Here is a 72,089-nt window from a genome sequence, read left to right on the forward strand (position 1 = left end):
GCATATTTACAAGAGGAAAAAGTTTATTTAGTCTAATTCCCTTGAGCAATGAGTTCTATTACTAGAGTTGAATACCCAATGTTATATTAAATCAGCCTTTACCTTTAGAAACTTTGGGATATCTATTGACTACCACCACAAGGTGTCAAAACTATTTGTTTTTAGTGTTTTTGTTTTTTATTTTGTTTTGCAGTACCAGGGATTGAATTTGGGGGCAATTCTACCACTTAGCTATATGCCCAGCACTTTTTTTTTATAGTTTTGGCTAGATCTATTTTAAATATATATCTCATTTTTCAATGTTTGGGAGTTTCCCCTTCATAAAGACTTTAGAACACATGCCTTAAAGTCAACAGTCTCACTGAATATTTTGTGAACAATTCTCATATGAAGAGCATCAAAAATAACAACGTAATTTGTTATTTATTTTATGGGTAGTCTTTACTTAGTGCTGTGTGGTATTTTTTAATTAAATTCTTTCATTTGTTTTAATTAGTTATACATGACAGTAGAATGTACTTTGATACCTCATATACGATGGAGTGTAATTTCTCATTCTTCTGGTTATACATGATGTAGAATCCCACCGATCATATAGTTACATAAGTACATGGGGTAATAATGTCTGATTCATTCTACTATCCTTCCCTCCCCTCCCTTCGCTCACCTCTCCCTAAAGTAACTTTATTTTTCCCTAGCCCCTCCCCCCATTGTGAATTAGCATCCGCATATCAGAGAAAACACAGCTTTTGGCTTTTGGGGATAGGCTTATTTTGCTTAGCATGATATTCTCCACCTCTATCCATTTACTGGCAAATGCCATAATTTCATTTTTTAAGGCTGAAAATATTCTACCATATAAATGTACATATATATACGTACATATATATGTGGTATATATTACTCAGTGGTGTGTATATATATATATATATATATATATATATGCCACTTTTTTTTCATCCATTCATCTGTTGAAATACATCTAAGTTGGTTCCATAGTTCAGCTATTGTGAATTGCCCTGCTACGCCCAGCACTTTTTATTTTTTTTTTATTTTGAGACAGTGTCTCACTAAGTTTCTTAAGATCTCACTAAGTTGCTCACTGAGCTGGTTTTGAATTTGTGACCCTCCTGCCTCAGCCCCCTGAGTCACCAGGATTATAGGCACGCACCATCACTCCAGGCTTAGTTTTGTTTTTAATTGACACATAATAATTGTTGAAACTATTTTAAAGAGTTAATAGATCATAAAATATTTATCTTCAGCTTTAATTTTATATACAACATTCCCCAATATCTTTTGGTATGCTGTATAGATACACACAGAGGCACACAATACAGTACATACAAACACAGCCCAGCAGGAAGAGCTTAATTATGGTGTCCTTAGCCCCTGAATACAGTGATGATCCAGAAATGTACATGTCACTCAAGCAGGTCAAAGGCCTTCCCTAGAAATGAACTAAAATTAAACAAACTAAAAATCAACTGAAGACTTTTAAAAATGAATTAAATGCTACTGATTATGATCATTTAGAGCAAACAGAGATTAGGATAAGTACTTACCATCTGTCTCACTTGCGTGACAGTCAATTCTTCCAGCATTTCTCAGGAAATTGGACTGCTAAATCTGTAATGAATAAATGATTGCAAAATGATTTTATTTTGGTAAATGGTACTTATTTATACCAACTGTTGTTGCAACTTGAGACAGAAATACATTCTAGTATAACTCTTAATCCTTTCAAAAATACTTCAGCCAAATGCTCTGTTTTCCTTCTAACAACAGGAAAATTATTTCTGTGACACAGTTACAGGTAGATCCTACTTACTTAGGCTGAATTAGCCTACTTACTCAGGCTGAATTTTCATTCTTTCCTGAAATCAGGAAATGGACCTTTTTATAACTATGATTGTTAGTAAACATTTGTCTTGGTCTGGATAGTACATAAGTCTGGTCTGTGAGACAAATGATATATCTATAGCATCAGAGTTTACAAGTCCCTGTGAGAGACAAGGAAAGTTCTCATTTTCTATCTTAAAGCAGGGTTTAGGTCTCCTCTGAAGTCTTCATTTCTCCTATTTCCTGCCCATTCTTCACCCAGACTCAACAATGAAGACTTCTATTTTACCCTGTCTCTCTCTTCCTTTATGTCCAGTGACTTGATTCTGTTGAGATGATGGATCACATTCCTGCACTTTGCTTCCACTCCACAATTTGAAGTGGCTATCACCTAAAGCAGTCACCACCTGACACTCCTGCCTCTACCTTGTGTCCATGCATAGCAGACCACCAATACACATTCACCTCTGCTCTGGGGCTCTGGGCATTTCCTATTTTTTGAAGAAATTTTTCAAATTTCAAATTCATTAATGTTATTATTTGTGTCTATCATTTCCTTTAACCTATTCTCACACAACCTTCTGTTCCTGCCAAAGTGATCACCCAGGGGTATGTTCCTGTTCCGTACTTTGGTCCCAGGACTATCACTGATATAGATAAATATTTTACTATTTATACTATGAAATTTCAATTTAGGACTCTGCTTGCCTATGTATTTTAAATAAATAATTTAATCAGGTGACTTTTCTCTTAATCTATATGACAAAATTTCAGAGCTGAAATTTAGGCGCATCTCCCCTAGGACATCATTTGTCCCATGGCCCTAGGTAAATTTGACCATTTATTCATCAATTAACAACTTGCATCAGGTTTGCAAAAACAACAAATAATGTCAAAACAAGCAGTTTTGTTCTACTTTATATCAGATTAATGATATTAATAAGGACTCTTTTGAATATATATATTCACATTCACATACATATATATAGATATATTTATTTATTTTTTATATATTTACACTCACACACATTGATCTTAAACAGGAACTTTGTTCTCTAATCAAGGTTCTTCAACACAAAGAAAGTAAAATGAACCTCAGAGGGCTTTTCTGATTAACAGAGGCAAATTGTATTATTTGCATCTGTAGCGATACCAAAGTAGCTTAGGCAGGTTGAGAATTTGAACAAGTTAATTTTCTGCTTCCAAAGTTAATTACTCCACTCTTCCTCTTTCCTTTATCTCTTTAAAGTGAACCTGTTGACTAAGTTTAATACCTTAAAAGGATAATTATTCATTTAAGACTTTAGATCATTTCTTTGTGTTTTTAACTTTCTGGAAAAGGCAGTAATACAATGGCCAAAGAAATGAGGCAGATTTCTTATTAAGTTCTGGATTCTTAGAAACCTCAGTATTAGAAAATCATAAATAAAAGCTTGGGTCTGGCCATCATTATAAATATAAAATTATGTAAATTAGGATTATGATATATGTATATGCCTAATATGGTATATGGGTCACCTTTCATTTGCAAGCCATTGACTTGAATTCTAAACAAATTCTATGTAATGACATTTGATTTCCACAAACTTAAAAAGTCTACAGTGAAAAAAAAATAAAAAAATAAAATAAAATAAAAAGTCTACAGTGGTAATGCATTAATTTAGCATTATTATCAAAATTAGCATTATTTACTGAATTAACACGTGCCAATCACTAAATACTTTATATAGAATATGTCTCACAAAAATGCCTAAGAGGTTTTTAAAACATGCATCATCTTCAGATGGGCAAACTTGGGCTCAGTGAGATTAAACAACTTGCCGGTGGTGACACCCCTGAAAGAGAGAGCTGAAACTCACTCTCAAGAGTCCCGATGCCAAAGCCCTTGTGCCATAGATGTGCTGCCTCTGTCATATTATTTCTCAGATTCCACTAATTACAAGACAAAACTAAAATAAGATGGAGCTCTTGATTCAAATAGGATGAGAACAGGATTCTATGGTTTCTATTGGGAGTTTTGTGTAAAGGTAAAATTTTGGAGAATGCTAGATTTACCACCTAGAAATCATCTAACTCGGTGAACATCACTATTGTAAGGTCTGGAGAACAAACATTTCAGCAGAAACACAAATATTCTAAGTAAGATTTCGTTTGACCAAAAGCAGGTTTCACAGTCATTTCTACTGGGTTCACCTTTCAAATCCATTGTGTACCTTCTAGTAGTATGTGTTATATATGTACAAGTTCTTGGTCGAACTTTTGTAAAAACATATTTGCGAAAAATATTCTGAAAAGAAGGCAACACATGCATTTTTAAAAATATTTCATACAAAAACAATTCTACTTAAAATGAGAACTTCTCTTCAGTAGATTCTGTCATTTAAAATCTTATATATGCACCAGTTTTGGAGATTGTTCTGGCTTCTGCTTTCATTTCTTTTCATAAAATTATCATTATATTTGATATTGTGATAACCTAAACACTATTTGCAGTCCTAGAACTCAAACCTATACCAAATTCTCATATTCCAACTTCAGCTGCAGTTCCGAACCCACTGAATTCCCAAGAACAGTAAAACACATTATCAAATACGCAATGGGAAATTAAAATTTTCAAATGAAAAGTTATAAACTTAAAGGATGTTTTTTAACATTCACAAACACTGCATGGCATACAAAATTCTGTATATAAAATAAATGCTTCCATTTAAGAATAGTGACCTAGTATTTATCAGAAATTCATACTTGCCAAAACCACAAGCATATCTCATAAACTCAGACAATGATGATGTTCACAGATGGGTAAGGAATATAATTTGTTTCCTTGATTCTATTTTTTCTATGAAAAACAGAATACAGGTGGCTTAACTTGTTAGTGAATTACAATCTAAACCATATCCTAAGTATATAGCTCATAAAGAAAAAGAGATTACCGTATAGTAAATGTGAGTATTGATGCAGGAAATATGAAGGATAATTTAAACTTCTTACTTATTTAAATTTAACTTACAGTGCTGTCAAATTGCTGCTATTTCCCTGATCATAATCATTACACACCAAACAGGACTGACTTGCATAATTCAGTTGCCTGCTTTATCATATTTGGAGAACATTCAAAAGGAAAAGCCAGCCCATTAGTCTTCACCTTCCTGGCTTTTGGTATTCTAACATTGCAAATGACTTTAGAAAAAACAAATTGACCTCTCATTCTGTCCACTTTTAAAATGGCAATATTCATAAAGGCACAAAAAATTCCCCATACTACCTCCTTGAGAAGAAAAAGATTGCCCTTTGTCTTTTGTTTTTAATTTTTTTTATTTGTTCTAGTTAGTTATACATGACAGTAGAACGCATTTATGGATGTTGAGAAATCACACATAAATGGAGTATAGTTTCTCATTTTTCTGATATTACATATTGTAGGATCACAATCACACATAAATGGAGTATAGTTTCTCATTTTTCTGATATTACATATTGTAGGATCACATCGGTCTCCCTTGGTGCTAGTAAGTGAAACCCAAGCTTCGTCAGGAGCAATATGCTCCTGAGAAAAGAGTGCGGGATGGAATCCAATGGTAGGAGAAGAAAAATGGGGTGTTGTAGTCAGTAATTTTCACAAAATTTCTTCAAAGTGCGTTGTTATTTCCATTTTACAGAAGAGTACATGCGGTTGGAAAAAATCTCAAACCAAATTTGCCTTCCCAAAATGCAGGCTTTTCCAGGATAAACTGTGAAATGGTGACCTAAATACTAAATAATGTCTTTCCCTATATGACAACAAGCTTTTATACATGAGTCTGAAGTCACATAAGCACCATTCATACTAATCAACTGAGTATTTGGCTGCTCATAATATTGTAGAGAGCTCTAGGGGATAGAGAATGAAAAGAATGCAGCATTTTGATTCAGAAAGAAGTATCAGACTGTTGATGTGTAACTTCATTGCATTAAGTCTCTTTGAGCATCAGTTTGCCTCAGAGTAATCTCATAAAAGTATTTTTACATAACTAAATTTTACCATTTGAAAAGTTTTCCAAGTCCACTAATTTATAATTCTAAAGACTTTATCACACCAAAGAACAAATATTGGCAATACAAATTAAAATTAAAATGATTAAAATTAAAATTAAAATGATTGATTTTCTCATTATTGTATTTTAAATGCATGGAATGATGAGTGTTTAGTCAGCTTTTTGTTGCTATAACCAAAAAACATGACAAGAACAATGTAGAGGAGGAAAGTTTATTTTGACTCACAGTTTCAGGGTCTCAGTCCATAGAATACTGCCTCCATAGCTCTGGGCCCAAAGTAAGGCAGAACATCATGGTGAACAGGCATGGCAGAGGAAAGTAGCTCAGGATATGGCAACAGAAGAAGAGAGAGAGCAGAGCTCAACAGGGACAAAATACAATCCCCAAAGGTACATCCCCAGGAACCTATCTCCTCCAGTAATAATCTGCCTGCATACAGTTACCACCCAGTTATTCCATTGGTGAATTAATCACCTGATTAGGTTACACCCCTCATAATCTAATCATTTCACCTCTGAAAATTCCTGCAATGTCTCACACATGAGTTTCTGGGAGGCACTGCATATCCAAACCACAACATTCTGCCGCTGACTCTCAAAAGCTTATGCCCATCTCACAATGCAAAACACATTTAGTCAACTTACAACCGTCACCATAGTCTTAACAGTTTTAGCATTGTCCAAAAGTACAAGTCCAAAGTCTCCTCTGAGATTCAAGACAAACTCTTAGGGTAAGCCCCTGTAAAAATCAAAACCAAGTTACATATATCTAACACATAATGGCACAGAGTACACATTTCCATTACACAATGGAGAAATAGGGACATAGAAGGAATGGTATCAAAACAAGACCAAAATCTACCTGGACAAATAAGTTCTATAGCTCCAAGCCCAGCATCTGGAGCACATGGCATCATGATGTTCTCTCCAAAGATCTTGGGTAGCTCCATCATTATGGCCTTATTGATTGCAGCCCACATGACATCTCTCGGCTTGTTTCTGCTCAATTCTTACAGCTTTCCTTGCAGACATTCCACATTACTGATATCTCTTAACCTTAGCAGTCCCCACTACAGTTTCAGTTTCCTTCTCACATCCTCATGCATCACCCTAGGAGCAGCCTGAAGGAACTCTGACCCTACTACACTTTTCCTGGCTTCCTAGACCTTCCTTTGAAATATTGGTGGAAGCCTCCAGGACTCCCTATCTCCAGTACCCTGCATTCCTGAAAAAACAGCACCACATGATTGATGCCACGTCTTCCATCATTTGGAGCAGCTGCTAAGCCTCCTGGAACCACAGATGCAACAACTTCTGAGAACTTAGGTGGCTACTCTGAGTACCTAGGTGGCTATACACAGTGAAACAACTTCCTAGGCCTCCATGTATACAAAGGGTTCTGCCAGGATTTCTTCTCAAACAATTTTTACTTTTATATTCTTGAACTTGAGATGGGTATGGTCTTGCCAATTCCTGAACTTGATCTTACTCAAAAGGCTAAGAAGAGATGGTCTTGCACATTCTTGACAAGGTTTCAACCCATCTTTCTTGTTGTTTGTTGGTAAAGTATTTAGCATTTCTTTAGTGACTTTAATCCTTTTAACATCCACACCTTCCTTAATGTTTTAATCAACCTTTTTACTGCTGTGAGTAAAAGACCTGACAAGAACAATTTATTTAGTGTTCCATGGTTTCAGAGTTCTCAGTCCATAGACAGCCAGCTCTATTCCTTGGAGCTTGGAGTGAGCAATATATAAGGCATATAAAGTATATACCCCCAAAACATGCCCCGCAATGATCCACCTCTTTTGGCCACACCTCACCTGTCTTCAGTTACCACTCAAAAATCCCAATCAGGGGATTAATTGAGTTAAGGGTCTCATAACCCAATCATTTCACCTCTAAGATTTCTTGCATTGTTGCACACATGAGCTTTTGGGGGATACCTAATATTTAAACCATAGCACTTAGCCCCAGTTTTACTCACACTTTTCTGATCAAACTGCTAGCTTTTCAAATCTTTCTGCTTCATTTTCTGCTCCTTGTTATCACAATAATCTTGACTAAAAGCTGTCAGTAATACCTATACAACTGCCTGAATATGTGCTGCCTTGAAATTTCCTCCATCAAGAACAGAGAACACCATTTAGTTTCATGTCTCTTCTTATATGAGCACTAATTTCGTTCATGAGTGCTTCATCCTTATGATCTAATTAACTTTCAAAGGCCCAATCTCTAAATAACATCATATTAAGAATTAAGCATCGCCTAGCGATTGGGGCTCGAGCCTGTGTGCCAGTTGGAGTCGCGGCGGCGGGAACGATTGGGCAGAGCGGAGGAAGACGTGTTGCTCTTCGTGGAGCATTTATGGGGTTAAGTGGCATGGGATTTCTGTTTCTGATAGTAAATCGCAGGTAACATCTAAAGGAACTGGTTTAAATCCTAATGCCAAAGTATGGCAAGAAATTCCTCCTGGAACTCCTGATGCCACTCCTGTAACTCATGGAACTGAAAGCTCTTGGCATGAAACAGCAGCCACATCAGGGTCTCATCCTGAAGGAAATGCTGAGCTTTCAGAAGATATGTGTAAGGAATATGAAGTAATGTATTCTCCATCTTGTGAAACCACAAGAAACACTATAGGCATTGAAGAATCAACTGATGGAATGATATTAGGGCCTGAAGAGCTGAGTTACCAAATATATGATGTTTCTGGAGAAAGCAGTACAGCAATTTCTACAGAAGACCTAAAAGAATGTCTAAAGAAACAATTAGAATTCTGTTTTTCACGAGAAAACTTGTCAAAGGATCTTTATTTGATATCTCAGATGGATAGTGATCAGTTCGTCCCAATTTGGACAGTTGCCAACATGGAAGAAATAAAAAAGCTGACCACAGATCCTGATCTAATTCTTGAAGTGTTGAGATCTTCTCCTATGGTACAAGTTGATGAGAAAGGTGAGAAGGTGAGACCAAGTCATAAGCGTTGTATTGTGATTCTCAGAGATTCCTGAAACAGCACCAGTAGAGGAAGTGAAAGCTTTGTTTAAAAGTGAAAACTGCCCCAAAGTGATAAGCTGTGAGTTTGCACACAATAGCAACTGGTATATCACTTTTCAGTCAGACACAGATGCACAACAGACTTTTAAATACTTAAGAGAAGAAGTTAAAACATTTCAGGACAAGCCAGTTATGGCAAGGATAAAAGCCATCAACACTTTTTTTGCTAAGAATGGTTATCGATTAATGGATTCTAGTATGTATAGTCAGTCCATTCAAACTCAAGCACAGTATGCCTCACCAGTCTTTATGCAGCCTGTATATAATCCTCACCAACAGTCCTCAGTCTATAGTATTGTGCCTCAGTCTTGGTCTCCAAGTCCTGCACCCTACTTTGAAATGCCACTGGCTCCCTTTCCCAATGGTAGTTTTGTGAATGGCTTTAATTCACCAGGATCTTATAAAACAAATGCTGCTGCTATGAATATTGGTCGACCATTCCAAAAAAATCGTATGAAGCCTCATTTTAGGTCATCCAGTGGTTCAGAACATTCAACAGAGGGTTCTGTGTCACTGGGGGATGGACCATTGAACAGATCTAGTTCAAGGAACTTTCCACCCGAACGGCATAACCCTACGGTAACAGGGCATCAGGAGCAAACTCAACTTCCCAAGGAGACTCCTGTTTTACAAGTGGAACAGAATGGGGACTATGGTAGGGGCAGGAGAACTGTTTTCAGAGGTCGAAGACGGCGAGATGATGACAGAGTCCCAAAACCCCATCCTTCAACAGCTGAAACAAAGGCTCCAACACCAAAGTTTGACTTACTAGCTTCAAACTTTCCTCCACTACCTGGCAGTTCATCAAGAATGCCAGGTGAACTGATTTTGGAGAACAGAATGTCTGATGTTGTTAAAGGTGTCTACAAAGAAAAGGATAATGAAGACTTGAGAGTTAGTTGCCCAGTGCCTGCAGAGGATGAGCAAACAGACTGCACTTCTGCCCAGCAACTCAATATGAGTACCAGTCCTCCATGTACAGCTGAGCTTCCTGCATTAAGCACAACTCAGCAAGAAAAGGATCTGATAGAGGAATCCACTGTTCAGAAGGACATTCTCAATCAGATGACTATACCAGTTTCTTCCCCAAGCACTGCAAAGACATCACGGGCAAATACTGCTTCACCAAGTAATAGTAACATAAATGCATCTGGAGCTGTGACCCTACAGGAACCTCGAAAGTTAAGTTATGCTGAAGTGTGCCAGAAGCCCCCTAAAGAGCCAGTTCCACTTCTTGTGCAGCCACTACGGGAACTTCGCTCCAATGTTGTGTCTCCCACCAAAAATGAAGAGACTGGAGTTCCTGAGAAGTCCACTGAAAAATCACATGAGAAGCCAGAAGCAAGGGCTAGTAAGGATTATTCTGGCTTCCGAGGCAATGCCATTCCCAGGGGAGCAGCTGGAAAAATCAGGGAACAGAGACGCCAGTTTAGCCATAGGGCTATACCTCAGGGAGTGACTCGACGTAATGGCAAAGAGCAATATGTGCCACCCAGATCACCAAAGTAAAATCAAAAAAACAAAACTATTCAAAAACTTTCTCTCTTCCCATTAAACTTGAGCCGTGGCTATATTGAACTGTTTTGGAGGGGAGTGGGTAGCCAGGAAGGAAACAAGGTATGTCCTTAAATCATTATGGATTTTGAAGTTGTGAGGAGTAGAATCCCAAAAATTCATCTCTAAAGTGATTTTAAAATGCTGGAGGATTCCAATCAGTATAAATACATATATATATATATATATATATATATATACCTATATAAAATATAATTTTTCTATTTTTGTTTTCGATTTTAATTTACAAAGATTTTTCTGCCTGGAATCAATTTTGAGGGTTCAGATTTAGCTTGAGAAATTTTAAAAAACAAAACAAAAACAAACAAAAAAAAAAAACAGTATACATCCTTCAGTATAGGAGATGAGGGAGTAAGAGAAAATATTTTTTGAAGAAGCATTTCTGTAAAAATTAGAAATTACTTTTTTTAATCTATTTAAAGTTTGGCTTGGAGAATGTCATCTCTGATTATATGGTCTTGTGTTGCAAGCAGATCAGTGACTAGGGTGTCTGTGGGTGTGAGTGTGTGCAAGAATGATTTAAGCCAAATCTGTTTTCATGTTAGTAAATGATTTGAAAACTGAATGTAATACTTGAGTAGGTTTTTATTCTAGTTTGAAATTTAGTCTGTCTTTTCGACTTTATTAATATTTCATTCAACAGGCTGTTAAACTTTGATTGTACTTGGAGATGTGACTACCAATCACTTTGATACTCAAGGGAAGAATGGGGGCTATTCAAAAAACTTCATCTTGGACCTGAAGTGATAGGTCAAGTGGATTTCAGAGGTTTAAACTACTCTGTGATCCCTCATCCACAAAACTTTTTTGCTTCTTCATTTGTTACTCTTTGTTTTTTGACTACCTACCCCCAAAAGCAAAATAACCAACCACCTACTGAATTGTATATTTCTGTCTGCTTTAATTAGTCCAGTCAAATCATATAACAGTTATAAATTTGGAAATTTAATGTTGAATTACTTTAGTCTTCTGTTCACATACTCAGAATTTTAGGTCCCAGGAAGGTGGAGCAGACTGACCTTCCAGTAATATATTTGTTTATTGTTAAAAATGGAACTTTGTAACTGACTTTTTTTAAGTGTTAAATAGTATAGAAGTAAAGAGAAATTTTTTATAAAGGCTTAATTTGGGGGGAACTTTCTGTTTACAGTATATTTATCACCTTGCTTCCTTCCTCTTCTCAAAAAAAAATCTATATATATATATGTACACTATATATATATATAGATATAGATATAGATATAGATATACACACACAGTTTGGAATTCACTGAAACAGCAAGAGATTTTTATGATAAGGTGATAAAAATGGTTGAATAAAATTAATGCAGAATTTCTCAGTGAATAAAGTTGTAGCTGTCATATTAAATAGGCAAGTTTACATGCTGGTATTTAGAAAATGGCTAAAATATTAAAAACCATGTTGCATTAATCTGTTTTAAGTCATACCATGTTCAGAGTTCTATGTAGGGTGGGGTTTTATTTTTCTTCTTAGGGATAGTTTGTAACAGGAAGAACTGTCCCTTATGTTAGTGAGTTACATATGTACAAATTGAAACTGTAAATTGTGAACACTGGAAAGCACCATTGTGACATAGAATAAACATCTTAGTAATATATTAAAAAAAAAAAAAAAGAAAAAGAATTAGGTATCAACAAATGATTTTTTCCAGGGCACAAATACTCAATCCTTAGCTGGTTAAACAAAAACTTATAGTACCATCTGTGAATGGGCAATTAGCAAATGAAGTATTTTTGCATATATAAAATATATGCAAAACATATATTATATATCCATGTTAACTAATCTATATATCTTTATGTTGTTTTATCATATACAGTATATAGTGTAGGTCCCAACTCTCTTTAACTAAGAGTATAAAAACATGACCACAAAAGCAATGAGACTAGGGTCTCAAAACACCAATTTCAATTTAGAAAAAGAATTTCTAGAAAAATAGCTGACTCTATAATTGGGTCAAGAAATGCATAATTTGAATCTGAACTATCCATCTGTCACATTTAATAATCCTAAAGTTATTAAGACTACCAAGCTATTCAAAGGGACGTGAAAATCAACATAAAGAATATTGAATTGGTTGAAGATCAAACTATCTGAACTTCAGAAAGAGAAATGTCTTTGATTAAAATTCATAAAATATGTTCAAAATAATTTCCTCCACTGGATTAGTCTATCACCTTGAAATTCAATCTCACAAATAAGTCTTAGGACATGGGCAAAATATTGACAACTTCCTTGTCAGAACATAACATAAACAGCCTCAAGTCCAAATTCCAATAAAGTCCTCCTTCTCCTCTGAAACTTCATAAACTCAGTCTTTAATGTCCACAGTCCTATTGTCATTCTCATCTTCTGCACTCCCACCAGAATCACCTGTTAAACTCCACTTATAACACTCCAAAGCTTTTTTAGCTTGTATCTCTAAACATTCCAAAATTCCTCCCCAAATTTCAAAGGCTCCAAAAGCTTCTGAACCACATCATTAGGTTAGTCAAAATTATGCCCCACTTCATGGCACCAGTTTTTGGGTTTAGTCAGCTTTTCATTGCTATGACCAGAAGACATGACAAGAATAATGTAAAGTAAGAAAACTTTATTTTAGCTCCTGGTTTCAGATGTTTCAGTCCATAGACCACTGACTCCATTGCTTTCAGCCCGAGTGAAACAGAATATCACATTTGAAAAGTATAGCAGAGGAAGGTATCTTAGGACATGGAAACAGGAAGCAGAGAGAAGGACAAAAATAAACCCCAAAGGCAAGCACCCAGTGACATAATGATTCTAGCCCCAGTGACTCTACCCTACCTGCATATAGTTACCACTCAGTTAATCCATCAGTGGATTAATCCATTGATTCGATTATATCTCATACAAACTAATCATTTTACATCTGAAAATCCTAGCATTGTTCACACATGCACTTTTGAGGGACACCTTATATCTATCTAAACTTGAACAGTGAGTTTCATTGTGGCATATTTGTTCATGCAAATAGCATACTTTGATCATATCCAGCCCCCTGTCCTCCGTCTCCTTCCTTTTCTGTAATAGTCTCTCCACTACTTTCAGGTTTTTTTTCCCCTATATTTCTCACATGAGGGAAAAAGTGATACTTGTCTCTCTGCTTGGCTTATTTCATTTAACATTATGATGAGTGGTTTACCTTTTAAAAGATTTTTCTTGCAGTAAACAATCTAAACAGAAGAGTTGGGAGACTTGTTCAAGATTGTACATCTATTTAAGTGCCTAATAGATATCAACAGTTGTTATATTTTCCACTGTAATATTAGAGAATATGGATATTATAGCCAAGACTAAAATCCAAACACCCCTGGAGAAAAACCATGGCATATATACCATGTACCCCAATATAACTTGTGATATTCTTTTGTGCTTATATTTTTATGTGTTTGACTTTTTGAAATTTGCATTATTTTGCAAATTGTAATAAAATTGCACTAAGAAAATAACAAAAATGGTTGAAAATTAGATAGCTTCACTCAAGAAGATGATCTTATATTGACATAACATCCAGCCTAAAACTATAATAACCTAGAATTTATTTTAGCTAAGGCTTTCTTGGATTTAAAAAGTAATTTGAAGTTTCTGCTACAGCATTGCTTAAAAGATAACAAACTTTCCATAAAGTAAAAAAAAGGGGACAATAATGTTGCATAAGAGTAGTTAATTCCCACTGACCTGTTAAATCATTTTTGCCAATCCGTAAAGCTAGTAACACATTCAAGCAAGAAATTCAAAACAGGGGTAAGTTGGTACTGGACCTGTATTCAGTGACAAATGAGACACAGGGAATGGAGTAGAAAGGATTAAAGTTCCATGTGTAATACCTACAACATTCCATGTTTTGGAGTGAACTTGTCAGTTAAATAGTAGTGATTGACAATTTACTATTGAACTTTCCAATTAATTAAATAGGCCTTACTTAGAAACACATTGCATTGACTTTTAATTGAAACTATGTATCTTCAGTTCATGCAAAAATGACTTCTAGATCATCTATATCTGGTGTGTTCTTAAATTTCAGTCATGTTCACCCTCAACTCACCAATGGCAGACCACTCATGCTGCAAGGGCAGACCACAACACAGGTCTTCTTGGGCCAGGAGAACGAAGCCCATCATCTCTCTGAAAGTAACATAACAATCTACATTAAAAAGGTGCTAGTCAGTTTTTAAATGTCTTTGGACATTTTCCCTCCTTTCCAGCTCTCCTTTGTTAGACTGGTATATTTTAATCATTATTTAGTTTCTCTCATTTCCCAGATACATTTATCTAGATGTTCGGATATTTTTCTCCATCACTTACTCTTGTTGCCCAACCGAATTTTCAGTTTGTCCAGCTTCCATCAGTTCACTGGGTCCTCACATGTGGCATTTGAAGGAAGAATTTTCAGAACTAGAAATAGATTATTTTTTTCTTCCCAGTAAGGAAATTTTTCTCTTGATGATGAGAAAATCACTTCTGTTTAATGAATAATTTTTCCAAGGAATTTAAAATGAATAACATTTAAAACCACATTAGTCTGAAATGTCTCATCCTGTCATCTTCCATCTGGATGACTCATGACAGAAGAAAAAACATTTCCTTCACCAACATGTGCAGACAATTCCTTGAGAATGAGCATGACCTAGATTTCAGGTGGTAAGGTAATTAATTAATTTATTGGAAAAGAAAAACAAATACAGAATTAAATTACTCAACACCTTCACTTTCCTGTCTCTGTTACATAGCCAGGTCCAAATAAAACTTTTCAAAACATTTGAAAATTTTAGATAATAATAAACCCACCAGAAAGTAAATATAGGTCACAATTATTCTCTTTCAAAAGGCATGATAATGACACAACCACCAAAGGTAGCATGCCAAATTTATTTAATGGTAGCATTCAAAAACTCAAAAAATCAGACACTAATTTGATCCCACATCTATACAGTAACAACCAGAAATAATGGCAAAATCAGTAGTTTAAAAACAAAGCTCTAGCAGGAAAGTATACATGGTTTCAAAAAAGCAACTATATTATATATGGTGTATTTTAATTATATTTAATTCAAAATAAATATTATTCTTGGAGCCACATGAAATATTAGAATGATTTTGTTACATTATATTGAAAGCATTTAATTCCTTTGAAAGCAAGAAAACATTTCTTACTTATATGGGTACCACCAGTTTTAGATAGTACCTGCCACCTATAACCATGTCATCAACTGCCCTGTATCACAGAAGTTCAAGTGTAATTTTGCAGGTCTCACTCCTCAGAAACAGAAACCTAAACAGAAAACTGGGTAGATTATGGAAATTTGCACTTTTAACAAGTGAAGACAGTAAAGTTTGATAACTACTAATAGAAACCTTAGTAGTTAGATCTAGAAGGTGCACATTCAAACTAACCATTGGAAAAAAGTTGTTTGGACACTAAGCTTAGTATCCCTCCTCAAAGAGATGGATGATACTAAGTCTCCATGCTTTTCATTCTTATTTTCATTGGTTAATATCAAAAATTCAACTCACATCAGCCCCACCTCCCTAACCAAGTCATTGGGATCTCAAGAATTGCCTTTGTATAATTAGAAAATTCCTTTTGCATCCTCAATCCATTTTCCTAGCCACCCCCTGCCATCTTAGGCTTGATTTGTCTAAAGATCCCTATTTTGCTACAAACTTTTCAAGTGATGCAGAGGAAATAATTGGCATTACAGTCTGAATGTTTGTGTCCCTGCCCCAGAATAATTCATGTTGAAACCCTTATCTCCAGTGTAGTATTATTTGGAGATGAGGACTTCGGAAGGTCATGAGGGAAAGGTTCTCATGAATGGGATGAGTACCATTATAAGAACAGACACTTGATGATATATTTCCCATGTGAAGATTCAGCAAGAAGGCATCTATTGCAAAACCAGGAAGAGGGCTCAACCCCAAACTAAATTGGCCAATGCCTTACTCTTGAGCTTTTCAGGCTTCAAAACTGTGAGGAATACATTCCTGTTGTTTAAGCCACTCAGTACATAGTATTTTTGTCATAGCAGCTTGTACTGACTAGACAGTTGGTATCCTACTGGTTCCCAGTGCCACTTACAGATGAATAAATAGCCTGGATATGGGTAAGGCAGGAGAGAGATAACTATACCCAATTTAGACTATAGTTTGTATCCCACTGGGGACAGTGAGGATGATAAGCCTTGTGATATTTGAGTTATCAATACTCCCATAGAATCTACGCTAAGTTCCCTTTGAACTCTGTACCTTCAGCCTTGCTTAATTTGAAAACATAAGATCAACTGATCTTATTTCTTGTAAATGCCTATATTTAAAAAGTTAAATAGGGGCTGGAGTTGTAACTCAGTGGTGGAGCGTTTGCCAATCAAACTGGGTTTGATTCTCAGCACCGCATATAAATAAATACAATAAAGGTCCATCAGCAACTAAACTTTTTTTAAAAAATTAAATAAACAGAACTTAGACTCAATCAATCTGAAGCAACCAACAAACTTATATAGCTAGGAATTTTACAACAGTATGGACCAAATAAGACAACTATATAACTGTAACCAATCAAATATCTTCTATTTTTTTAACTTCTCCATTTATCCTATAAAAGTTTCTCCCACCCATGTTCTGTCAGTAGAGTTCCCAAACCACTCCCATTTGGAGTTGCTTACTTTTGGATTCATGGTGTATTCAAATAAATCCTCTAAGATGTCATCATGCCTCAGTTTATTTTTTAACAACTTTAATCACCACATACACATGGATGATTCATATTTCATTTATATTCCCCAACAATACTTCTCCCTGATATTCAGACTCCTGATTTTCTCAACACTTGATTTTCTCAACAGTCCAGCCATAATTGTCTCCCCCAAAATTTAACACAGTCCTATCCTGAATATGAACCTGGTTCTCTTCCAGAGCTTCCCATCTCAGAAATGGCTCCATTGTCCATACAGTTGTACAAGCCATAGGTTTAAAAGTCATCCTGGAGTACTCCTGTCACCTTATCCTGTCATTTATAGTCTAACATCCAGTCGTCTGCTTTGCTCACTCAATACCGGATGAATAGACTCCTTTGCATCTGTATCAACATTCTCTCAGCTCAAGCGGCCATCTTCTCTTGCAATTGCCCACTAAATAGTTTCTCTGAAAATCATCTTTATTCCTCCTCCTCTTCTCCAGAGGGCAACAAGAGTCGTATAAACAAATGTCAGTGGCTTCCCATTGATGTTATGATGAAACCCAAAATTTGGATGTATTTACAACATGGTTTAACCATTTATACCTCTCCACATGTATTTTCCAAAATACTTCTCTTACACCCAAGGGTCAGGAATTTCTCCATATAACACACACACACACACACACACACACACACACACACACACACACACACACACACACTGCATGCACATACAAAATGTATTAAGAACCATATGAGGGCTCTTACTAAAATCAACAACCCACGTCCCTAAAAATCTACTCTGAGATTAACACAAGGCCCTGGGAGAACACATTTCCACATCTCTTCCACTATGTCCTCCAAACAAAAACAATGACTTCAAATGCTGTGGGAGTTTGCAGATAATTGATACCACTTCCAATAACAGGAGAGAGAGACTGCTTCAGAATACATGGAGGAGTTGAGCGATGGAATCTCTCAGATAAAAACTAAGTAAATCAATTGCTTTGCTACTTTGCTAAACCCTTCTCTAAGACCATAAAAGTAATGGATTTGGGGAACATTTTACAATGTTTATCTGAATGTTTCTTTAATATTTTCTCCCAAAAGTCTATAACCTATGTAAGGGCACGGGCTTTGCCTCCTTTTGTCCTCTCTGGTGTTTAGCACAGTCATGATAAACAATAAATATTTCTATTAAATAAATGAGTAAATTTAGAATAATGCACAGTGGCAGAAGTCCTTGGGCAAGTTACTCACCCTCTCTGAAATTTAGCTTGTCAGCCAAAATGAGGATAAACACAACTATCTCACAAGTTTGTTTATAGCAACGTGTCACAAAAAGCACCCAACTCTTGAACATGCAGTTCAACAAATTATAAAAAATAATATTCATCTTTACCATGATCATGAGTTCCCAGATCTCTCCCCATGCATTAATACTATGCTGAGTTTTCCATGTTTTCAGAATAGTCTGCCTGGAAACAAAAGCATAGTGTACAATTACACTGGAAAATTAAACCCAATCCCTCTTTTGTTTTTGCTTCCAGATTTTTTTAAATGAGAACTGTAATGAACTAGTATCACTGAATTTTAATTACAGAGGAACTATTTTGTTGAGTGGATCTATTGTGCTTATGCAAAATTTGATCCTGCACTACACTCCCTCTCTTAATCCCTCATTTGTAACTGAAAACTCTTTTCACTCTTCTATGTATCTACAGATGGCACTTGAATAACAAAACACATTGAAAATCACATTTACAGTAATATTCTATTTTGGAGAGTACCCATTATTGGTTGCCATTACTTTTACTATAAAGATCTTTGAATGTTGATTCTAATAGGATTTGTATGACTTTGGATACCCTTCCAACACAGGTTCTCAATGGCTTGAACCCCACCCCCTCCCCATTCTCCTCAATGAACCTTACCCCACCTCAACCATTCTTTCTCATGGTCATAGCCTAGAACTCATCATTACCAATGTTGGAGGATCTACCAAATCCTAATTTTTAGCACCTTGATCCTGGATCTCTATTCCTCTCCTGCTCCTCAGCCTCCAACATCTTATCACCTATCTTCATATTCAGTTGATGATTATATTTCCTATTTCTCTGAAATAATGGAGCAACTCTTCATTCTGTTCTCTATATAACAGCCAGATTGATCTCATTAGAATGTTAATTAGATTGTGTTATTTCTCTGGTTGGAACCCATCCTCTACTGACTTATCATCACACTCATGTAAAAGATAAGCCATACAGTGATCCAAGAGAAGGGTTTAAAAGATGCACCACTGATAACTGTATCAGGACAATACAAATAAGCTGGAATCTGAGAGAAGAGAAAAGTGAATTTCAACTACTTGGATCTGACTTCCATTAATTTTCAGAATTTGTCACCTATTAACTTTTACTTGCTCACCTTTCTACAGTTGAATGATGCTCCTTAACATTTCTAGAATACACTGAAACATATACACTTTTTCACCACTACTGTATTTACCTTAAGTATTCTTCTCCAAGATATCCACTCAGTTTGCTGCCTCATCTCCTTCAAGTTTTTACTTTCCTTAGTGAAGTTAGATTTTTCCCCTTGACCTACTATCTAAAACTACCTGGTCTCTATCCTTCTTTGAACTTATTTTTTGTTTTTAGCCCTTATCAATACCTAATGTACCATATAGTCTACTTATCTCTTTAGTTGGTGTTTGCATTCTAACAAACACACGAAGTATACAAGCTCCTTTTGGACAGGAATTTGGCGAAAAGGTTTTTTGTTGTTCTTGTTTTTGTTTGTTTGACTATTTTTATTCTGGTACTGGAAGAGTAAAGAAGGCCCATAATAAACATTCGCCTGTGAGCCTAATGAGAACAACTGAAATTCTTATGTAGTGTAGGAAACCTCACTTAGCTAATGGTCCATCTCACAAGAATGAGAATTTTAGCATCTGAAATGTGGAGTGGACAGGTATAAAGTTTATGTAAAACACTCAAAGAATAAAGATTTTATTCACAGCAGGAGCAGAGAAAGGAAGAGGACCTTGTGATCTAGAATAGAGAAAAACCTCATGGAGAAGGAAATTGCTCTAAACTTGACCTTAAGACAATGGAACTGGAAGGAAAAAGGAGAAAGAAGAGCTCTCCAAGCAAGGAGAAAACAATGTCGGTAAGGAAGGAAAACAGAAATGATGGTGTCTTAGTTTGGGTTTTTCAACAGTAGATCCTGAAGGGAGGTAGTTTACTTGGATGTAATACCAGGAAGCACAAGTGAAGAAGGAGGGAAAGTGATGCAGATAGTATAGAGAGACCAGTGGAGTGAATGGGCAACCACTGTGGGCAACTGGAGCTCGATTCTCCTGGGAACTCTGCGACACTGTGTTAGTTTACTATTGCTGCTATAACAAATTATCACCAAGTGAGGGCTTAAGTCAAACGCACTATCATGTAGTTCTAGACACCAGAAGTATAAAAATAAGTTCAACAAAGCTGAAATTAAAGTGTCAACAGAACTACATTCCTTCTAGTGGTCCTATGGGAGAATCTATTCCTTGACTCTTCTGGTTTCTAAAGGTTGTTCACATTCTTTGAGTAGGGTCCTCTTCCAGAGTGCCATCAATCTGCTTCTATCATGTCTTTCTTATAAGGACCCTCATGATTACATTGGGACCACCAAGATGATTCTTCCCATATCAAAATTCTTAATCTAATTGCATCAATCATCAAAGTCCTCTTTGTCAAGTAAGGTAAACTAGTCATAGGTTTTGAGAGTTAGGATGTGGATATCTTTGGGGGATCCATTATTTTGCCACCACAAATACAATGTAGAAAACTCTTCAGAACCATTCAACCACCACCAAGTGTGGGAAGCTTGAGCATATTGCTCTGAGTTGATTGTACCTGCATACAGGTGAGGAAATTCACAGATGCAGAAGAAAGCCATCTGGCAGAGAAGTTTCCGGAAACGGGATGCTGCCAGGTCTGAGGAAAGGGCATCACTACATCTGGTATCTATGGTACAAACAGAGGATAAATAGGAGGGTGTATGTGGGGAAATAATACGAAATAGAATTGAACAGATAAGACAAGTAAAGATTATGCAGTGCTACAGAAGCCAAATAATTGACTTTAGGAAAACATGAGTTTTTAAGAAATGTAATGAAGGCAAGGCTTTAGGGAGATTTGTTTCACAGGAAAATACTATGAGCCTAATATCAATGACACCTCTAATAGTCCAGAGGAAAGAGGATGGAATTCCATGACTCAAAGTATAGACCTGAGAACTGAGAGACAGGAAGTAGTAAAGGCAAAAAGGAAAATAAAGGTCTAGGTACTAAAAATAAGGATCAAAGGAGAAAGAAAAATCAAAGAGATCATGAAGTTTCTTACTTAAAAGACTTAAATAATAGACAGGTTCAAATTCAGGTTCATTAAATTTGAGATAAGATGATGTTGGTATATCCAGATTGAGCTGTCATGGCAGTCATGGCATAAAAAATCCTCTAAACTCTTATCTGCATGTTTCCTATTCAATCAGAAATCTTATTTCATTTAGAGATGGGTAAACATTTTGACATTTTTTTCATCATTGCACTGCTATTAGTATATTTCCAGGCAACTCTTCAAACTCAGCGGTATCACTTTTATGGAATATTTAATAAGAAAGTAGACTTTTTTGAAACCAGAGTTTTAGACTTGTTACATAAGTTACAGTATTACTACACACTGACAAAGAAGGCAGAACTGTGTATTGAAAATCCCGTGAGTCTTCAAGTTCAAACACATGGATCATACCTACATTACACTATTTAGTCATTACATGTCCTAACTGTGCAGATTTAGGTGAGTCACTAAAGTGATATGTGTTTGGTTCATTATTTGATATTGAGGGAGCTGAAGGATATTATTTCTAATGTTTCTCCTAGATCTAGAAACCTTGGCTCTGACCAAATGGTTAAATTCACCCACCAGTTTAGTCAAATTCTAATCATTCCAATATAATGCACATTTTATGTGAGTATATTATTGAATTTACATTGTTTTAAAGTTAAAAGACCATTAGTGATAAATAAAATATTATTAATGCATAAATCAGCTCACATGTGAATTGGAACCACCATTGAGTGAATTGCATTAAGATTATTAATATTTTTCACTTGGCAGCACTTTACAGAGATATTTTACATGTTCTTCTCTTACATAATTTTAAAAACTACTTAATATTCATTTTTCATTTGAGGAACCTGAGACTCAGCTGAACAGCTACATAAGGTAAAACAGTCAGTGATGGAGTCTAAACTCCATCCTAGCACTGACACCAAATGCAATAGTATTTTCATAGCACTAAGACATTCTTCATTATGTCAGACATTACTGTCTAAATATAATTTGAGGCTTTAGAATAAAATTTGGATTTAATTACATATATCTTGCTTAATGACATGCAATCATTATACCTTATAATGATTACTTGCCCTATTATAGAGTATATAACATTATATTTAAGAGTTTACAATACTTACTTATCTGTCTTCATTGGGAAACTTTCAAGAGCAGAGAACATGTGTGCCACATGTATCTACCATGCACCCTGGTTAAAAGTAGGTTCTAATATGATTTGACATATGAATGAATATAGTGACTTTAACTGACCCATCCATGGAGTATTTCATTACTGTTGAATTTACTTATAATTACCATCTAAAGTTTTTATTGTATAAATGATGTATATGGATGATGACAGAAGCTACCACACATTTTCACTCAGTACTTATTTAAACTGTCACATTTTTTAAAAGTGTATAAGCCAGAAAATAAACATATTCACAATAATAGGTGAAGTCTTTAAAACTACTTTCTCTGTAATTTATTGGACAATGAAGTAAAAAAAAAAAAAAAAGACAAGGATATAAAATACCTGGATCTAGCACTTTTACATGATGACATTTTTATACAGCGAATAGCTGCATAATACACACTCTTTTCAAGTGCACAAGAAATGTTCACCAAGATAAAAATGTGTTGGGATACAATATAATTTTTTGTTTTTGACTTTGGGGACTGAACCAGGACTTCACTCATTCTCATCATATACCTTACCATAAGCTATATGCCCAGCCTCCAAAATAATTATAAATACATTTGAAAGATTGAAATTTAATAGAGCATAGTCTCTGAAGTTTGACTAGAAATTGTTAACAAAAAATAGGTGTGGAAAATCTTCCCCAGTCAACATTCAGAATTTGAACAATTAACTTTTAAATAACCCATAAATTTAAAAAAAAAAAAATCACAGGAAAAAGCTTAAATTTTTTGAAATTAATTACAGTGAAAAATTCTGTGTGTGCATATGTGCATAAACTTGTGAGCTACCCTGTCATCCTTAATAAAATGTTCTTTTCACTTAGAATTTATGTTCAACTCTAATGCACAGAATCACAAAGTATGATGTCCATTTATAACTACTAAATTTTTTTTAAAAAAAGAGGTTATAAACATGTATGTATTAAACTAAGTAAACAGAGGGAAGATCAGATTCCAGCCAAGTGTAAATGACAGTATCCTCTCAGCCTTAAAATTATTTTAAAAGTGTCCCCTGAAAATCTAAAATCCTTTTATACAAGAATAAGATGAATAACAAGGTTATTCAGAATATTATTTTTTTAAATCTTATTAACTCCTTCGGAAAACTAGTACTTTCAAATTGCATGGCTCTTGTCTCCTGGTAATGAGATTTTAGCTGACTAAAATTTTGAGAGAGAAGAAATATAATTTCTGACATCCTGTTGCATATATGAATTATACACTATTATTTATGTAAAGAAAAAATATACATAATTAGGATCATATCACAATCCAACTTCTATTGAAAATAGAAAATTTCAAATTTAAATGATCCCAAAAATCTTTCTCAATACCTAGGAGACAAACAGCTTATGAGTAAAATGGTCAGAAGAACTGTATAAAAATTCTACTTTGTTTTAAAATGAGTAACAAAAACATGGAATTTTCTTGTGAAAACTTTACTGTGATATAACTTTACTGAGATACATTTCATAATAAAGTACAAATTGAACAGTTTTTAATATGCTCGTTCAGCTATGCAAGTATCATTTTTTAAATATTTCAATCATACCAAAACTAATAAGACTTCTCTCTCAGAAGTCACACCCCATGGACAACTATTAATTTTCTTTCTGTCTGTACAAGTTTACCTATTCTGTACATTTCATATAATAGAAGTATATAATATATGGTATATTGTGACTAGATTCCTTTACTTAGCATAAAATTTTGAAGCATCATCTATATCATGGCATGTATCAGTACTTTTTTCTTTTATAACCTAATGATGTAACCTAATGATGCTGCAATGAATATTGTTTACTTGTTTTTTGTGTGGACATATATTTCTATTTCCTTTGGCTATACCGTTACAAGTAAAAATATTGGGTAACTGAAAAAGATACTTGTGAGGTACCGCTCAATCAATGCTTAGAAAGAAATGGATAGACTTAAGCTCGTGTTTTGTCAAGAAGAAAGGTCTAAAATCATTTATCTGCATGCACCCCTACAAAAATTAGCAAACAAACACATTAAACTGACATTAAGCAGAAAGGCTTCCCATAAAACAGAAAACAAACAAACTATGGAGAAAATTCACAAAGCCAAATGTTGATTGACTCTTTTGAGCAAATATAAAATTTTTGAAAGATGAGTAAAGAAAAAGGATCCCAACACACACACACAAAAGGAGAGAGAAAGATACTAATATTAGAATGAGTTTCTCCATTATGCCAACAAACTTAAAGTCATTAAAACTATCTCAATTAGAAAATATTTAACTTAATTTGAAAAGATACTACTAAAACTAGTCAGTGAATTAGCAGCAACATAAGGTATCAGGTTAACATATAAAATCTAATTGTATTCCTGTATAATAACAACAAATGTTTAGGAACTAAAATTTAATTAATTTTATTTAATACATGGTAAAAAACATAAAATATTTGGGAGTAAATTTAGCAATATACAAATAAAATCTCTAAAAATCCTATGAAACATTTTTGAAAGAAGCTAAAGACTCAAATAAAAGGAGATATACCATGTTTTGATCAAAAGATATAATTTTCTTATAATGTCTTTCTCAAAATGACATAGATTTAATACAATCTCAATAACACAGAGTGGATTATTTTTATAAACATTGCTAAACTACTTCAAAAGTTTATAAGAAACACATTAACTAAAATGGTCTTGTAAAGGAACAAATTTGGAGGACTTATACTTCCTAACTTCAAGATTTATTACCAACCTACATTAATGAGAATATTTTGGTATTGGTACAAAAACAGATAAATTAAGAATAAATTCCAGAAATAGACCCATGCTTACATAGTCAATTGATTTTAATAAAGAGGCTAAAGTAATTAGATGGAAAAAAGAAAAATCTTTTAATCAATGAAACTAAAATAAGTCCATATTACATGGGGGGGAAAGAATGTCAATGCTGTTTTATTGTCAATAAAAACAAAAAAAGCTCAATTTTAAATGACTAAAAATGTGCATACTTCACAAAGAAGAAAAATAATCGATAAACACATGAAATGTACTTAATATCATTAATGATCAATATATTCAAATTAAAGCCACCATAACATCCATTGTATAGCCATGAGAAAGGCTAAAATTAAATAGACTGAAAATATCTCGTGATGCACAAGGCAGATACAACTGGACTCTCACACAGTGCTGGTGAGGATGTAAACAGTGCAACCCTCTTGCTGAAAGTTTCTGCAGTTTCCTATAAAGTTAAATACCCATCCCTGCAATAACTCAGTTCTTCCCCCACATTTATTGAAGAGAAATGGAAACATCTATCCCCACAAACATTCATACAAAAACACTTATAGTAGTTTTATCCATTACAGCCCCTGAAATGGAAAAACTCAAGTGTCCATTAATAGAAGAATGGATAAACAAATATTCAGAGTGGAGAGCTATTAAGCAAATAAAGAGAAATATATGTTGATTATAAAACATGAATGAAACTTATAGATATTATGCCCAAGCTGAAGAAGTGGGATATAAAGAATACATGTATGAGAAGTGCTAAAACAGCAATATAATAATCTATGGTAAAAATCAGAAAAAAAATAGTCATATAAGGGGAAAGAGTCCTGACACACAAGGGACTTGAGGAAATGTTCTAAGGCAAAGGATATATTCTGTATCTTGATGGGTGTGTGTGTTTCACATCAGTGTGCACACACTTAAGACTTTTGCATTTCACTGTGTGTAATTTTACCTCCTAAAAATTCTATAAACAAATATTGAAATCTAGTTAAGAGATTAGTTTTTCACAGTAATGTGGATCAGCAAATCTGAAATTTTTTTTAAGGTATTCTAGGCCAGAAGAGTGTTTTAGAGATCTCCAGAGAAACAGAAATAATAGGGCATGTATAGATGCTAATATAGACAATACAGAAATAGATGATAGATAGATACAGATATACATATAGAAAGAGAAACATGCTTATTTTAAGGAACTGACTCACATGATTATGTGGGCTGGCAATCTAAAATCTGCAGGACAGGCCAGCAAGGAGAGAACCAGGGAAGAGCAAATGTTGCAGTGTTGAGCACAAAGACAATCCAAAGCAGAATTTCCTCTTCCTTGAGGCATTTTATTCTTTAAGTGCCTTCCATTGATTCCTACCTACATCATGGAGGATAAAATGCTTTACTCAAAGTCTTTTGATTTAAGTGTTAATCACATCTAAAAATGCCTTCATAGCAACATCTAGCTGGTTTTTAACCAAATAACTGGGCACCATAGCTTGGTCACATTGTCACAAAAGTTTCACCATCACAAAGGGGGATGTGGTAGCACATGCGCATCATCCCAGTCACTGGGAAGGCTGAGATAGGAAAAGCCCATGTTCAAAGCCAGCCTCAGTAACTTGGAAGATCTTGAGCAACTTAGCAAGACCCTGTCCCAAAATAAAAAAATAAAAATAGCTGGGGATCTATCTCAGTTTTAAAGATTCCCTGGGTTCAAACTCAAGTGCACCTCCCTCCCCCCCAAAAAAAAAAAAAAAAAAAAAAAATCTTGACTAGGGAATTGCAGCTGAGAAATTTGGGAAATTAAAATATATCCTGTGATACTAGAATGGAAATGAGGGCATCATTATGATCAGAGGTTTTTACTAAATAGATACAGACATAAGCATAGATAGATCTGCATATTTTTATATACTACCTCCATACCCACATACATGAACACTTCCTAGATCTGTCTGCTGGGAGGAGCAAGGACAGATCAATATCAATAAAGGTTAAGTAGTCCTTAGGTTTTAGTTTCTAACTATACCTAAATGGCATCAGAGTGCCTTAAAGAAAAGGATTATTCTAGAGGTGGAATAAGAACAAAAAATGAGCCTAGAATATCGGTTGGCATGAGAAAGTACTCAAAAAATAATGTGGACATAACAAAAAGACCGAGAGACCAGTGTGAAGGGGTTCTGACACAACAATCTAACTCTGGGGAGATGAGAAATAGAGAAGAAAAAGCTCCTTAATGGGAATCTGCTCAAGTAAATGTAGAAAAGAAGAAATAATGAAGACTGAAAAGTATTAACAAATGCTAAAAGAGGTAAGTGAGCATTAAGGAATTTACGTGGTTTCAGTGCATCTCCCTTAAATCATTGATAAATGCAGAAGGAAGATAATGTGCGAGCTGGCTGACACCAGCTCAACCGTCAGCAGTACTGGCCCAGCGCAGCACCATGTGATTCCCCAAGTGATGCACTAAGAAGGACACAATATCATTGCTGTGTTATTTCTGCCAAAAATGGTTAGTTTGAACACAATCACAAGAAACTATCAGACCAACTAAAATCGAGGATCATTCTACAAAGTAACTAGTCCACACTCTTCAACAGTATCTTTTGAAACAGTCAAATAAGACTAATAAACTATTTTAGGCTAAAGCTGAGTTAAAACAATTATAATTGGATTGACCCAAGCATACCCCATTATTGTGTGGATCTGGGCTCAGAGAAAAAAAAAATGACTATAAAGGAAATTATTAAAATTATTGAATTTGAATATGGACTATAGATTAGGTAATAGTATTACACCAATGATAAATTACCTGATTTCGATAATTAAAAAAGTATAATTATAATAAAAGAAGATATAATGTTCACTACTACACAAGGATCATTATAAAATACATAGTACCTCTGCAACTATTCCAAAATGGTGCAGAAAATAAACTATAACATATATAAATATGCATATGTAAATATAAAAGTACTTATAGGTGATTTTTCTCAGGCATAGAATACCTACAACAAAATAAGTACTCAGTATATATGCACTAAAGGATGAATTAAAATTTTCTTATGAATATAAAGACCCTATGTAAGTTGGGATAAAACTATGAAACAGTATTTATTAAAATTCATGTTCCATCCTTGTAATTCATACCACATTTTTCAGTCCCTAAGTAATCATATCACGTACACCATGCAAATATTTTTACCTGATTGAATAAATTTGAGTACAAAGATAAACAAGTAAATCTATGCCCAAAATTGTTTTGACTCTTCTCCCTAGTGGATTTAATGACAGGGTAAAAGGCAAAACAGAGAGTTACTTTCTACTTCAACCTGAACATAACAAATTGGGTCTCGACTCTCACAGGTGGTGCAAATTTTGGTAAAATGTTTTGCATCTGTTCAGTAAATGTTTGAATTGTCTTTCAGAATCACATAACAAATTCCTGTCTCCCATGTGATTGTCCCTTCATTTTTACTACTTAATGCAGCATGTGACTAAGTGGTAAGATATCCAGTTCCCAAAGACACCATCCAAACCACTTGGCCTGGGGTCAATACTTGCCCATCATGAGGATCTGGAAATCGTTAAAAACGAATACCTAAAAATTCAAACAACGAAACTTAATTATTATTATTATTTGGGGACTATTTCACAAATACTAAGAAGGGGGTTTATTAAAATCAGCTTACTTATATTTTAAAAGAATTTTGATAATGGAAAAACAAAATATTATTCTGTGAGAAAAACATTCTTCCGATGTCACTAAAGCTATCAAGATTTTTATAAACAATTTGCATGTTTGTTTCTATCAAAATTAAGGCCATTCCTATTCTGCTACACATGTAGATTTTTTTTTTTTTTTTTTTTTTTTTTTTTTGGTCACATGTAGACCTTAAAAATATCAGAACCATGGCTCTGTTTCAGGAAAGAAGCAAACAATATTTCTTAATTGCTTATTTTATGCCAGGCACTACATTCAGTAGGAATATGCAGACAGGAAAGATCTGTTTCCTATTCCAGTAAAGAGGAACAAAATTATATGAGAAGCACTGGAATGAACTTAATCCATCTTGAGGAAAGGCAAGACTCAGTAGTTCAGTAGAGGTATCTGGTATGAGCTAATTCTTTTTTATTAATTGTTCCATTTAGTTATACATGACAGCAGAATGCATTTTGATTCATTGTACACAAATTGAGTACAACTTTTCATTTCTCTGGTTGTACACAATACAATCACACCATTCGTGTAATCATACACGTACATTAGGGTAATGATGTTTGTCTCATTTCACCATTTTTCCTTCCCCTCATCCTCTCCCCTCTCCTTATTTTCCTCTACACAATACAATGTTTCTCCATTTTTCCCTTAACCCCTTTATCCCCCTGCCCATTATGTATCAGCATCCACTTATCAGAGAATCCATTCGACCTTTGGTTTTTTGGAATTGACTTATTTCACTCAGCATGATATTCTTCAACTCCATCCCTTTACCTGCAAATGCCATAATTTTATTTTACTAATTCTGAATTGAGTTTTGAAGACTCAGTGATATCTATCCAATCCAAGAAAATAAAGGAAGGTAATTCTCAGAAAGGGAGCAGCAAAAATGAAGACAAAAGCATAGGGAAGGACAGACATGTTTGGGAAAAGAGTTTATAAGCTTGGAGCAAAAGCCGACTTCAGAGTGTGATGAAAAATGCAACTGAATACTTCATCATGGTGTTGATTATAAGGAACCTAGAAAGCCATAACAAGATAGTAAGAATTGTGAATTACACCCAAACAACTATGGAAAACCAATGGGAAAATTTTAATGGAGAGGAGACTTAATAATATTTCTGCATGGACCTTTACTCTAGTGCCTAGGGTTAAGTGCAGTCAGAACAATTGTAAATTCAATATAGATGCTTTGAGGTCCTAAGTTGATTATTGAGAAAAAATAGCATAGAAAAGCACTTTATTTCCCTTTTCTTTTTATTTCCCACCATAAAATGAAAAAATAAAATAAAATAAAATTACCGCAAGGTGGCTTCAAACTTCCTTTCTACCAATTCAACCTGCCTGCTTGCTCCTGCCTTCAAAAGAAGTGACAGATCCAGTTGAAGACATGGAGGAAATGAATTGGGCCAAATTGTTCAGCCGTTGTGGACAGGATGAGGTCACTGCCTTTCTTCCACCCAAGTCCTCCACATATTAACAAGCCCATGTCACATTCTAAGGCATGCCTTTCTGAGGGCAGTCAGTAGGTCAATATCTCGTTACAAATCTCATCTCTTTCACTTCACCTCAGGATGAGACCAGTTGTCATTTCTTTGCAGCTATGAGGAAGCTACATCACGGTTCCCCCAGGTAGAGCATCTAGATCGAGGTAAAGTGGTCAGAAGCTTCATTTGAACCACAGATTCAAACATCATTTTCCAATCTTGTTTTAGCAGTAATAAAGGTGATATTTCTATCTTTATCAGAATGCCACGTCTGATTCTGGTTTGATTCAGAATTAGAAGAGAAAGGAATTCACAACAACAGAGAAAAGAGAAAGTTTGTAAGACTAGGTGATTGAAGGTGGAGATGAAGAGAGTGAGAGTCAAAGCAACCTCTATCTACAGCACTTTCTCAACTGCTTCTTTACCATAGTCACAAAGACTGCAATGCACAAAAGGGCTTATGACTGATTCAACTTGGAACAGTAATTTTTCTCTAACATGGCTTCTTTGATCTGAGTGGATTCAGGCAGAAATGCTGTAGGAGGACATTCCAGGAAAGAAACAGCATCAGAACATGCATCCTCAGCCCATGATACCAACAGAATGTAGACAACCCCCCATCCGCTTGCTCTCTCCATCACTCATCCATCCTCGGTCAGTGGTGTGGCAAAGGGAAACAGCTTTACTAACATTGGTTACTGACTCTCCTGCAAGTAGTCTGAAACCTGGCATCCCCCTAAATTAGAGACTCATGTAACAATAATTCACATTTCTGAGAAATAACAACACTAAGGCATTAAAGGATATGTAAAACATATTTGTTATTTAAAGTAAAATTAAATAAGTGTCACTAACATCTCATATTAAGTATTTTAGGTAACATGTCCCATTTTTTCCTTTTTCATTATTAAGATTTCAAATCTATTCAGAACCAAAATTCAATTCCATCAGCCTCTGACTAATGTATTTTCTAGCTCCCTCTGGGTCTATGTCCTCATGTGAAATTCGAAACTATTCAAGAAAATGTGTGCTGTGAATTGCAAATTTCTCAGATAATTGCTGATTTCATTATTTTTATAGCAATATTGAGAGCTAGGGTAAATATCATGTATGAACTGATAGCAATATAACATTTTGGTAGAGTATGAGGCCTCATCATGTTATCCTTATATATCCCAAGACATATGTTTAATTGGAACAAAGAAATAAATGCTTGGTAAAAGAAAGAGTGTTAATCTTGGTGAAAATTATAAGCATATGTTCTTGATATCAATAAGTAATATCACCCTCAAAATTTATAAATATTACAATGACTGAAGACACCAAGGTATTACATGCTACTTTTTTTTCATTGTAAACAAATGGGATACATGTTGTTTCTCTGTTTGTACATGGAGTCAAGGCATACCATTTGTGTAATCATAAATTTACATAGGGTAATGTTGTTTGATTCATTCTGTTATTTTTTCCCTTCCCCCCCACCCCTCCAACCCCTCTGTTCCCTCTATACAGTCCATCCTTCCTCCATTCTTGCCCCCTCCCTAACCCTAACTCTAACCCTAACACTAAAACCTCCCACCCCCCATTATGTGTCATCATCCACTTATCAGCGAGATCATTCGTCCTTTGGTTTTTTGAGATTGGCTTATCTCACTTGGCATGATATTCTCCAATTTCATCCATTTGCCTGCAAATGCCATAATTTTATCATTCTTTTTTTTCCACTTTTTTATTAAAAATCATAAATTTACATAGAGTAATGTTGTTTGATTCATTCTGTTATTTTTTCCCTTCCCCCCACCCCTCCTACCCCTCTTTTCCCTCTATACAGTCCTTCCTTCCTCCATTCTTACCACCCTCCTTATCCCTAACCCTAAACCTAACCCGACCCCTAATGCTAACCCCTCCTACCCCCCATTATATGTCCTCATCCGCTTATCAGTGAGATCATTCGTCCTTTAGTTTTTTGAGATTGGCTTATCTCACTTAGCATGATATCCTCCAATTTCATCCATTTGCCTGCAAATGCCATAATTTTATCATTCTTCATGGCTCAATAATATTTCATTGTACATATATACCACAGTTTCTTTATCCACTCATCAATTAAAGGGCATCGAGGTTGGTTCCACAATCTGGCTATTGTGCATTGAGCAGCTATGAACATTGATGTGGCTGTATCTCTGTAGTATGCTGATTTTAAGTCCTTTGGGTATAGGCCAAGGAGTGGGATAGCTGGGTCAAATGGAGGGTCCATTCCAAGTTTTCTAAGGAATCTCCACACTGCTTTACGGACTGAGTGCACTAATTTGCAGCCCCACCAGCAATAAATGAGTGTACCTTTCTCCCCACATCCTCTCCAACACTTGTTGTTGCTTGTATTCTTGATAATCACCATTCTAATTGGGGTGAGATGGAATCTTAGGGTAGTTTTGATTTGCATTTCTCTTATTTTTCTTAAACATTTTTTCATATGTTTGTTGATTGCTTGTAGATCTTCTTCTGTGAAGTGTCTGTTCATTTCCTTAGCCCATTTGTCGATTGGGTTATTTGCATTCTTGGTGTAGAGTTTTTTGAGTTCTTTATAGATTCTGGAGATTAGTGCGCTATCTGAAGTATGATTGGCAAAGATATTCTCCCACTCTGTAGGGTCTTTCTTCGCATTGCTGATAGTTTCCTTTGCTGAGAGAAAGCTTTTTAGTTTGAATCTATCCTAGTTATTGATTCTTGCTTTTATTTCTTGTGCTATGGGAGTCCTGTTGAGGAAGTCTGGTCCTAAGCCAACATATTGAAGATCTGGACCTACTTTTTCTTATATAATCTTCAGGGTCTCTGGTCTGATTCCGAGGTCCTTAATCCATTTTGAGTTTAGTTTCATTCTGTTGCATATGGATTTCCAAATCTCCCAGCACCATTTTGAAGAGTCTATCTTTTCTCCATTGCATATTTTTGGCACCTTTGTCTAGTAGGAGAAAATTGTATTTATTTGGGTTTGTGTCCGTGTCCTCTATTCTGTACCATTGATCTACCTTTCTATTTTGGTACCAATACCATGCCATTTTTGTTACTATTGCTTTGTAGTAGAGTTGAAGATCTGGTATTGCAATACCCCCTGCTTTGCTCTTTCTGCTAAGGATTGCTTTAGCTATTCTTGGTTTCTTATTCTTCCAGATGAATTTCATAATTGCTTGCTCTATTACTGTAAGGTACGTCATTGGGATTTTAATTGGAATTGCATTGAATCTGTATAGCACTTTAGGTAGTATGGCCATTTTGACAATATTAATTCTGCCTATCCAAGAACATGGGAGATCTTTCCATCTTCTAAGGTTATCTTTAATTTCTTTCTTTAGTGTTCTGTAGTTCTCATTGTAGAGGTCTTTCACCTCTTTTGTGAGATTGATTCCCAAGTATTTTATTTTTTTCGAGGCTATTGTAAATGTGGTAGTTTTCCTAATTATTCTTTCCAAAGATTCATCACTTATGTATAAAATGCATTAGATTTATGTGCATTGATCTTATATCTCACTACTTTACTGAATTCACTTATGAGTTCTAAAAGTTTTCTGGGGGAATTTCCTGCATCCTCTAAGTATATAATCATATCATCAGCAAATAGGGATAGTTTGAGTTCTTCTTTTCCTATTCATATCCCTTTAATTTCTTTGATCTGTCTAATTGCTCTGGCTAGAGTTTCAAGGAAAATATTGAATAGAAGTGGTGAAAGAGGGCATCCCTGTCTTGTTCCAGTTTTTAGGGGAATGCTTTCAGTTTTTCACCATTTAGAATGATATTAGCAATGGGCTTAGCATAGATGGCTCTTACAATGTTAAGGAATGTTCCCACTATCCCTATTTTTTCCTAGTGTTTTGAGCATGAAGGGGTGCTGTATTTTATCAAATGCTTTTTCTGCATCTATTGAAATAATCATGTGATTCTTGACTTTAAGTCTATTGATATGGTGAGTTACATTTATTGATTTCTGGATGTTGAACCAACCTTGCATCCCTGGGATAAAACTCACTTGATCATGGTGCACTATCTTTTTAATATGTTTTTGTATGCGATTTGCTAAAATTTTGTTGAGAATTTTTGCGTTGATGTTCATTAAGGATTTTGGTCTGAAATTTTGTTTCCTCGCTGTGTCTCTGTCTGGTTTAGGTATCAGGGTGATATTGGCTTCATAGAATGTGTTTGGGAGGGTTCCCTCCTCTTCTATTTTATGGAATACTTTGAGAAGTATTGGAATGAGCTCTTCTTTAAAGATTTTGTAGAACTCGGCTGAGAACCCATCTGGTTCCGGACTTTACTTTGTTGGTAGGCTTTTGATGACTTCTTCTATTTCATTACTTGAAATTGGTCTATTTAAATTGTATATGTCCTCCTCGTTCAGTTTAGGCAATTCATATGTCTCCAGAAACCTGTTGATGTCTTCAAGGTTTTCTGTTTTGTTGGAGTATAGATTTTCAAAATAGCTTCTAATTATGTTTTGTATTTCAATCATATCTGTTGTGATATTTCCTTGTTCATTCCAAATTTTAGTGATTTGGATTTTCTCGCGTCTTCTCTTTGTTAGTGTGGCTAAGGGTTTATCAGTTTTGTTTATTTCTTTGAAGAACCAACTATTTATTTTGTCAATTTTTTGTATTGTTTCTTTTGTTTCAATTTCATTGATTTCAGCTCTGATTTTAACTATTTCCTGTCTTCTACTACTTTTGGTGTTGGTCTGCTCTTCTTTTTCTAGGGCTTTGAGCTGTAGTGTTAGGTCGTTTATTTGTTGAGTTTTACTTCTTTTATTGAATACGCTCCATGAAATAAATTTTCCTCTAAATTTAAATTTTCCTCTAAATTTCCACTGCTTTCATAGTGTCCCAGAGGTTTTGATATGATGTTTCTTTGTTCTCATTTACCTCTAAGAATTTTTTAATTTCCTTCCTAATATCTTCTGTTATCCATTCATCATATAATAGCATATCATTTAATCTCCAGGTGTTGGAGTAGTTTCGGTGTTTTACTCTTTCATTTATTTCTAACTTCAATCCATTATGATCTGATAGAATACAAGGTAGTGTCTCTATCTTCTTGTATTTGCTAGCATTAGCTTTGTGGCATAATATATGGTCTATTTTAGAGAAGGATCCATGTGCTGCTAGACGAAAGTGTATTCGCTCTTGGTTGGATGGTATATTCTATAAATGTCCGTTAGGTCTAAATTATTGATTGTGTTATTGAGATCTATGGCTTCTTTATTCAATTTTTGTTTGGAAGATCTGTCCAGTGGTGAGAGAGGCATGTTTAAATCACCTAGTATTATTGTGTTATGGTCTATTTGGTTTCTGAAATTGAGAATGATTTCTTTGACATACATGGATGAGCCACTGTTTGGGGCATAGATGTTTATGATTGTTATGTCTTGCTGATTTATGCTTCCCTTAAGCAGTATGAAATGTCCTTCTTTAGCCCTTCTGACTAACTTTGGCTTGAAGTCCACATTATCTGAAATGAGGATGGATACCCCAGCTTTTTTGCTGAGTCCATGTGCATGGTATGTTTTTCCCCATCCTTTCACCTTTAGTCTATGGGTATCTCTTTCTATGAGGTGAGTCTCTTGCAGGCAACACATTGTTGGAACTTTCTTTTTAATCCAATCTACCAGTCTATGTCCTTTGATTGATGAGTTCAGGCCATTAACATTCAGGGTTATTATTGAGATATGATTTGTATTCCTGCTCATTTGGCTCATTTTTTTTATTTTATTATTTGACAATTCCTTTAGGATAATTCCTCCCTTTGCTGATTTGCTTCTTTGTTTTTCATCTCTTCCTCATGGAATATTTTGCTGAGAATGTTCTGTAATGCTGGCTTTCTTTTTGTAAATTCTTTTAGCTTTTGTTTATCATGGAAGGATTTTATTTCATCGTCAAATTTGAAGGTAAGTTTTGCTGGGTATAAGATTCTTGGTTGGCATCCATTTTCTTTCAGGGCTTGAAAAATGTTGTTCCAGGCCCTTCTAGCTTTTAGGGTCTGGATTGAAAAATCTGCTGATATCTGTATTGGTTTCCCCCTGAATGTAATTTGGTTCTTTTCTCTCACAGCCTTTAAAATTCTGTCTTTATTTTGTATGTTAGGTATTTTCATAGTAATGTGCCTTGGTGTGGGTCTGTTGTAATTTTGTGTATTTGGAATCCTATAAGCCTCTTGAACTTGATTTTCCATTTCTTTCTTGAGATTTGGGAAATTTTCTGCTATTATTTCATTGAATAGATTGTTCATTCCTTTGGTTTGTTTCTCTAAGCCTTCCTCAATCCCAATAATTCTTAAATTTGGCCTTTTCATGATATCCCATAGTTCTTGGAGATTCTGCTCGTGATTTCTTACCATCTTCTCTGTTTGGTCAACTTTGTTTTCAAGGTTAAATATTTTGTCTTCAATATCTGAGGTTCTGTCTTCCAGCTGTTCTATCCTATTGGTTATGCTTTCTATGGACATCTTAATTTGGTTTATTGTTTCCTTCATTTCAAGGATTTCTGTTTGGTTTTTTTATTTCAATATCTCTAACTCTTTATTGAAATGATCTTTTGCTTCCTGTATTTGCTCTTTTAACTGTCATTAGTGCAATCATTCAATGCCTGCATTTGCTCTTTCCTCTCATCATTTGCTTCTCTGATCATTTTAATTATGTACATTCTGAACTCCCTTTCTGTCTTCCTTCTGCCATGCTGTCATTGGATTTTATTGATGTAACATCTAGATTTGTTTGGGGCATTTTCTTCCCTTGTTTTCTCATATTGTTCAGGTATCAGTGGACCACTGAGATATTGCATATTTCCTCTATTGACTTATAATGTCCCTGAAGATTTCTATATATATCCCCTCTTAGCCTTCAGTAGCCTGAAGTCTTGGAGGAAGTTGATAATGCGGTGCTCCACAAGGAAGCTGCCTCTCTAGGGGTGGTGGCCTTCAGGTGGGTTATATTCCCTGCTAGTGAGCAGAGGTGTCTCCACCTGTTGACCAATGGTCATCCAAAGGGGAACTAGGCTGCAGGCTGAGGCAAGGCCTGTTTGGGCCTGTGTCTCTGGTTTTACCGTCCTTGTGAGAAAACCTCACCCAGCAGGGAAGACTCACCTGGTGGGGAGGTCTCGCTGGTCATTTCCCCTCCTAGAGGTTCCCTTCAATCTACAACTACCACCCGGGCTGGGCAGCCTTGCTCTGCAACGGGCGTTCCCAGGGGCCCAGCCTACCTCCTGGGCCTGGGAGCCTCGCCCTGTGCAGACGAGTCTCTTTAGGCTGCCCCTCCTCAGAGAATCTGCCCGCAGTCCTGGAACCTTCACTCCACCCCTCAGCTTGTCTTTGTGCGGCTCTTCCACCAAGAAGCCGCCTAGGTCCTGGGATCCTGCTCTGCACCTAATCGCCTGGCTATACAGCCCCTCCTCTGAGCAGCCACCTGGAGCCCAGTACAGTCACTTCGAGTCCCAGCAACCCGCCACACGCCTCTTCCTCCAGACAGCCATCTGGTGTTCCAGTGCAGTCGCTAGGAGTCCAAGCAACTCTCTCGAGCCCCCTTTCCCACCAACTGCCCGTAGCCCTGGTGCAGTCACTCTGAGTCCAAGCGACCCGCCACACACCTCCTCCTCCGAGCAGCCGCCCGGAGCTCTGGTGTAGCTGCTCCAAGTTCAATTGACCCGCCACGCTCCTCCTCCTTCTCCTCTGGGCAGCCGCACCCCCCCTCCCCCGTGTTCAGGAGTAGTCGCTCTGAGTCCAAACTACTCACCTCATGCCTCCTCCTCTGGGCAACCGCCGTAGCCCTGGTGCAGTCACTCCGAGTCCAAACGACCCGACGCGCTCCTCCTCCTCCTCCTCTGGTCAGCTCCCCACCCCCTGTGTTCAGGAGCGGTCGCTCTGAGTCCAAACATTTCGCCGTGCAGCTCCTCCTCTGGGCAGCCACCCGGAGACCCGGTGGGTTGCTCCGAGTCCCAGCCTCATGCTGAGCAGCCTCCTCTACGTTGCTCCCAGTTGTCCGAGTTCACTGCTCCAGTGGGGGGAGGGGTGTCTCACCGGGCAGCTCTACTTCACAAAGTTCCCTGCATTCCAGGACTACCGCCCCATCCAGGATGCCTCCCCAATGGGAGAGACTCACCAGGGGCTTTGAGTTAGTCCCAAGTCTCTCAATATCTCCTCTTCTTGAATCCTGCACCCTGAAACAACCTGAAATGCAACCACCCTCTAGTCCGCCATCTTGAAAACCTCTACATGCTACTTTTTATAGCATGGCATGTCAAGAATTTAAAGAGTTCGTTCAAATCACTTCTTGCTAGTATTTACATAACATTTCTCACATAGCCAATTTCTTCACCACTTCTCATATAAATGAACAGTTTGGTTTTTTGTCTTTCCCAGAGAGAGTAGGCATTGAGAGTGATGTTTCTCTGCTGGGCTGCTTTTCTTTTCCTTCAAGGAGCATTACCTGGAAGAGAGTCCTCAGTCAGTATTTGTCAAATAGATGAATAAATAATGATCCCATCTTGATGCACAGAGGAGAGGTAACTTGGGCAAAGGAGGTAAAATAATAACTTTTTAATGAAAAAGGATCCTGTTTTTAAGATGAGAAGAGAAAGTAGAAAACCAGAGAGGGTTATCACTTCAGAGCTATTTTTTAATTTGGTTACATACACACACACACACACACACACACACACACACACATACACACACGCTCAGGGGTCAACCCATCTATATAACTTCTTAAAGCCAAAGGAGGACTACAAGGAAAACTCAGTTAACTGTAAAGCCAAGATGTTTTCATCATATTTTTTAATATCCCAGAATACATTTTCCCAGTTGCTGCTCTTGACTTCAAAGAAGAACTTTTGTGAAGTAAAATCCTCTGTTTCTCAGGAAATGGGTGTTTGGAGAACACATTCATCTAGTGTTGACATCCGTGTAGTGACCACATGTGTTTTAAAGTAAAACCTAAGTTGGGCATCTGGAAAACACACATCTTCTCAATTCCTAATAATATATTCACATGCAAAACTTATTTTTAGATTAAAAGTACTCTTACCCAACTGATTCCACTGAGAAATATAGAGACTCTTGGGTTTATAATTTGAATAAATAGTAGGTTATTTGAAACCAAATTATAAGTTAGGTATCACACATACTTTAAAAAAATTCTCACATTTGTAACGGTAAACTGAAAGACTGTACTTGCTTAGTTCAGCTGCACTACAACACTCAAAGAAATCTTGCCTTACCTTTGGTTAACACTATGTTCCATCCCAAGAAAACTCTCTAAATCAGTACAAGCAAATAGTTTTGTTAATAAATCATTGATGATATTCTAGTTACCCAAATAATATTTGCAGTGGTTGGGTTTACCCCTAAACAATGGAACTGACATTCAAAATTTAAAAAGATAAATAAAAATGCATAAGTACTATGTAATTGTGTATAGATCTTGATAAAAATGGTTTAATAAGTACAACAAAGTTCTTAAAATGTGTGCATTAAATTTTGTTAGTAATTATATCCACATATGCCGATTCAAAGTGATTTCTTCTCTGCTTATCTACATTATTCAAGTTTACTTTTAGAATGTAAAAACATTTACATTTTATTAATATTCAAGATACATATCAATCACTTGCTAATCAAATATAAAAAATTAGATTAATTTCATTTTAATTTCAAGGCAAGAAGGTCTCAGTTGCATGCTCCTGCATCTGAGCTCTGGAAAGCTCTATCATTCCCTCATTTGCTGCCAACTTTAGCAACTGCCTCTTCCGTTCATTTTAACAGCTCAATTGCCTCTTTATTCCCTGCAGATTAGGGATGAAGCTTAACTGCATGAATCATAGTTACTTACCATATTATATTAATTTGACCCAACTTGGCATTTCTTAGTTGGAAGATTCATTCAGTTCTTAATTTTCCATGTGTAGAAGAAAGGGCAACTCATTAGGGACATGTATCTCCAACCTTTTCCTTACTGACTTTCTGCCCCCTTTGAAAAGTTCTATCTGTAGAGGAAAATGGCAATTTGACAATTAGATTGAAAGTACTTGTGCATCTGATCTAGGAGAGACTTTAGGCCTAAACTCCAGATTGTTATTGGTGGTAATTTTATATTTTTCTGCTTACAAAAGAAGAATATTGTTCTCTTAATTATTAAGAGTTTTCATGCATTGCATTCAGTAGACCCCCATTCAAACTCAACATGAGGAGATTTATCCTCCCTCATTTTATACCAGATAACTACTCAGTTATGAATAAGATAAGATAGTGGGTCCCAGTTAGGACTTTTGTTAAAGAAAAAAACCACTCCATGAGCTTGTGGAAACATTCCAAAGACCTCAGCAAAAGCTACAGACTCAAAGACTAATCAATAATCTTATCACTTTTCCAATATCAGTTTAGCATAGATTTTGACCAATAGCCTGGCACTTTTCCAATACCTGCTGAGCATGAATTTTGATCAATGCCCCTATCCAGAAGCGATACAAGCCCCTAGACTATAACATTTAAGTTGTAACCTGCTATCAGATCCCCTCTCACCTTGTAAGAATTCTCTTTTCTTCTCACTTAAATAAATTCCACTCATTTCACTCTTGCTCTCTGTTATTGTCCATGGATATTATCCTTCAAATTTGTGAGACAAGAACCCGGAAAGAAATTGGTGGTCAACTGCTGGGATCAGGTGTGACACTGGAGGGCACAACCCACCATTAAGAGCATCAACACACCATGTCATAGCAGTGAAGAATTCAGCTTTGCCAGCCATGACCCTGAACCCTTGAAGCTAACACCTGCAGTCATCCCCTGCAGATTAGCTGCTAACACTAAAATGGGATTTCTCAGCTGCAGAGGCTTGTAGTTTACACAGACCCCACCCACCAGCAAAAGTGTAGAATCTAGTTTCAGGTTTTCTCTCAAACTCCAGTTTCATCTTGGCCTGTGCTTTTCCAAAGAAAGACTTTAAGTCTCTATAACCATAGTCTTCACAACTGCATGAAGCTAGCCATGTAGATAACAAATTTATATTTTCCAGTGTCTCTATTTCACAGACAACACCACTTTCTGTGGATGAGACTGAGGTAGGATTTCTATACCATTTCTGTAACAAATGGAGGCCAGGAAAAGCAAGCAATTTGACCAAGTGTCTCACATGGACCTTCTTCAGCACAGCTTCCCCACTGGGGCCGACCGCTGAGCACTGTGGGCAGCCCAGTCTGTGGCTGGCATAGGAAAGTGTGTGTTCCTGAGTGTCCCTCAATGAGGTCATACAGAAGATGGCACAGCCAGCATTAGCTTAAGAGTCTACACATTCCATCACCTCCTTCATTGCCAGGTATCTAGACAAAATCAGTCAATAATCAACTACCACACAAGCTCAGGGCCTTGAGGATCAAAGACAACAAAACAGACAAAAATCCAGAGGTTGTCCTCAACCTCTTACCACTGTTTGTAATATCAAGATTATTCATGTTCAAAGCTTTTCATGGGCAAAGGGACTCTGCCACCCATTCAGACCTTCCAAGGCTTTCTCCAGAGGAAACCACTTTCAACTCTTTTTCACCATTCTTCTGGTATTTGTCTCAATCTTTCTAAATAACAGGCTTATATATGTTTCTTGATTTGATAGTTTCAGATATTATCTATCAGCTTTCTCTCATAACAGATGAAGATTTAGTTATATTATATTCCTGCAAACTCTCTTGCTCCCTGTCACCACCACTTCCAATATCACAAATGTTAAATCTGCTTTTATAACTCACATTCATATGAGTTCATGCTAATTAATTATCCACAGCTGATCCACATCACGCACTAAAATTTTGTTTTTCCTAGAATGGATCGCCAATTTTTTATTTGTCTTATTTATTCTTGTCACTAATTTTTTCCCCCAGGTCTCCCTTGCAACATAATCAAGCATCCTGATCCATCAGTTCCACATTGTCTTTCTTGACTTCATTCATCTCCTCTGCTCCAGGCTGTTGTCAACTACCCCTGCTGATTAGCTGTTACCATGGGATTTCTCTTTATCCTTATTCGGGACATCCTGCTGAGCTATTTCCTGAATCCTAGGTCTTTCTCATTTATGGCTTCTACATTTTGACACAGCACATCATCTGCTCATTTCAATAAAAAGAGTATTTGGAAGATGTATACATTTTTCAGAACTCCCATGTCTCAAATTTTCTAGTCTAACTGCATGTATGATATATAGTTTAGCTGGATAAGGAACTTTAGGTAGAAAATTATTTTCCAAGGCCAGTTTGATGCTTGGTTCACTAGTTGCCACTATTGCTCTCAAGATGCTGATTCTTGTTCCTTTGTGTATGTGTTTCAGTTCTCTCTGGTTTTAGAATCTTCTTTGTTTCCTTGGTATTCTAGACCTTTACAGTGATGAGGCTCCACATGAGTCATTTCTCATTTACTGTGCTAGACATTTCATAGGACCTTTCAGTCTAAAAATTTGTGAATATGAAATTTGTTATATGCGATTTTCTAGTATTATGTCTATATTTTTCTTCTCTTCATAATCACTGTCCTCCTTTTGCAACTATGATTAGTCATATTTTAGACCTCCTAGTTTAACCACCTACTTGCTTTATTCTTTATCCTTTTGCTTATATTGTGTTTTTTTTTTTCATTTTTTCTTCTTTTGTAATTATTAGGAAGTATCATTAATGTCTTTCAAATCTCACTAATTTTTTCATTCCTGCTCTAATGTTTTTAATCTCGAGGAACTCTTAACTCTGTAGACACCCCTTCTTCAGGAGATACTTCAAGACCCCCAGTGAATGCCTTAATCATGATTCTACTGATCTTTATATGTACTGTTTTTCCCCATATATATACATACTTGTGACAGAGTTTAAGTTTTAAATTAGGTCCAGTAATAGCCTAACAACAAACACTAATAATAAAGCAGAATAATTACAATGACACACTGCAATAAACGTGAATGTTCTCTCCTTAATATCTTTTTATTGTAGATAGATGCAATACCTTTATAATATTTATTTTTTATGTGATGCTGAAGATCAAACCCAGGGCCTCACACATGCTAGGCAAGCATGCTACCACTAAGCCACAACCCCAGCCCCCTCTTTCTCTTTCTTAATATCTTTTCGTACTGAGTACAGTTTAACATAAGTAACCGATATTATGGAAAGCTAAAGCATGAATAAGGAACTACTTCTGCTTCTTTCTACTTTTAGAGTATTCTAGGTTATTTTCCATATCTTGTCTAAGGATACTAATTTTGTTTTATTTTGTTTTTCAAAAAAAAAAAATCTTCTGTTAACTGTATGTTCTCCCGTGTATTCCAAGTAATCAAAGGTTTTAAGAGCTAAGGTTCATCATAAAGTATAATTTTCTCGTAGGAAAATGTATAATCAATCATGCATAGCTGAAGTGACATGTATTACTAAATATTCTGTGCTAAAATTACTCTGATAAACTGATATCAAAATACACTTTCATGTATGCAAAATATGAATATATGATAACAACAAATCAGAAAGACTTGACTTAATTATTTGATCTGTAGTTTTTGCTCCATATCAGACAAATGAGTGAGAGTATCACTGTGGCCAGTCCTCAGTCACAGAGACTTTTGGTCCTCTCATAAACAACGAGTCAACTCTGGCTGGATTTATATAACCTGGGGTAACCTTTATTCCATCCAAAATGTGGCCAGGAGTAGATAGGTAAAGAAGTAGGATATTAAATTTCTATTGAAATCAGAGAATCTCTTTCAAGTTTTTGACCAAAGGGGTGGTAATGGGCTTGGAGCTATTAATAAATTTTTAAGCTCAGACTACCTCCAACCCAGTGTATACTTTCTCAATGTCCCCATCATATTCCTACTCCCTCCCTTATCTCGCTTGGACCTATGACCATCCTTTTTGAAGTACTCTCTCCAGGGCCTCCCTGATCAGCCACTTTTCTCACCTTCTTCTGCCCTGGGTCTGCCAACAGTGCACTCTGCTGCCCCTGCTCCTAAGCTGCCAAGCCTTCCAGGAGAACACCACCTGGCTGCCTCATTGGCATCATCTCAAAACTATACTTTCTACCCCCAACCAGACAATCCTTTTATCCATCCTTGGTCAGCTTCTTTTTCCTGTTCATCCACAAGCCATTCCAATCTTTTTCACTATCCTCAACCCTCTGGATTGAACCACAGACTCCTTCAGTACAATTTTTCCAACTTCTTTCCAAATTTATTTAATCTATTAGTAAGCAGAGCCAAGCATTAAAAAACCATCCTGGATTTTTTTTTTAATCATAACTTCCAACTCTTGGCTTTCAGACTCTCCGTTCCTTCATCAACAACATACAAATATTATTTAACTCATGGCATTATAATAAGGAGTAAATGAAATAAGTATAAAGTGCAAGCATAGTTCCTATTGTTGAATCTGACAGACTGAGCCCTTTCAATGTTCCAAGCATTGTTCTAACCTCTTTTTCAGAGAACAAGGCTGACTCAGTCCCACCCTATATTGTGTTTATAATATGGCAAGGACTCTAATCATTAAACATGATGCAGAAAGGATAAATAAGGAATACCATGGGAATATTTCACAGAGAAACTGAACATGGTTTAGAGGATCAGTGACAAATTTTCTAAGAATGGGATGTAAGCTGAGACTCTTTAAAGAATTAGATAGAGTTCAAAAGGAAGCAAAGGATTCTGGAGAGTACTTGACAAGATAAGAGGGCAGGAAGGACCCAGCCCTCCAGTAGATGGACCAGTAAGTGTCAAGCACTGAAAAAAGTGCTGAATCCATAACTTACCAAATGAGAATGTAGTTCAATATCAAGGTGAGGAGTTAGGGAGAACCAATGCCCAATCCATGACAACTGATAAACCATGTTAAACTTGTGGCTCTTTGTCCTAAAGCAATAGGAATTTCTGCATGGTTTCATCATAGGGAAGATACTACCAAATTTTTATTTTTAAAATATACTTACTAAGTCATAGTTCTCTAAGCCAACTTCCTTCCAAAACTAATACATTCGTCTCTCATATTTATAGATATGACTTTGTTAACTGTAAATTGTAGATTTTTAAATAAGTAGCTACAAAATTAATGTGTGAGTCAATGAAGTTCAATCATCTTAGTTTGGGCCACTGTAGCAAAGTACCCTAGACTGGGTGACTTACAAACCACAGAAACTTACTTCTTGCAGTTCTGAGGGCTGAAAGCCTGAGAGAAGGGCACCAGTATGGTGGGGTCCTAGTGAGCACCTTCCACCAGGCTGCAGATGGAGCCTTCTCTCTGTGCTCCCACATGGTGGAAAGAGACAGTTAATTGTATAGCTTCTTCTTTCATGGACACTAATCCCATTCAGGAGGGTTGTACCCTCATGATGTAATTATGTTCCAAAGGTCCCACCTCCAAACACTATCACATAGCATATTAGATTTCAAGATTGATTTTGAGAGGACACAAACATTCAGTAAATAACAGTAACTAAAGCCCAGGTAACAAGATTAAAAGAAATGCAGAATATTTTCATTTTTAAATTCAGCATAAATGCAATAAGTTATTGGATACTGATGATCTGGTACTTACCATAACCTATATTTCAATAAATTGTAAAATCAGCTTATAATTTCTTACACCTAATCAAAAGAATAAGTAATCATAATCTTCCCCCTTCACTAACTATTTTAAAGTTCTAAAATCCCTTTTTATCACTAAACTTCCAACTAAGACCTTTAAATTTGTGAAGAACATAGCCTCATTTCAAATATAATTTGGAGAGACCATCCTCTACCATACTGCTTAAAAGAGCCCCTCTCCATATTGTTATCTACTTATAGATAATTCTTCATGGTAACCATCATATTTCAAATGATATGTCTTGTTTAAATTGTATTTATTATCTAGACTGCATGATGGGAATATGAACTTCATAAGAATGTGAACCTTATAATCCTTTTCATTACAGTATCAACAGCATTGTGAATTAATGAAAATATTTTTTAAATAGACTAATTAACAAAACAACATTTACAATTATAAAACTCTGTTCTTTTATTTAATCCTTACAATATTCTGTACTGTGGTGTCTTTATCTCCGATTTACTAATAAAGAATGAAAACCAGATTTTTAAATATATATTTACTTCTTTAAAACTTTATCCATAAACAATAGAATATTACCTAATATAAATGAATATTTCATTAATCCAGTCCCTTTGTCTCCATGACATTAATGAATTTAATTGTATTTCAAATGAATTTGTGAGATTGACACTTATGATAGACAATAAATTTCAAAAAAGCACTCCCTTTTTAACTCTTGTGAATATTTGTGCATTTTGAAGTTTATAACTTGAAATTTTCAACAATTCTACTGCTTCACTTGATGACAAGAACTCCTGTTTTCTCTTAATTCCTATGAATTCTTCCTCATTAACATTCAATAAACACATCAACAAATGCAATCATATATTAAAATGGTCATTTGTAATTTGTTGACTAATATATGTATTTAATTATTCATCCACATTCACAAAGAGAATTCCTTGTATTTCGAAGGCACCATGCTGAGCTCTCAACATGTGTGACCATAAGAAAAGGAAAGCCAAATGAATCCCATTAAATAAATTCATATGAATGTTTTCATGTCTCTGCCTTTTTTTGAAACCTGAAATTTATCCACTTTATACTCTGTAAAATGATGTACTCCTTATTTTTCTGAAAAATGAAAACAGTAATGCACAACAAATACACACCATCTTCGTTTTCTTTAATCTCCTCTAAAACTTGTTTGCCAAAGCAAAGTATCTACTTGGTCTCCCCAAACTGTTAAATTTTCAGATCAGTAATTAATTGCATAAGCAGAACTTATGTTCTGCTGCATGTCATGCAATGACTTTGGTAAGGAAATAAGAGTGATGCCTGTTGCCAATAACTACTAATTAACCACGCCCCACTACATAGCCACCCTTTTAAAATAATTATGTGATGAAAAATGCTATAATCACTTCTTGGAAACGTTTTGAGTCTAATCAATTTCCTGACATAGCACTACACAAAGTTAACATTTTTTAATGTTCTGTCTAGATTGCAGGCACGAAATTAAAGCATACAACCACGCAACTTAGACTTGTTCTGTATAATAAAAGTCAAGCAGTAGAAGAGTAAGAGTGGGCTTCTTTCTCAACTGGAGCAGGATGCTACCAACCTGAAAATTGTCACCAACTTAAACCCAAGAGTTGACTATTTGCTCCTGCGGAGTTTAGTCATTTCACTGTTATTCAATTCTGTATTAGCTGAGGTACACTGGGATTTTTGTAGCAGCTAAATGTCTTTTGCCACTGTTATGATTTGGATATGAATTGTCCTCCAAAGACAATTGATGACTTGGTCCCTCATGCAATAATATCCAGAAGTGGGGCTTTTAGAAAATTATCTTATCAGAAGGGCTTTAACCTCATCAGTGGATTAATCCATTTGATGGATTCATAATTTGAATGAACTATTAGAAGGTGATAGAAACTATAGGAGGTAGGAATCTAGTTGGAAGAAGTGGGTCACTGGGAGTGTGCCCTGGAAAGGTATTTCTTGTGCCCAACGTCCTTCCTATCTGCTTCTCTCTGCTTCTTTCTTATGATGAGTTGCGTAGCTTCCTCCTGCTATACCCCTCTACCATTATGGGTCTGCTTCACCTCAAGCCCAGAACAATGGCCAACCATGCACTGAAACCTTTGAAACCATGCGCCAAAATAAATCTTTCCTTTTCTGAGTTGTTTTCCTCAGGTATTTGTCACAGTAACAAAAACTTAACACAGCTACTAATCCATATCTTAGCTACAATAAATAATACAAATCTCAGCATACAGTCATAACGATTTGAATATGAATAAAATACTGATAATACGAATGATAGGAACTAACATCAAATCTTCTTGGCTCCTTTTAGAAAACTTGTAGAAACTGTGGGAGTAAAGTGGGATTTGAACCCACAAGGGTCACTAATATGAAGCATGAGTTCCAAGCAGTTGAGGTAGAGAACGGGATGCTTTGAACTGCTCCGGTTAGCTGAGAGTGGTGATGTGAGCAATCATAAAAGCAGAGGTCAGTGTGGATGAGAGAGAGGAAGCAAGATAGAGAAAAGGCTAGAGATTTTGGTGGAAGCCAGACATTAGAGCTTTATTGGCCATAAATAAGAAAGTATATTTTATTCCAAGTAAAGAGGGAAGCCATACAGTGTCAATAACATAAAATAATAGTAGCTCAAAGCACAATACAGATGTGTTTCTCTTATCTAAAAAAAAAAAAAAAAAAAAAAAAAAAAATGCATAGGTAAACAGTTTGGTTTCTGGCTTTATAAACTCTTGAAGAGATCCAGATCCTTTTGGCTAACTAGTAATCATAACTAAGGCATGGTTCTTGTCCTCATGCACCAAGATATCTGCTAGAGTTCTAACCATCACAAGCACATGGCACGCCACAAGAAAGAGGAAGAAATATAGAAAAATTTTATAGGTGTCATCATTCCTTTAAAAACTTTCAGGAAACTCAACACTTTAGTTCAGTTCTCATTGGCCAGGACTTATACACATGACTCAACCAAAGTACAATAAGCTCACTGTCTTTTCTTTTCCCATCTCTCCACCCTTATCTTCATTTCCCTTTGCCTACTCCACTGAAATTCTATTCTTTTCCTTTTAAATCCCTACCCCTTATTGTGGATTAGGTTTCACATAACAGAGAAAACATCTGACCTCTGATTTTCTGGAATTGGCTTATTTCACTTAGCATGATAATCTCCAGATGCATCCATTTACTGGGAAATGTCATAAAGTCCTTCTTCATTATGGCTAAGTAATATTACATTGTGTGTGTGTATATATATATATATATATATATATATATCACATTTATTTTCTTTATCTATTCATCTGTTGAAGGTCGCCCATGTTGGCTTCATAGCTGAGCTATTGAGAATTGCGTTGGTATAAACATTAATATGGTGTGTTACTGTAGTGTTCTGATTTTAAATCCTTCAAATATACACCAAGGAGGGGAATAACTGGGTCAAATGGTTCCATTTCTAGTTTTCTGAGGACTCCATACTGATTTCTAGAGCAGTTGCACCAATTTGTAGTCCCACCAACAAAGTATGAGTGTGCCTTTTCCCCACATCCTCACTAACATTTATTGTTACTTGTATTCTTGATAACTGCCATTTGACTGAAGAGATGAAATCTCAGTGTAGTTTTAATTTGCATTTCTCTAATTGCTAAAGATGTTGAAAATTATGTCATATTTGTTGACCATTTGTATTTCTTCTTTTGAAAGTGTCTGTTCAGTTCCTTTGACCATTTATTAATTTTTTTTTTTTTGATGTTACGTTTTTTGAATTCTCTGTGTATCTTGGATATTAACACCCTGAGAAGCAGATGGTAAAAATTTGCTCACATTCTGTAGGCACTCTCTTCTTACACTTGATTGTTTCCTTTGCTGTGAAGAAGCTTTTTAATTTGATGCCATCCCATTAATTGATTTTTTATTTTGCTTCTACGAGTCTTGTTAAGGAAGTCTGCTCCTCAGGTGACATATTGGAGTATTAGGCCTACATTTTCTTCTAGCAGGTGTAAGGATTCTGGTCTAATTTCTAGGTCTTTGATTCACTTTGAGTTGAGTTTTGTGCAGGGTGAGAGATAGGGGTTCAATTTCATTCTACTACATATGGATTTCCGGTTTTCCCAGAATCATTTGTTTAAAAAACTGTCTTTTCTCCAACATATGATTTTGGCACCTTTGTCTGGTATGAGACAGTTATATTTATGTGGGTTTGTCTCTTTGTCTTCTGCTCTATTCCCTTGGTCTTCATACCTGTTTTGGTGCCAATATAATGCTGTTTTTGTTACTATAGTTCTGTAGTATAATTTGAGGTCTGGTATTATGATGCCTCCTGCTTCACTATTCTTGCTAAGGACTGCTTTGAATATTCTGGGTCTCTCATGTTTTCAAATGAATTTTGTGACCTCTTTTTCTATTTCAAAGAACTTCATTGGAATTTTGGTGAGAATTGCATTAAATCTGTATGGCATTTTTGGTAGTGTGGTCATTTTAACAATATTAATTCTGCAAATCCAAGAACATGGGAGGTATTTCCATCTTCTAATGTTTTCTTCAATTTCTTTCTTTAGTGTTCTCTAGTTTTCTTGGAGAGATCCTTCACTTTTTTTTTTTTTTTTTTTGATTGATTCCCAAGTTTTGTTGTGTTTTATTTTGTTTTGTTTTGTTGAAGCTATTGTGAAATGGGATAGTTTTTCTAATTGCTTTTTCAGAGATTCATCTTTGGAGTATATGTATCTTACTTATTTTTGGGTGTTTAGCTTGTATCCTGTGATTTTGCTTAGTTAATTTACAGGCTCTACAAATCTTCTAATGGAGTTTTTTGGGTGTTCTAAATACAGGATCATGTCATTGGCAAACAGATAACTTGAGCTTTTCCTGTTCAGATCTCTTTAATTTCCTTCTCTTTCTAATTGCTCTGGCTAGAGTTTAAAGGACTATTTTGAATAGGAGTGGAGAAAGTGGGCATCCCTGTCCTGTTCCTGGTTTTAGAAGAAATACTTTCATTTTTTTCTCCATTCAAAATAATGTTGACCTTGGGTTTGTCACATATAGCCTTCTTAATTTCGAGGTATGTTCCTTCTATCCCTAGTTTTTCTAGTGTTTTAAACATGAATGGATGCTGCTTTTTGTCAAATGCATTTTGTACACCTATTGAGATAATCATGTGATTTTCGTCTTTAAGTCTGTTTATGTGGTTAATTACATTTATTGATTTCCATATGTTGAACCAACTTTGCATCCCTGGGCTGAAACCCACTTGATCATGGTGCACTATCTTTTTAATATGTTTTTGTGTGTGGTTTGCCAGTAGTTTATTAAGAATTTTTTGCATCTGTGTTCATCAAGGATAACGGTCTGAAGTTTTCCTTCCTTGATGTGTCTTTGCGTGATTTTGGTGTCAGAGTGATACTGCAGCCATAGAATGAGTTTGGACGATTCCCTCCATATCTATTTCATGGAATAATTTGAAAAGGATTAGTATTAGTTCTTCCTTAAAAGTCTGGTAGAACTCAGTAGGCTTTTGATGACTTCTTCAATTTCATTACTTGCAATTGATCTGTTTAAGTTTTCTATATCCTCCTGATCTCTAAGAATTTGTCTGTCCTCAAGATTTTCTAGCTATTGGAGTATATATTTTCAAAATAGTTTCTGATAATGTAATAAGATACATTGTCTTTTAGCTCATGGAAAGGTTTAACTATAAACTTTCTAAATTCTTTTTCTGAAATTTCCTCCACTGCCATGTCAATAAAGTCCATTGTTGAGGAATTTGGGTTGTTTGGAATGGTCTGTTCCCTTGGCTTTTCATATTTTTCTATGTCTACCCATCTATCAGTATGGTTCTGATTTCTCCTTTTGAGTGATGGATTACTTTATTAGACTCTCTTCCTTAAGAGTTCTGTGTTGGATGAATATACAGATAATGATATTTTAATGCAATGTGTGATCTTTGCTGACTCAAATATCAGCCCTACTTTAAGCAATTCCACTGAGCCCTATTTATTATAGTCAATGCTGACCTTATATAACAATAAGGTCAGGTGATCTCTACTGTTCCTCAAATTCAGGTATATACCTATAATAAAGTTCTGGAACAGGTCTAGAATTAGTTGTTAAATCGATTAATCTTACTATATCCTTAAGCAAGGGCTAAAAGGGAGGAACAAGATTGGGCAAGTAGGAGAGGGGAAGAGAGAGAGAGAGAGAGAGAGAGAGAGAGAGAGAGAGAGAGAGAGAGAGAGAGAGAAGCTGTAAAATAGTAACTTACACCAAGGTAGGATGGGTGTTATTTGAGGTTGTAGCAGATAGTCCCAGGGGTGAGTAGGGGATAAGAGAAGCAGGTATAAACTAGAGCTAGGAAAACAAAAACAGGAAGATTTGATTCCTATTAATGTTTTAAATCACGTGGCTTGGAGGTATAACGTTGGCTATTGGGGAAACAATTATCATTCAAGTTAAAGAGTTATTTGTATGAGCAAAGTTGATGTTAGAGTTATACCATGTCCAGGTGAATAAAATTCTTGTTGATTCATGGTTTGAACTGCATTAGAGTTTGAACATTAAGCAGATGTCCACCAGTCATAGACCATGGATCTCTCCTGTGTTGCAAGAGGACAGGGTACCATTTCCTAGTTGCTATGATCGTCCCACCAGCAGTTTCTGGTTTGTCAGCTCAAGGGACTGCAGCTGACTGGAAGGTGTGGAGTTTCTATTGTTTTAGTAGTTTAGGATGTAGGCTCTGGAGTATCTCTGAGATTGTTGTGTATCATTGTACACCTGTTCCCCTCTACTGGTTCCTTTTCACAGTAGTGAAGGTCTTGGTGACCGTCTGTGAGCACAGGATCACTGGTTGTGGATTTTTCTGTGAGTGCTCTGGTGGTGCAGAAGTATTCCCCTAGCCAATGCTGCTCTCTGAGGTAAGGTAGTGAAGGGACTCAGGTAGTGCTCTTGGATTCTAGTTTCTACTACTCCAGGTTGTGAACGGCTTATGTTGATTCACAGGGCAAGGACCCACTGGTATCCAGAAAGTGCCCTGACCATTGTCAGTTACCATCACAGTTCAGGCTGTGCACCTATTAAGGCTGGTATCAGCCCCTACCTGTTGTGTAGCTACAGACATTTCCTGCTGGGTCTTTATGTCACTGGCTATTCAGGCAGCTTCCCTCTGATAGGTCCTGGAATTCTGACCCTGTAATCAGAATCCCAAGAACCATCCCTTGTTGTCTTGTGGTACCTCCCCACAGAGTCAGTGGTTGGGGGCCTGGTGAATCTGCCTTTTTTGAGGGCAGAAGCTGCTGCTTTATTGCCTCTGACTATGTGCAGCAAGCAGTAGCTGTCCTTGCCTGAGTCACAGAGGGTTAGCAGGGCTACATGTGCACTTTCCAGAGAGAGGTCCCTCTAGCCCACTTCATCCCCCTTGTTTGTGGTGAAGGGGGAGGGGTAGAGCAGTTTCAGTGATTTAGGGCTAGTACTGGTACTTCTAGAAGTTCTTTCTGGCTGGATTTTTAAGAAGTCCCACTGCACAGGACTTCCCTCTGGTTTAATTTGCAGCTAACTGGGCATGGGAAGACACCATGCTGATTTAAGAGGGTGATTGGTTCGCTGCTGGCGCCACAAGACGGCTGTGGGTACCAGGCTCAGCTTTGTTTTCACAATTTGGTTTTAAGCTATTTGCACTGTTTTAAGAAACTTTTTGTTGCTATTGTGCTTTAAGTTTTGACTGTCTTTCCAACTGTATTTAAATAGGTGAGCTTGAGAGAATGTCTGCTCTGCCATCCTCGCTGATGCCCCTCCCCCTTCTCGGCCCTCATGTTGCGGGTGAGGTTAGGGCATTCTGCATTTGTTTTCTACTCTGGTACCTCATCTTCCTGTCTCTCCAGTTCCCAGACTATGTACTATCAAATCTCGGAGGATTTATTTCATCACCCACTTCTCAATTCTGCTTTTCCTTCACTGCCATCTTTCTGTGACTTGAGAGCTGGATTGCTGTCTAGCTCACTTCTGCCATCTTCCTCTGAATCCTAAAGATATTTTAACAGGATGTGTTCCAGATGATGGAAGCTTGCTCAATGGCAGAGCCCTGGAGACAGGTTTAGATAGCAATTAGGAGTTTTGCTCACTAAGAGCCATATCATTGGTAGGTGAGGCCAAAGTCTGAATATCTAGGAGTTAAAAGGTGGGAAATAAGGAGGACAGGTTGAATATAGAATACTTTGTCAATAAGTTTACATATTTAGAAGAAGAAAAGAACTTGTCCACATGCAAGGAGCTGGGAACTCAAAACTCCTAACCAGAAAAAAAAAAAAAAAAATAGAACAAACTGAAATTGACAAGTATTCTTAGGTCTACCATAGATTGAGGTCACAGGACAAAATGCTTCCCCACCAAATTTTAAGTCACATAAAAAAGATACCAAGAATCATATCTCACCAAAGTAGAAAATTAAGAGCAGGAATATCCATGGGAATCAGTACAGGGATAAGAAAACTTAAATTGCAGTTGACAAATTGCTGGAGACTCAGCAAGGACCAATTTGAGAATTAAAAATTCTGGGGGTGAGATGGGGATACAGCTCAGTTGGTAGGGTGCTTGTCTCCCATGTACAAGGCACAAGGCCGTGGGTTCAATCTCCAGCACCACTACAAAAAAAAAAAAAAAAGAAAGAAAGAAAAAGGAACTCTGTGGGTGACCAGCCCTTGCAAGGGAGGGCTCATACCTTTTTGAGTTTTACTTCAGGAGTTCTACCTGGTTCTTCCCAGCAGGAGAAAAGGAAATAACCATCTTGGAGGATCTCTTTAGAAGGCCTGCCCTTAGGGGAAACTCTAGGAGAGGCTATCTAAGCTGGGGTTTTATCAGAGCCTAACCTGTAAGAAAAGATACACACAACTCTCTAACCGTCCTATGTAACTAAAGGGGAAGGAAAAAAGATAAGAAGTACTTGGAACCACAGTGGAGGGGCACAGGCTCAACAAAAGACAGAAACCAAATCACAGGAATACAGAATGTTTTCCCTACCACCATGCTGCACCACCATATCAGTAAGGGTCCTGAACAGTAACAGGTCATTATACCTGAAAGAAATGCGGATCAGGTCTTATTAAAGAATTTGTTACAAGGGGCTGGGGAGATAGCTCAGTTGGTAGAGTGCTTGCCTTGTAAGCACAAGGCCCTGGGTTCGATCCCCAGCACCAAAAAAAAAAAAAAAAAAAAGAATGAAGAATTTGTTACAGAAACTCAAAGACAATGGGGGATTGAAGCAGGGACACATACATACAGCCATGGCAAACTATAAACATAACCTAACTACTCTGCAGATAAACACAAAACTTCACATTATAGGCCTATTTACGCTAATTTCTTTTACCCAATACACCATGCTCAGTTTTCACAAAAAAAAAAAAAGAAAAAAATTGAAAGACATAATAAAAGAAAAAAAAAAAAAAAAAACCACACAGTTTGAAGAGACAAAGCAAGAATCAGGCCTACAATGAGTATTGTAGAGATAGAGGAATTATCAAACCAAAAATTTAAAACAATCATGATAAATATGAACATGGTTCTAATGGGGAAAAACTGAGGGGAAAAGTAAAAAACAGATGGATAATGTAAGCAGAGAGGTGGGAACTCTAAGAATCAGAGGAAACTCCAAGAAAAGTCAAAAGGTTTTTACTTAGAAATAAATAAAAAAAAAAACCACCATAGCACAAATAGAGAATGACTGTAAGAGATTCATCAATAAATTGGGTATGGCTAGGGAAAGGATCAGTAGATTTGAAGAAATATTAACAGCAACATCTAAGACTTAAAAGCAAGAAGAAAAAGAATCTTAAAAAGAGAAACAGAATATCCAAGAACTGTGAAATAATTACAGATGGCACAGCATACATGTAATGGGAATACCAGGAGAAAAAGGAGGAGGGCAAATGTGTAAAGTAATGATGGCTGAGAATTAATGACCTATAACATTAAAACTCAGATCAGGAAACTCAGAAAACACCAAGTAGAATAAAACCCAAAGAACTTATAACTTGAATATGGTATTTAAGCTACAGAAAATCAAAGGCAAATAGAAAAAAAATCTTGAAAGAAATCAGAGGGGAAAAACACTAGACCTATATAGAAATGAATATGGGTATTATTCCAGATATCATGCAAACTAAAATATATCAAAATGAAATATTAAACATGGGGGGGAAATACACACAAAGAATCCTCTGCTTAGAGAAATTATCCTTTAAAAATGAGAGACCTACAACTCAATAGCAAAAAAATAAAAATCTTAAAAATCAACAAAAGAGCTTGAACACACATTTTTTTCCAAAGAAAACGTACAAATCGCCAATGGGAATAAGAAAATGTGCCCAGTGTCACTAATCGTCAGAGACCTGCAAATCAATTTTACACTGGGATATCATTTCACATCTGGCAGGAAGTGTTTCTATAAAATATTAGCAAACTGTAAGGAAATAAGAACCCTTATACATTTTGGATAGAAATGTAAAATGACACCACCACTATGGAAAATATTATGGAGATTCTCCAAAAAAAAATTTTTTTAATAGAATTGCAAAACGATCAATAATCCTACTTCTGGTCTTTATCCAAAAGATTTGAAATCAGGATCTCGAAGAGCTACTTGCATGCACATGTTTGTGGCAGCATTATTCACAAGCCTCAATGTGGAGGCAACCTACACCTCCTCAACAGATGAATGGATAAGGGAAATAAGGCAAATACACAACAATGGAATATTATTCAGCCTTAAAAAAGAAAAAATCCTATTATGTGCATCAGCATCAATAGGCCTTGAGACATTAGGCCAAGTGAAACATGACAGCAGAAGGGACAAGCACTTCATGATTGCACTTTCAAGAGGTATCTGAAGTCATTATACTTACAAAAACAGAAAGTAGAATGGTGGTTGCCAGAGTCTGGAGGGGGAGGGAATTGGGGAAATGTTCAAAGGACACAAAGTTTCAGTTATACAGGAAAAATAAATTCCACAGATCTAGAGTACAACATGGTGAAGGCAAAAATAACCCAAATGGGGAACAGATCTCGTGGATCAGCAAGCTATCTTCATGAAGCAGAGGAATGGCACATTTTAATTGTCAATTGAAATTTAAAATAAAACATTTTTAAAGTTTCTCAATATTTTACCAAAAATATTTTCTAATAAAGGGAAATACCACAGTATCTATTATTAACATAGATGCAAAAAGCCTCAACAAAATATTAGTAAATAGAATCCCCCACACTGTATAAAAAGAATTACACATCTCAACCAAGTGGGTTTTATTCCAAGTATGCAAGACTGGTTCAACATTTCAAAAGCTATTAATGTCATTCATCTCATCCACAGGCTAACGAAAGACAATCGATGATTTTTATCCATTACAGAGAAAGAAATTTGAAAAAATTAAATCCCAATTCATGATTAAAACTCTCAGCAAACTAGGAATAGAAGGGAGCTTCCTCAACTTGCTATAGAACATCGACCAAATCAAGCAAACAAACTTACAACTAATATTCTACTTAATAGTGAGAAATTATATGCTTCCTGTTTTCCTCAGCATGCTGTTGAATCATTTGAATGAGACTGCGTTTGAGTGCTTGTGTCTCATGTCACCTCTGGTTTTTATTTCCCTTCTTATTTGGGGTCAGATTAGGTTCCTGGATCCAGTAACTACTTAGCCTCTTTCAGTTCTTGATCCTATGGAATGGACCTTTACCTAGTGAGAAGAGGACATGTTCCTCAGGCTGAGACAGACTATCTTGAAAGGAGAGGTCCTGGGACCCATAAGGGCCACCAAAGAAGCTGTGCTCCTTCCATTTGCTCCCAAAGGCCCACACTGAGCACAGGCTGACATGTCCTGACCTCTCTTAGCTCCATCCTGGCTGGAGGGACCGCAGGTGGCTGAGAACTATCCCTTGTTTTCTCAGTGAGGCTCTATAGCCATTTAGCTGAGCCCAGGGAGGTGAAAAAGGCCTCTTTTCAGCCCTTCAGTGTTTCTTGTAGATATGTCTGTGAAGGATGAGGATGAGGGATAAGCCCCCAGGAACCCAAGGAGCTGGTTTGTGTGGCTGTCAGTCCAAGGCTTTATAACAGAAAAGACAAAGGAACACTTCACTTAGTAGCTTCTAATAAGTGTAAAACTTGAATAAAAAAATGTGATACCTAATTTGATGTAAAGACTTTTGTTATGGGGCGCAACTTAAGAACAGACCGATCACCACTGAGAAGTCCAAATTTGAGAGTCTTTATTAAACCGGCCGACTGACTGTCTCACACAATGCCCCAAAAAATGGCTATTGGGAGAACAGCCCCAACCACAGGATTGTAGGGGTTCTAATACCAAAAATCACATTAATCATAAGTGTCTGTTGCTATGATTCGAAATTACACATTAACATCATGAGATCATCGACAAAGGGGCAAGTGGGTCAGAATGATCCTTACCTAGCTACAAACAAAAGAATGGTTGCTAACATCCGCACAATCACTGTTCACATGGTACATTGTTTAGGAGCAATAGGGATCAAAAGAGAGCAATGTTTCTTTACATAGGAATTATCATTCTGTATTGTTAAACATGTCACACTAAGTAACTGATGATGGGCACAGAGGTGGGGAGTTCCCATGGGAGAAGCTTATTTCCTACATAACATGGAGTCTTAGAGCAAAATGGAGTCTGTTTAGTCATTTCCCTTAGAGTCTGGCCTCTAACATTCTCATGGAGCCAGATCTGTCAGCCTATGTAAATAACTGTCATACTGTATTGTTGAGGGAATTGTGCCAATGAAAAACTGTGCACTCGTTCAGTACAAATTTTCAATACATTTTTTTTTTCAAATATGTTCTATCTGCAATTGGTTGACTCCACAGATGCAGAACTCATGGATGAAGAAGATCTGGTGTCTGTGAACTTTAAAGGAAAAACTAAAAGAAAGAAAGAGCTACAATGCAGTTAAGAAGGACAAAAGGAAAAGAGTAGAATTTAATGACAAGGAGTTTTTTGGATTTGGGAGGGGAGCACTTCAAGTATGCTTATGACTTAGAATAAAGAAATAAGAAATTTCAGATATTTAAACTGAGGAAAGCAGAAACAATAATCCATAAAGCAATGCCCCTAGAACAAGCAAGGGATAAGATCCAGAACAGAGGTGAGGGCAGACAAGATTCTGACTAAAGTCAAATGTCTGTCAATGACTGACAAATGGAGACGGTGAAGAATAAGCAGCTGGGTCAGTGGCTCTCTAGGATTCTGTAGTTTCCTATCTCTTAAAATATTATCCATGCTAGTACACCTATTTTTATTTTCTACTACCTCTGTTTTCTGTTGATACATGGCAATCCATAAAACGGTTGCCATGTATCAACCCCATTCATGATTTTGAAAGATTTTTCTATCCAATTATTAATTGTGCTAGACTTTACCAACATTCGACCTCTTACAGAAATTTCTCATTTATCCAAAGTCAACCAGTAGATAATGCCATTAAAGAAAATAAGGAATGGTAATTAATAAGGTAATGAAAGATTGTTTAAAACAATTATAAAGCTTGTTTTGAATCTTTTCTTATTCTAAACTAATCTGTAACATGAGGTCAATTTACTAGGTCTGATTAAATAGACAGGCAATTTAAGCATATTTTGTGCTCTTTAAATGTTACTGGTAGCCGGGTGCAGGGGTGTATACCTGTAATCCCATTGATTTGGGAGGCTGAGACAAAAGAATCATGGAGTTCAAGGTCAGCCTCAGCAACTTAGCAAAGCCCTAAGCAACTTCGTGAGACCCTGTTTAAAAATAAAAAATAAAAAGAGCTGGGACTGTGGCTCAGTGGTAAGTGCCCCTAGGTTAAATTCTCAATACAAAAAAAAAAAAAAGTTACTGATCAAATGTTACCTAGACAAAAGAAAAAATGACTCACTGTTCATAGTAACTCATTTGAAGTTGGACAAGGGAATCATTTTCCTGGCAAATGTTTCTCCTCCTGAAAACTGGAAGGAACCATTTTAATCAAAGCCAAGATGAAAAATAACTTCAGCATGCCCTATTTGAGAATGTCAAGTAAGCAAAACATTCATTGGACTAAACTTGTCTTCATTTGTATAAATATGAGCAGACTAGTTCATAGTCATCTGTGTTGACATCACCATCACCAAGATTAAATTTGGCTTTGAAATGATACAGTTTGGAGGTGATTTTTTCATACAGAATCATGTGTGATTTTAGTATCTTTCTAATGATTATCATTCTCTTTGATAATCCTTTTTTTAATTATTAAAATTGCATCTAGAATCTTTTCAATAATATTTAACCATTCAAAGATACGTATGATTCATTATGCAAAACTACTTTTAAATACAGAGTGTTTACTACCTAGACTTTAAGAACTAACTGTTGGAGAAGAGGAAAGATGGCAGATCAGATGAATCCACAGTACCACAGCGGCTCACCAAGAGTGAACTCAAACAGCATCTCTGCCCTGGCAAACCCAGGTAGTAAGACTGTGGGAAACCTCAGGTGGATAACTTGGTGAGCTAGCAGCCAGGTGAAAACCAAGAATTTCACTTCCTAGAATAGAAAGGGAATTAATAAAAGTAGTAGAAGGCAAGTGTGCTTGGAAACTCCCCTCCAAGGAGCCAAAAGAAATTCTCCCACCAAGTTTAAGAAAAACAGACAGCTGCTCTCCAACAAATTCTTAATCCCAGCAGAAAATGAGCTCAGAAACAGTGAACAGATCCTGCACAGGAGAAAGCCCTGGCCCTCCCCAGCAGAAACAGTTAAAGCCAGGAAGCTGCATACAAACAGACTCACAGAATGGAACAGAATAGGAGATAAAGAGACACACCCACACAGATAGAGTCATCTGATCTTTGACAAATGTGCCAAAAACATACTTTTGAGAAGGAAAAAAGAAAAAAAGTTTTAACCAACGGTGCCAGGAGCACTGGATATCCATATACAGAAGAATTAAACTAGATCCCTATCTCTCACACTGCACGAAAGTCAACTCCAAGTGTTTCAGGAACCTAGAAATTAAACCAGAAACTTTGCAATCACTAGAAGAAAACATAGGGGCAACACTCCAAAATATGGGCACAGGCAACAACTTCTTCAATAAGCTTCTTAAACCTTAGGAAACACTAGCAAGGTTCATAAATGGGATGGCATGAAATTAAAAAACAAAAACAAAGACTTCTTCACAGCAAAAGAAACAAAAACATAAAGAGAGAACCTATAGAATAGGAGAAAATCTTTGCTAACTACTTTTCTGACAGAGGATTAATATCTAAAATTTTAAAAAAGACTCAAAAAAACTTAACATTCCCCCAAAAAATAACCCAATCAATACATGGACAAATGAACTATGCAAATATTTTTCAATAAAAGAAATACAAATAACCAGGGGGATGAAGGAGGGGAAGGAAAGGTGAAAAACAGGGGAACAATATTGACCAAATTATATTGTGACATTGTGTGCACATGCAAATATGTAATAACAAATTCCACAATTATGTATAATCACAATGTACAAACAAAAATATGGAAAAGATTTTTAAAAAGAAAAGACAAAACACAAATCTCCCAACAAATATATGGAAAAATGTTCAATGTCCTTAGTAATCAGAGAAATGAAAATCAAAACTACACTGAGATTCCATCTCACTCCAGTTAGAATGGTAATCATCAAGAATATAATAATAATAACTACTGGTGAGGATGTGGGGGAAGAGGAACAGTTATACATTGTTAGGGGGATTGTAAATTAGTACAACCACTATGGAAATCAGCATAAATTTCCTTAAAAGACTAGGTATGGAACCACCATATGACCCAGCTACCCACTCCTTGCTTTTTATCCAAAAGAACTAAGTCAGCATTCCATAGTCATACATGCATACCCATGTTTATAGCAACACAATTCACAATAGCCAAGTTATGGAATCAACCGTGATGTCCATCAACTGATGAATGGATAAAGAAAATGTGGTGTACACACACAAGGGAGTTAAACTCAGTCATAAAGAACAAAATTTGTCATTTGCAGGAAAATGGATAGAACTGGAGAACATCATGTTAAATGAAATGGGCAGACTCAGAAAGTCCAGGGTCACATGTTTTCTCTGATACGTGGAAGCTAGTGGGAAAAAAAGGAAATAAAAATGAGATCTCACAAAAACAGAAGGGCAACCAGTAGATCAGAGGAAGGTGGTCAGGGGAGGGAGAAGGAGAGATAAAGGGGAGATACTAGGGAATTAAATTGACGAAATTATATATGTGTATGTAAAAATAGATCACAATGTATCCCAGTATTATATATATAATTATAATGCCCCAATAAAGAAGTAAAAAAAAAAAAAACCTTCTAACTATCCCTGTAAAAGTAACCAATAAGAAGCCATATTTCTTTAAATGTAGATTTTTAAATACTTTTTCCTGTTTTTCTTTTGTAAAATGTATTGTAACATGAGGAACTGGGAAATGACTAGGGCTTAGGTCCGTAGCTTTAGTGTCAGAAAGGGAAACACAACATGTGAACATAAAACTTAACCCAGGTTCAAAGTAGAGCTCAACAGATAAGTAAGCAGTAGTCTTCACAGACCAAGAGAAAATAAAACAGAAAGCCAGAGAGACAAGGAAAGAAGCCAGGATCAAACCAGAGAAAATCTCCAGGCAATAGAGAAAAGATATCAAATTCAGAGCAGTTGCAGACTTCTCTGACAGGATTGCTCACTGGTCCAAAGTGCATTCTGTTGCTGGGTCAAGATATTCTGGAGGCATTTAAAGGGTTAGTGAGGCCTAGGGAAAAAAAAAAAAAGTGATGGCAGAGATTAGTACTTCAATTCCATGGAAATGTTATTTTTTTCTTTCCATAAACAACTTTATCCAGCTTTGTTAGAGATAAATCACAAGTTCAGAAAAATAAACTTCATTCAGATATTTCTAAACTTCTCTGGATTCCTGAATAAAATTCATTGAAAATGAAATGCATTAATTTACTTTCCAAAGGCTATTTATGAGATACTATTAGAAATTAGGAATATGGACAAGAGACAGAAATTTTAAAAAAGAAAAAAAAAAAATCCTTTGGCTATTCAATGATTAAGTCCCATTTACTCTTTGTTCAACCATCATTTATCTCTACTTCTCCCTCCCCTGACCACCTTCCTCTGATTTACTGGTTGCCCTTCTGTATTTCAAATTCTACTTGTTGAATAAATACATCATGAGCAATGTATGGTGTCAAGTGCTTCCAGTACAGTGTATGGCAGGGTGGGTGGCAACCCCTGCCCACAGGGGTTATAGTCCAGCAGGAAACAACAGCATAGCAGGGGCTGTCCATGCTGTTCAAGGATATAGACTGAGCTTCTGCCCCAACACTCTGAAAAAGTTGGAGGCTAAGGGCCAGGGAAGGCTGGACAAGTGTGAAATCAAACTAGTATTTAGGTAATGCTTCTAGACAAAGATGAAAAAGAATGTCAGAGAGAATCAGAGAACACTGTTTTAGGCAAAAAGAAATAAGGAAGATGAACTGAAGACAAGAACCCAATGCATTTGAGGAACCAAAAAGAAATATACTCATTCATTTATTCAACAGATAGTTATTAAACCCTAAGGTGACCAGGAAGAGAGCCATGGGCAAGACCAGCAAGATCTCTGGTCTACCATTTAATCTGGGTGGGACAAAGTCCATGCAAGGACGTTAAAAAAAAAAAAAAAAAAAAAACTACGAAGTCTTGAAGTATTTAAGGAACAAAAACTGAATGGGACAAAATGGCTGCAATGCTTTGACCTGCAAGGAGGTGACATGTGGGCAGGCATCAGATCCTACGGGATTCAGTTAGCCAGAGTAAGCATTTTCTATTATATTTACCACCAAGGGACATGAGGCAGGGGAGGTATATAACCTGATTTACATTTTTCAAAAATCACTCCTATTGTGTCAGAGATAAACTACCAGGTGAGAACAAAAGCAAGGAAATCAGTTAGAGGCTACTCTGATCCAGGACAGAGATCATGGAAACAGTACTGATGCCAATGAATGACTGCAGTTTGGATACACAGTTTTGGAGATTGAGTTGACTGCATGTGTCAATGAGTCCATCAGCATGAGAAGCCAAGGAGGGATGGGGAGAATCAAGGCTAACACAGAGCTCTATGTGGCTGGGATTGAAACTGAATGATAAGGTTCGCATGAAGAATGAGACTGGAGAGGAAAGAATCAGTTTATGAGAAATATATATTGCCCAAATATTGATACCAAAGGCAATGAGAGTGCCTTTAAGGATTTTAGGCAGATATCTTTTTTTGAGTTGATACAATAGGTTTGAAAGATCACTCTAGGGTGGGGGTGAGGAGTAGGCAGTTGAAATTTTGGCTCAAAATAGCCTCAAAAACCAAGATGCACAAGAAAAATCCTAAAAATATTATAGAAACTTCTTTAGAGGAAAATATGTCATTTTTATTAGAAGAGATAAAAGATCTGATTCAATGGAGAGATATACCATACTTATGAGTTAGAAGATTTAATGTTGTAAAGATTTCTGTTCTCTCCCAAGTTAATAAATTCTGCACTATTTATCAAAATCCCAAAAAGGTGTTTGTTTGTTTAATGTAACTTAGAAATATGATTACAAAGTTCATGTGGTGGAAAATCCCAATAACAGATAACATTATTTAGAAGAAAAGAATGACATAGGAGGATTTCTTCTCTTTATATCAAGACCTACAAAGAGTTGTAGTAATTAAACTATGTGTTAATTGGCGAGAGAGAAATAGACTTGCTTATCAGATAGAGAACTCACAAACAGACCAGGCATAAAGGGAAAAAATAGGGATGACAATAAAAAACAAAGAATCTGTGAGAAAAACGGCTTAGTTAACATATGGTAATGGGATGACTATGTATTCATATGGAAAAAGCAAAATAAAATTAAATCTCTACCTCATGATATACAGTTATCTGGGAGAAAAGGACATAAGGGCTGCTATATTTGAGGGTTGGTGGCAGGAAGTTGAGGGTGTCCTCACTTGACAGCTTCTTTTTTCTGTGGGATAACAACACCCAACAATAGTGAGAGCAAAAGAAAGAGAAAAACATGTTTGAAAAAGAGGAAATTTTTGCAAATTGTGAGAAACAGGAGGAAAAAAACTGTCTAGGCAAATATAGATGAAACTCTGAACAGTGCTAAAATACCATGTTAGTTTGGAGACTGAATTTATGGAGGCACTCATCTTGGAGTTATGCAACTTTCCAACAGCCTTCTGTTGGGGACATTTGTTTTAAGTTGCTTATCACAGACTAAGGAATGAAAAATAGGTTCAAAGGACTTAGGGATTATGTCAAGAGAGTGGTCAAAAGGGAGGAGCAGGAACTGCAAGCTGATCGGGAAAGAACATAAACACAGGAGGACACACACACACAGAGAATAAATATAAATTAGCTCAAGGACCTAACTGTCTTTTCATTTTGAAACAGGTACAGTGAGAGATGCTAAATGAGATAGAATTTTTTTATTTAAGATTTTAATTGTCAAGTGTCAGAGTCCTCAGAAGGCCAAAGGAGTGGCTATGGAGAAGGGTGACTAATGTAGAGGTGTAGGGTAACACTGCAGGTGGAGACCTCAAGGAATTGGGAATCTAGTGTTTGAATTCATCATCCATATGGCAGGTGAAGTCCTCTGGATGTAGAATGGAGTGGACGTCAGGAAGCCACACAGGTGTCTTCCTTAAATCCATGAAACAAACCTATCTCCTCTGTCCATGTTGCTTGTTGAGTTTATGTTGGAAACAACGAGAACCCACTTCCCAAACTTGGACGTATTGACAGTCCTAGAAAGTTAGGCTGACTGCGGGGGGAGAAATGTAATAAAAATCACACAAAAAAATAAAGATAGAAGTTAGAAATGCCTAGCAATCTAGGATCATTCACCACAGTGAGAAAATATCCCTATATATATCAGAGACCCAGGAGATGATGTCAAAGCACAATATGATATCATAAAATCCCAACAGTCAACAATCCTTAGATTCTAGTCCCAGTTCTTCCTTGGGGAATTCTCCAGACTCAGTTTCCACAACTGTCTAATGAAAATATTAGAATAGATTGTCTCTAAATTTATTTTCTAGCTCCAAGAATCTATGTGCATAAATGATTCTGATACGTAAGTGAAAGATTTTTACTCAAGAAAAGATTATAGTGTATATCATAAAAACTAATCAAAAATAACAAATTAAAATATCAAGGTGGTAAACTTCAAGTACTTAAAAAATTACCTATGTGAAATAGCTCATGTTTCTACAATAGAGATGAATTAAAAGAATATTATAATGAAGACCTAATTGAATTTTATATTCAGAATTTCTTATAGTCCACAATTTATCTTACAGAGACACCTTTTATTTCATTTGTATTAATGTTGTACCCAAATAAGATTACAAATTTTTTCAGGGCAACCTTACTCTGTAGTTCTCTTTTCTTCTCCAAAAGCGTTCTCATTGCACTTAATATTTTCGACATCCCAAATGAATAATGTACAGATCCAGAAAGTATTCCCTAAACATTTCAGAACGAAAAGAGTACAGTTATATTCACACATAGAATAGCCTAAGCTCTACAGCCCTGAGGCCACAATTATCTTATCTATTTCAACAGAAAAACATTTAATGGGATTCCTGATATACTACATCAAAGAGTTGGGATTTTTCGTGTAATGTTAAAATGGATTTTATACATCAAACAAACCTATGCTTTTTTATGCCTTTCTCATTCTGGTTCGTATATCAAGAACTGCAAATATTTTTGAAGTTTCGTTTTATTTTCTCCTTCACAGCTTTCCATTTGAGGAGGCCAAGAGAAGACCATATTAAACACAGAAACACCTAGAAATGTACAACTGTGCCCCAAAGACTTAAAATTCAGATTATTATTACTATTTTCCCCCAATGTTTTCCAACATAGATCACCATCATAAAAATGATTATAAAAGAAGTTAAGAAAATCATAGTTTATCATTTTAAATGCAAAACAAGGTACTAGCTAAGCTGCAGAGATTCTCCAGCCCACGCTTAATGCCTCATTGAAGAGATGACTCTAGGCTGCTCTTTCCCAGCAAATAGCACTTTGGCGGGAGCGTCAAACAGCTCTTGCAGCCTGCAGCATGTGTGCCACATTCCTCTTGTTAATTCTGCTCGCCCTGGCTTGTCTCCCCTCCCAGTGCCGAGAATTCCTTCCCAGAAACTTCAAAAGACCCCTGAACAGCGGCAAAAGTGAAACCCATGTTGGAGAATTAAGCTGTTGATAGAATCACAAAATTTACAAACTTCTCTATCACAGGAGTTGAACATCTTTTATCCCATGGGGATTCAATGGCATTAAAAGAAAAGCCAAGCCCCTCTCTCATCTTACTGTACTTAAAAACCTGAAGCAGTTTGAAGAGATAACCCAAATGCAAACAGAATCTATAACTCATAATCATAAGATACTCAAGATATGGAAGAAAGGACTCGTACAAAGAAACAGAGGCCCAGAGATCAAGGGACAGATGCATTGTGGCAGATCCAGAGCTAGGATCCACAATTCCTAATTGAGAGTCTAATTTTCTTCCACTACACTGAGATGCTGATGATGTCAAATGTCATGCTATCATATGCACAATGAATGGAAACATCTCTTCTAGGCAAAAGTATTTTCGGTTTACAGAATTAGTGTGGCCCACAATTTTATAAAGCATAAGAGTAGTGAGTGATTTGTATTTATGTGTCATAGTTTGATTTTTTTTAAATTACTAAGAATACTATAATTCCTCATCAATCAATTAATATTGATTAATTAGAATTGCTATTACACATTTATATAAGTACAGAGTTATAGCACATAGAACCAAAAGCTGTTAACTTTAAAAGCACATGTAACAAACTTAACTTTTCTTTGCATTTCAATGATGAAATACGAAGTTGTAAATTAACATTTCCCTGAAATCAATCATTAGGCAGATGTTAGAAGTCAGCTCCCCAAACATGCATGCTGTAGCTAATATGGACAGCAATTTAGTATTTTTAGGTATCACTAGAAAGATGTATCCATGGAAGCCTCCTTGTTGAGCTTAAAAGACTGCCATATTTTGAATATGAATATAGTATAAATAATTTTATCATCACTATTCTAACTACTAAGGAACTCTGGATAGGTGAACAGACTTATCCTGAAAGACAAAATATCCACAGTACATGCATACTACCCAAATTCATTAATATTATTACAAATGATTTACCAATGAGTCTAGAAGCTACCATAAAGAGGTTTGACATCCCTGTGTGTGGTCAAGAGAATGCAACTCCTACTGCATTATTAGAAGCTGATGCCTCTCATCATTCCATTCAGGATCTGCCCCAAAGGATGATGGAAATGATATACAGATTTGATTTGAATCAGCCCCAGGAGAATCCACATGATTTAAGATAATATAGAGTGGGGACTACTACTCCACTCTACATTTATTCCACTCATTTGCATTAGAGATACAAAGGATGCTAGCAATTAACCCTCTCTCTTCCAATGTCACCCCCAAGGTTGACTCAATCATCCATTATTTCTCTACAAATCAAGACCATGTTCTTTTAAATAAACAGCAACATCATAATGTGAATATAAAAAGTTCTTTACAATTACTGTGTAATTATAATTTTATAAAAACCAACTAGGAATTGCTAAAAAATTTCTCTGCTATAAATTTATAATTAAATATAGAATACCTTTATAAAAGAAAACATAACTAAAATTAGGACTTTTTGGAGGAGAGATGCATATCATATTCAAGAAGTCTTAACATACTTTCCTTCTTGGTGGTCTCTTCTCCAATTATTTCTAGAACATGCTTTTCTGTTGGTTCTTCACTTGTCTTCTCCTTTCTCCTTCTCAGTGTCCACTGGAGTTTTTCTTTCCTTCCTCCTGACAGATGTTGATGAGTCTCAATGTATCAGTTAAGTGATTTTTACCACCTGATTTCATACACCCTCCCTCGATGATCTTGTCTAACATCATGGATGTATCTATTACCCATATGTTGATGAGAGCTCTGGATATCAATACATATCCACCCAGGGCTTACATCATACATTGAACTTCAAGCATCTGTGAGTATGTTCCATGTGCCAGGCACTATTCTGAAGTCTGAAAATACAACGATGAAGAAATGAAGGGAAACAAGTCACTTATCATCCTGGAAATTTAGTGGAAGGAGGGGAAAATGACAATAAACAAAATAAATATAATATGTAATGTGCTGGATGCTAGCAATGCCGTGATGAGAGCAATGCAGAGGGAAGCAATTCACACATTAAAAAATGAATTTAAAGTCCAGTGAATAAAATCTCTGCAACACTTTGGGATCGTTCATGTATATTTATTGAACCTTATGCAAACAACACAATATCTCACACCTTAGATCAGCTCAAAATGATCAAAAATTGTAATTCAAAGTCCTCAACCCTCTCCAGATATTTTAAGTACAAATGGCCAATGGCACAAAATACTTATAATTAGTAAACGATTTAAGTGTATTTCCTTTGTCATCTGTGGAAAAGACCTTTGGCCACCGTCCCCTATCTCAGAAATATCATAATGGCAAACTGCTGGTTCGTGTAGTATAGTTTCAGAGTTAATGGATGAAGCCTTTAGTAAACCATTTTATATAACACTTGATTCTGACAATATCAATAGTTTATCGCCACAAATACAATTGCCAGATAAGCGTTAAACAGAATGGAATAATTTCCCCCAAAACTTTCTCAGAGTTTTTACTAAACTCAGTAAATTTTGAATTTCCAGTAGATGGATCAATAATCTCTCCCAAACATTTGTCTATGGAACATTACTTAAGAAAATGACTTAGGACTCAGTTCCCATGATAGTCTTTCAGAATTTCAGACTTTACAGAATAAAGATTCTGTAGTTCATACAAAAAGCACCCCAAAACTTTTACAATTTTGGCTACATCTATTAACATGAAATCAATCTAGAAACAAGTTATGAGTAAATCATACCTTGTTATACAACAGAGGGCAGATTATTTGTTAGATGATAAATTATGTATTTATGGTATACCATAAGATGTCTTAAAATATATATATACCACAGAATGACAAATCAGGCTGATTAACATTTAACCCATATACTTATTTATTTGTGGTGAAAATACTTAAAATCTGCTTATTTTTATGTGGAATCTAAAATAGTCAGAGTAGAATGGTGGTTACCAGGTGCTGGGTATAGGGATTGGAAGATGTTACTCAAAGTTACAAAATTCCAGTTAGGAGAAATAAGTTTAGCAGTTAATATTGCACAACATAGTAAGTATAGTTAATATTCATGTATTTTTGAAAAGTGCTGAGAGAGGAGATTTTGCTGCAGGTTTTAATGATGGAAGCTCTCCAGATAATAAGAAGGAAATGATCCATTGAAATGAGCAGAGAGAAAGCAAGATCTTAGATGAAAGAGAAAGGCAACAGATTATTTTTCTAGTAGCAAATGTCACTTATAATGTTCCTAAGAGCCAGCTTTATGTTGACTAATTTTATAAATTAAATAAATGTGGGTTAATCTTCCCTTAACATTTCCTTCATATTTAAAAATTCCAAATCCTGTGAAGATACTTGCCAATCATCTAATGACTTTAATGGCTCAGAGAAAAATATAGAGTACAAATTGGGTATCCACCATTTATAACCAAAGATGTTAGCTCCTTTGCACAAGGGGAAAAGCCATTGAATCAGAGTTGAGCTGCTCATGTAAACTGAAGTAGACTCTGACTCCTTTAGATCTTTTTTGACATAATAACTCTTCATCCGTACAGAATTTGTGAGTATTGATGTTAACCTTATGAAATGGTAAGCAAATGACCTATTCCAAACCTATGTATATCTATAAATTTAATCAAATTAGCCAAGTATGGTGGCGAGCACCTATAATCCCAATGGCTAGGGAGGTTGAGGCAGGAGGATTGCAAATTCAAGGCCAGCCCCAAAAACTTAGTGAGGTCATTAAGTAACTTAGTGAGACCCTGTCTCAAAATAAAAAATAAAAAGGGCTGGTAAAATGACTCAGTACCCTCTGGTTTCAATCTCCAATACCAAAAATAATAATAATAATAATTCATTTAGTTGATGTGTTTTTCCACTTGCTACCTGTAGGAATTATGAATCATGTTAATAAGCTCCTATGGAAAGAAGTGTTAGCTGAATGGAAAAAAGAAGAGATCTATAGCAATCAGGCCATAGTCTGCACACTCATTAGCTACAAGCTATGGAAATTAGACAAGTCTAACATGCAGGGATATTTCAACTGCAATAAGCCATTTCTCCACCATCTCTCCTAGTCTTTGGGTTTTATAGACATACATGATTTGTACAGACCCATAAGAAATTTTACACTGAAAAGAAAGTTGCTGATACATCAACTAGTATAAAATAGCCGACCTACACCCTTCACTAAAAATCACTTTTTGTCCTGCTTTGGCCCAACCTACCAACATTACAATAATAATACCATAATGTGTATAATACATTTGGAGGTATTTATGAAGATTAAGTGTACATGAGAAAAAATTATGAGCTAGGGCTGGGGATATAGCTCAGTTGGTAGAGTGCTTGCCTCACAAGCACAAGGCCCTGAGTTCTATCCCCA

The 72,089-nt window shown here is 36.1% G+C and overlaps 1 long non-coding RNA gene and 1 pseudogene across 2 annotated transcripts; one reads left to right on the plus strand and one right to left on the minus strand.

The window, feature by feature from the left end:
* Positions 1-1,345: 1,345 nt before the first annotated feature.
* On the minus strand, positions 1,346-15,002 carry LOC306659705. The gene is made up of 4 exons (XR_013763393.1): positions 14,860-15,002; positions 14,600-14,679; positions 1,566-1,629; positions 1,346-1,461 (listed from the first exon to the last, which is right to left on the minus strand). It is a non-coding gene; the product is annotated as an uncharacterized lncRNA (long non-coding RNA).
* Positions 8,228-10,460, plus strand: LOC306658839 (la-related protein 4-like; annotated as a pseudogene). Its single transcript has one exon. The product of its transcript is annotated as a la-related protein 4-like (transcript).
* Positions 15,003-72,089: the final 57,087 nt, after the last annotated feature.

The sequence above is a fragment of the Sciurus vulgaris genome, assembly GCF_902686455.1.
Source record: "Sciurus vulgaris genome assembly, chromosome: 4".
NCBI classification, from domain to species: domain Eukaryota; kingdom Metazoa; phylum Chordata; class Mammalia; order Rodentia; family Sciuridae; genus Sciurus; species Sciurus vulgaris.